Source organism: Melozone crissalis, unplaced genomic scaffold (genome assembly GCF_028551555.1).
Source record: "Melozone crissalis strain CALT ecotype California unplaced genomic scaffold, PUWL_Pcris_2 ptg000034l_1, whole genome shotgun sequence".
Classification (NCBI taxonomy): domain Eukaryota; kingdom Metazoa; phylum Chordata; class Aves; order Passeriformes; family Passerellidae; genus Melozone; species Melozone crissalis.
The window spans coordinates 5,504,266-5,572,500 of record NW_026535812.1 but is presented as its reverse complement, the minus strand read 5'-3'; the positions used below and the strand labels follow the sequence as shown (position 1 = coordinate 5,572,500).

Genomic DNA, 68,235 nt, shown 5'->3' with positions numbered 1-68,235 from the left:
TGAATATTTTGGTTCCATCTCCAAGAACTATAAATAGGGGGTCCAAAGGGAGCAGCTGAGATGCAGCCACCAATAGGTTGCTCACTTGGAAGGGTGAAATGATCTACTCTAGATCCCAGGATCTCTGTATAAAAAGATAAGTCCAAATCCTCAGGTGATATAAATAATCATCATACCCCTGAATTCAACACAGTTTATGCCAGCTGAGCATCAGGCCCTCATGGAATTTACTGCCACCCTGACATTGTGTTTCTGCTATTTTTACCCTACTTCACTTCTGGCAAATAAGGAATTAATCAGATTTGCAATCCAGAAATTTCTATTGAAATTACCTAAATTTGATGTTCATACATTCTTAAATTTGTCCAGTCAAAACTAGGAGTAAAGTAAAAAAAAAAAAAAAAAACAAAACAAAAAAAAAAAAAAAAAAAAACAAAAAAAAAAAAAAACAAAAAACAAAAAAAAAGCAACAACAATATTTTTAAATAAGTTGGACACTCCCAGGGATGGGTCAGCCACAGCTTCTCTCCACCCTCACAGGGAAGAATTTCTTCCTAACAACTGATCTAAATTTCTTCTCTCTTAGTTTAAAACCATTCCCCGTTGTCCTATTGCAATCTGCCCAAGTAAAATACTCTCTACCTCTTTTTCATAAACTCCTTTAGGCACTGGAAGGGGCTCTAAGGTCTCCTCAGAATTCTCTCTTTTCTAGGCCGGACACCCCCAGCTCTCCCAGCCTGGCTCCAGAGCTGCCCCAGCCTCTGGAGCATCTTCATGGCCTCCTCTGCACTTGCTCCAACAGCTCCATGTCTGTTCAGTGCTGAGTACTCCAGCCCTGGACACACTGCTCCAGGTGGGGTCTCATGAGGGGGGTGCAGAGAGAGAGATCTTAAAATTGATATAAATCAGAGCTGAAGGAGCTGCAAACCTACACACACCAGAGGTGTTCCCCATATGGAACCATTCCATCAGGGAACTCTCAAGCATCTTGAAATTACCTACCAGCATAAATCTCCATATGGATGCACAGCAGCATAGGCAGGATTACACATGTAAACAAGGTGAGGTGTAGACCAATGGATGCTCTAAAGAATTAGAGATGTTCATAAAGCTTGATTCCATTTCCCCTTTTCATGTACCTTATGCTCCTGGCTTAGATTCAAATAGGTTTTTGCAGGGAGTCTGTGCCACACTCAACACTGGTCCTTCCATCAGCAGCTCCTGGATATTCTTCTGAGTTTTAGCTGAATCACAGGTGCAATCATTATCTGTGCTTGCACCTTGTTCAGATCCTGCACTGTCTAAACTCCAGTCATTTCCAGTGAGGTACTTCTGTTTGCAGACCTGAACCAAACCGAAACACCTAATAAAGTAAAAAAAAAAAAATAAAATTAATACCTAAATTTAAAAAAAAAAATTAACACCTTAATCAAGTGTTCTAGCTGGAACAATTTTTGACAGAACAGCTAAAACATCTCAGCAAATTTGTTATGACTTGATGGGCTTTGGGACAGAGAAGACTCAGAGGGAAATCTCCCCAGCCTTGGAGACAGGGTAAAAGTGATGCTTGTAATGATGGTTCTTGAAATTCCCACTCTCAAGACTCACCTCAACCCATCTCTGATCCCAGGGAAGGAGATGTGGGTACAAAAGGCTATGGACTGCTCCTGCAGCCAACTGGGATGAGCAGACTGGAAGCTGTAAGACCATCCAAGGATTTACACACCTCACTGTATAGACAGTCACTCTTTCCCCATTCATCTCCTTGGGTGACCCATTCTGCATTCCCCTCCCACCTCTGCTCAGAAATCCCTTATCCCATGCAATCATTGTGTTTGCCTCCCTATCCTGTGAGAAATGCTTTGGCTGTAGGAAACCAGTGCTGCATTCTTATTATTCCAGGGCCAAACCACATACCAGGATGCCAGCCTGCCCTGGGAAGGAGGAATCCTCCTTCCTTCCTGAAGCCCTGGGCTGCACAAACTCCAGACAAACCTCAGGACAAACCTTCTCCTCTCAGCACATCTGCAGAGGCATCTAACTGGGCCAAAACCAGGGAGTTTGAAGGAGTTAAAGTCACAGATTGGTCCCAAAGCCAAATTTCAAGCCCCTGTGAAAATAAAAATAAAGCATGAAAGCAACAGAATTTCTCAACAATGTGGGTGATGGATTTTTTTCCCTTAAATAACTGTAAAACAATGCCTTTTCCCCATATGACACTCTTGGATCTGGTTAAACTCTATTTCCCTCCTGTTTCCTCACACACACATGTATTCATGTACACAAAGCCCAGCCTGAGCCAACGGCCTGCAACTGAAAAATTCAGCCTGAACTGTTCCATGTTGGCAAGGATTTAGCATTGGAAAAGAGAATCTTTTAATGGGAAATGTTTGGCAACCTGAATTGCGGGCAGCACTGCCAGCTCCACCAATAATTATAGCTTAGTTTAGTGATCATCTCTGTGCTAAAGAATATATTTAATGACAAGAGCATTTGCCAGTGATCTTCAACTTCCAACTGACTAGGAGACAGCCATGAATGCAGGAATGACCTTGCCCTGCCTCTTTGCCTCCAGACCTTCTGCCTGAGCCACAGGGAGCTGCTCCATTGGGTATTTTAGACAAGCCTCAAGGATGCTTTGGCTCTCTTCCATCTCTAACCTGCCCCAGGCAGAGGAAAAACATCTTATCTTTATATATAAGGTGATGCCTAATTCCCCATGGACAACCAGCAAGAAAATCTCTTGAATCTTCATGAAGTCTGCAATGGATTCAGAGAAGGTAAACAACACAGTCTCTCTCTGCTCCACAGCTTTCCAGTGGAGCCAGGCAGCTTCAAAAAATTTTCTGTGCATGCACAAATTCCAACAGCTCCATCCAAACTCTGCTGCTTTGTGCACATGACAACCATTCTCCCACTGGAAGGCTCTGGCTGAGAGCTGAACCTGTCCCTGTCTGGCTCTTTACCACTTTTCCAGCTGCCAGGCGTCTCTGGATTCATGGAACACCAGACAATGGAAGCCAACTCTGCTAATTCTGATGGCCCTGCTCCAAGTGGGTCTCCACCAAGCCATCTCTGGAGGAACCTGAACGAGGCAGTTGTAGATTGGATATTGAGGAGAAATTCTTCCCTGTGAGGGTGCTGAGGCCCTGGCACAGGGTGTCCAGAGAAGCTGTGGCTGCCCCTGGATCCCTGGAAGTGTCCAAGGCCAGGTTGGACAGGCCTTGGAGCAACCTGGGACAGTGGGAGTGTCCCTTCCCATGGCAGGAGGTGGCACTGGATGAGCTTTAAGGTCCTTTCCAACCCTTTCTGGTATTCTACAAACCTCAAAGAAGAAAATGCCAAATAGTAAATATCTCCAAAGAATGAAATTCTCCCAGACCTCTGTCCCAGCACCTTCCATTTGTTCTGGGCTCCAACCCCACAACCATTTCATTGATCTCCAGTGGTCTTGATCCAGTTTGGCAGCATCTTTTGTACTGGGGTCCCCAAACTGCCCACAGTATTCCAGATGTGTCCCCACACATTTCTTCAACAGTGTTGAAGAAATATCCCTTCTCTTGACCTGCTGGCCATGGCAACATCCTGGGACCCACAGCTTTTGTGCCTTAACAATTAAATTATGGCCAAGGGCCAGACCTGTACCAGGCCAGACTGTCAGCCTCCAGGCAAGCCTAGGATACAGCTCTATCCTCCTCAAGTTCCTCATTTTACCACAGTAAATTAGCACAATTTATTAACACAATCAGTGTTAAAAAACAAACAAACAAACAAAGGGAAAGTTTTTGATAAGTGTAAAAACATTCACCACTAACTCACATTTAGAACATAGTGATTAGATAATACTATGCTTTGAGAATCCTTATTTTTTTGAGATTAAAAAGTAGCTCCTCTATGCCTTCCCAGGTTAGAAACCACCCAGACAATAAAAAGTTTTACCATGGTTAAAATTTCCTTATTCAAAATTGAGCTTCTCCTTTCAAAAGTTTCCTCTTCTCACTTGAATTTGGCTTTTCCCTTGCGGCACAAGGATTCATATTCTTTCCAAAGGGTATTTATGCTGGGATTTAATCCTGTCCCTTGCCATTTGAGTGGCTCTTATAATTTAGACTAACACACAGCACCCTTCCATCCCAGCTCCAGGATGGCCCTGGCACAAGAGAACATGTTATGAGATGTCTGAAATCAAGCTATTATCTCTTCCATGAATTGAAACCTTCTTAGAGACAATGTTTTACAGATAAACCTTATTTCTAGGTTTCAGCTAATATTCTAATACTATTTTAAACCCAAAAATTCTTAATTCTCCCTTTTCTTGTAGATATTAGCAACTCCTTTGTCCTTAATTCCACTTTAATAACATCCTTGTTTTAGAATTTCCATGGGGTTTAAATATTGTCTTCAGCGTTTTAAGCCAATCTCCAACACTTGCCAAAGTTTTACAGTTCCTGGCAAACCTCCTGGGAATCTTGTAGAGTCAGAAACCAGGGTGTGATTGTGTCTCCCTCACCCTCCCCATCCATCCCAGCTGGACATGGGTGTCCCATTGTTCAGCCCAGGGAAGCTGGTGTCACCAGTTACAGAGGTTTTTTTGGCCAATGCAGGAACTGGCATGATTTGGGCACAAATTGGCCAAGCCAAACTGCAACCACCTGTCCTGGGCATTTGGAGCTGGGTGCCTCTGGAATTGCCCAGCTCAGAAGCTGGCAAAGGCAGCTCAGCAGGGAGGTACAAGCAGAGCTTTTCTGCCCATGTGCAGGGGACTCAGGGGTGGAGTCCTCTTTGAGGAGCACTGGATGTGGGAGGGCAAAGGAGGTGTCCAAACCATAGAATTCTTTGGGTTGGAAAAGACCTCCAGGATCAGAGTCCAACCATTCCCCCAGCACAGCCAAGGCCCTACTGACCCATGTTCCCAGATGCCACATCCACCTGGCTTTTTAGTCCCTCCAGGGATGGGCACTTCAGATGACAATGGACACTGCTCCCAAGGAGGTGTCATGGGATGCCCAGGAGAGCTCAACATACAGACACAGCATTTCTTTTCATTCCTGGGAAGGGTGTGAGCATTTTTCCCTGCCTGTGGACCTGCAGGAGACACCTCTGCAAGGACCCAAATGTGCCCTTTGATGCTCAGGTGAAACCACTGTCACTGCAACTCCATTTCTTCATCTGTAATTAAAAGCCTCAAAAATTTTCCAACCCCTCTACCACCTTCTTGGTACCTGGTGATGTATGAGAGGTGTCAGAGCAGGACAAGACTCTCTGCAGCCTCCTGAGCCTGTGATGCAGGCTCCTTGGCACCCTGGTCCCATTTTGCATGATACAGTGATATGTAAATCAAACAAAAAGCACCCTTGGTTTTCAGGAGCACTTTAAATTTAGTATCTATGGGGCATTGCATTTAGTCTTAATGAAAGTTATGATATGTTGATTAAATACTAGCTGAGGGCTGAAAGAGCACTTCCTGAGCTTTAGAGGGCTGCAGGCAATAAATTGAGTTGCCACCTAATTATTCTGGCTGACTGGGATCTCCACAATGGATCACAAGGCATATTTGTCACAATGCTGGGGAAGGAGGGCACTGGCCCTTTTAAACTTTAAATTTTTGGGACCTGGGCTCAATCCTACTTCTGCACAGGCCATAAAGCACAGAGACCTGCCTGCTCTGCCAGGTTCCCAGCACATGCACTGCAGAGCCACCACATCTTGCACAAGTTCCCTGGGAGATTTATTCAGGCCATGAATTTCCCACCGTGAACTAAAAACAGGACAAATTTTGTCTGCAACAGAACAAATTTGAGCCCTGTGTGTGATAGAGACCAGCAAGATGTGTGTATCATCCACCAGCTTCCTGAGAGGAGACAATAAACCCTCTCCACTGCAAAAACAGGTGGAGCAAATCTCCCCTAAAGCCCTAGCTCAGGACTGGGCAAGGATGAGCATCCTCACATACTGACATTACACCCTTAACACAACCAGGAGATCTCCTAGGAACAGGCAGGTTCTGTAAAAGGAATCTGGATCATCATCAATCTGGATTATCAAAACAGCTTTCTGTGATCACTCACACTCCAAATCCATCTGCCCCAGATCCCAAGGAGGACATTTCTCTGTGGGAAGAACCATGTTCAGCAGGGATCGGAAAACATCGTGGAATAAAACTTCAGGACACTGGAAACAGGTCCCAGGCACAACTCAGACTCACTCTTGCCCTTGGTAAAACATTTAATCTTCTGAGTCCAAACTTTCACCAACAAACATATCATTCCTTAATATGTTCAGTGTCAGAGTTGGAGCTTTTCTGCATGTGCAGCCCCTGGGACAACACAGACCAAATCTGTTATCCCTGTCATCAGGAAAACAATTTATCCTGGGCATGCAGGATGATAGAAAGAGCTCTTTAAATAGGGATACAAAGAGTTGATTCATCCTGAATGAACCAATCCTTTCTTTATTTGGATACAGCTGTAATCCACTCATTCCATGTCAGAAATCTGCTGCACACTGGTGAGTGCCAACATCAACTCTCAAAGTACTTAAAGACAGTTTTTGCCTCTCCATAGGGAATGTGCCTCCAGGCACATGGATCCAGCCTTTTTCCACATAGAGCAACCCATTAATGCCCAACAAGAGAGGACTCAGCATCCTGCTTGGGAAGCTTTTGGGATCAGCCCGTGCCCAATGAACCAACAGGTTTTCTTCCCATCTCACTTATTCAGAGCTGGGATTAGTGAGAGGGAAAACAGAATTGGTTTGGGGTTTTTAAAACGCTGTAATAACTTCCACATTCCATGTGTCATTTCCAGATCAGGTAAGTGGGACCATCCTTATCCATCATCTCCAAATCATTCAATCCCTAAAATGCTGAATTAAAACAATGCTGCAAAATACCATCCTGGAAACACACATAACATTATCCTGGATTTTCAAGTGCACTCTAGCAAAGGTGAAAAGTGTAAGGTGATCCAGAGCTGGGTGTCAAGCTCTGCCACAATAGAATTCAAAATAATTGTGCTGTTGTTTGACAGGCAGTAAAATTCATGGTGGTCTATTAAATCAATGGCAATGTAATGTGGAACACTGCAGATTAAAAAGAAAAAAAAGGCAGAGTTCACAAAGAGAGGCCATTGGAAAGAATCCCTTTGGAGCTTCTAATAGGGTTGATTTGTGGCAGGAAAGGCTGATACATGCAAGACAGAATAGAGGGAAGGGAAAACAAGACTGGGAGAGAGAAGCAGAAAGAGAAAAAGCAAAATAAATGTAAAAGAGGAGATGAGAGAGGGGAAAAGGGGAATGAAATAATTGTAAAGAAAGTACTAACAAGTTGTTATCATATATAGATGCCTCATCCTTGGCACCTTTCACACCTTGGCTGTTTTGTCACAGCCAAGGGTTCCTTCTGCCAGCTCCTGGGCACAACCTGCTCCAGCTGCCAGGACGAGACAGAAGGATTAAGGTCAGAAAGTGAAATCTGTTTCTATTATCTTCAGCAGAATTCACCCCAAAGGCAGGAAAACCCCTCCAATTTTACAAAAGGAACTTAAAACACTTGTCTCAAAGCCAGGCTGAGGCACAGTGAGTGTAAAAGGGGTGTTGGAAGAGTATGACTTCCCGTGGCTGGATGTATCTTCTCCTGGCTGGACACAAGTTTCCAATCCCAATAAGCAACCCAGGGCCAGTCAGGCATTACAGCCCCTTGTGTCATTCCTATTTTAAAACGTAGCAGGGACCCAGGAATTCTAGTGGGTCTGGGATCTGGGAAATCCTTTTCCATTAGATCACAGTGGCTTCATGAAATTTGTCCTTCCTGGTTCCAGGGAAGCAGCTGTGCCAAAGGCATTTGTGAAGAGGAGCGTGGGTTTGTGCCTGAATGCATTACCTGGAGTGAGCCTGGAGAAGGCTGTGCTGGCCATGAGGATCACAGAGCTTCATCTCCCAAGTGTAGCAGTGGAAGGATTTCCACCTCCTTAGAGAGTTGGAGCCTGTTCCATGGCAGTGGCTGAACAGGAGGGAACCTTTCATAGAGTCCTTTTGTCATGAATAAAGAGGCAAATAGTCCTGAGGGATTCAGGAGAGGCTGCTCCAGCAGTTAATTGCTGTCACTGACAGCATCTTACTTTCCTTGAGAATTTATCATACTTCAGCCCCACCAAGTGCTCCTGTTAGGAGCTCTCTGTTCTAGGAGTTCAGTGGGAAGTGCTGTGTCCCTCAGAGCAAAGATGCTTCAAGCATCTGGTGCAGGTGTTGACATTGAGATACCACAGTCAAATTACCCTCCAGAGCTTCCTTTTGGTCTCCTGACTCCATCTCATTTGCAGGTGATGCTGAACCCACAGCTTTTGATAGACTTATGCCCCCTCATAGTGTGTGTACACCATGTCTGAGTCCTGCCTCCCAACAGGGATCATCCCAGCTCCATTAGTGGAGATAATGTCCCTTATTTGCTCCAAATCACTCTGCCAGGTGTTACAATACCCTCCATGTCTGTGGACAGCAAAAGTAAGGACAAAAAAATCCCTTCAAATTCAAAAATCCCTTCAAATTCACTACCTCCTTTCAGAAATATATATCTAAATTATAACCTCCTGGAGCCCATCATTACTTCCTAATCTTTCTTGCTATTTGATCTTGCATTTGATGGCATTGAAAAGTACATTGTTTGATTTGGGTCATTTTGGATCAATCAATACTTTTTACCAATTCATATAGCCTAGATGAATTCTATAAACCCATTTTTTTTCTCTCCAACCAGAAAGTAGTAACCCAGGATGTCCCAGCCTTCCCATTCAGATATTTTTTTCTTTCTCTAAATTACAGGACAATTTTACTGAACAGTTTTAGGGGAAATTCCTTCTGATGTGGGGCCCTAACCCAGGACACTGGGACAACCAAGGTTTGTCCCCTTTTCTGGGACAAACAGTCAAGGCAACAAAGATGAAGGAGATTTCTACAGACTCTCTCAAACAGTTAAAACCCTGGGCTGAAAGAGAAAGGCACCAGCTGGAGCTGCACAATGGTGTGAGCAAACCCTTCTTTGAACAGGCCTGAGTGTGCTCTCATGTCCAATCTTGAGCTAAAACCAGGTGAAAGGCTGGGAGAGTTAAAATTGCTCTGCCTGGAGAAAAGGAGCTTCAGGATGACCTAATTATGGCCTTCCAGTGCCTGAAGGAGCCAACAGAAACATGGAGAGAGACTATTTCCAAGGGATGGAGTGTCAGGAAAAGGGGGAATGGCTGCACACTGCCAGAGGGCAGGGTTAGATGGATATTGGGAAGGAATTGCTGGCTGTGGGGGTGATGAGGCCCTGGAAAAGGTTGCCCAGAGAAGCTGTGGCTGCCCCTGGATCCCTGCAAGTGTCCAAGGCCAGGTTGGACAGGGCTTGGAGCAGCCTGGGACAGTGGAAGGTGTCCCTGCCCATGGCAGGGGTGGAACTGGATGGGCTTAAGAGCCCTTCCAACCCAAACCAGTAATTCTATGACTCATTATACTTTCAGCACAGGACTTCCAAAGAAACACAACTTAATTTAAATTGTTACATCCCATGACTTCAAAAATTTGGTTTACAAGACATTCTTTTAGACTTCTGCTGAAAGCAACCACCGTGCTTCAAATCTGTATGGCCCTTTTACCAAATTCCCTACAGATGAACCTTAAATCCTTCCAAAATTATAATTAACTTACCTGTGGGGACATGTCCAAAGAGGCCTCAACACAGAAGATGCTTTGTCCTTCCACAAACCTCTCACCCATAGGTTCAAAAAAAATCAGGATTTCCATCAAATCCACACTCAGCTTCTGCCAAGGGCTCTCAGGATCTGATGGTTCATTCAACTATGAATTCACTCTTCACCTCTTATTCTTTTCACTCTGAAGGAGAAATCTCAAAGTTGTTCAGGTGAGAACAACTTGGGTTTAGAGATGTGCAAGGCTTGTTATATAAAAATTTATGTAAGTCTCAACATTACTCCCAAATAGACATATTTGGAATAAATACACTTGAAATACGTTATCTGACTGCTGCTACTTCCTTTGGCCATCAATGAAAATGGAAATCTGGAGTTTCCAGCTTGTCAAAATAAAATTTAAAAGCAGTTCAAGGAAGAATTTCTTTTTTTTCTGCAATTGATCAGTCAGGACATCATGGACAAGGAAATACAGCTGGGTTGAAAAAAGATGTCACATATTTTTAGGATTAATAAATAGATGTAGAATGAGGATTTGCCTATTTTGTAGTCTTGAAAATCAGTGGAATAACCCTCCTGGCAAAGCAGACAGAAGATGTATGGATCAAGGTATTAAAGATAACCAGATAGGAGCCAAACAGCTCTGGTAACTGAGTCACTGTGTGAAGAGTCACTTGGGATTAGGTATTAGGACTGTGCTGTGTCACCCCGACTAAAGCAGCAATGTAACTATCCAAGGAATTTTGAAGAGACTTAACACTGTGGATTATAAAGTACTTCTGCTTTTGTGTCTCTTTTTTTTTTTTTTTTTTTTGTAACTGCATTTTCAGGCGTGCTTAATTATATCATGTTTAAAAGTCAGCCAAGTCTTGAAGTTACATTCCACAACAAAAAATATTAGGAGTTTAGCAAATGAATGTGCTGTCCTTTGGATCCCACTGCAAAGAATTCCTTTGGTTTGAACAGAGCTGTTGTCAGCTGAGAATCTGTCACTGGCTGGCGGTGTCCTTTCACCACCTATAAAACACAATTCATACAATAAACCCAGGTATTGCAGTGGTAATTAAAATCCAAAAGCAATTAGCCTTTTGTTTATTTCACTTGGGAACCTGACTAAAACCTAAATGAGAAAACCAAAATAAAAAAAAATCTCCAGCTTAGGCATAGTCCCAGATGCCTGAGTGATGTCCTAATTAAGCTGTATTACAGCATCACAACATAAGCCTGCCCACGTATGAATGTATAGATGTACATGTGTGCACTTCATTATGTGCTGCACAGCCCTGACAGCTTCAACAACTCATTCCCACCATCCCAGCAAGTGGCAATTGAAGATTGAAGCACCAGAGGGAAAAAAAAGAAAAAAGTAACCTGCCTAAGCCTTTCCTAGAAGGACTTGGGAATGTGCACACTCATCGGTGAGAGTGTGCACATTCCAAAGGCTCTGGAAGCTCCTCTTGAGGGAGATTCCTGTAGGATTGCAGGTGTTGAGGTTAGAGGCAGCCAGGTTGTGCAGAATGGGGGGAAGATGTGTCCAGGCTTGAGCAGGGAATTGCCCACACAGCCTTCATCAGGTGATAAGGGTCTCTCCTTGCCTGAGATTTGTCCCTCCTGGCTGACAGAGGAAGGTGGGAAATCCTTTCTTCAGCCCCTCAGAGGTGACCCCACCAATGGAATTTTCATCCTAGTATGGCCTGGATTGGAAGGGACCTTACAGCTCACCCTATTCCATTCCCTGCCACGGGCAGGGACACCTTCCACTATCCCAGGCTGCTCCAAGCCCTGACCTTGGACACTTCCAGGGATCCAGGGGCAGCCACAGCTTCTGTGGGCAGCCTGTGCCAGGGCCTGCCCACCCTCACTGGGAAGTGGGTTCAAAAGTCCTTGGACATCATCATATGAATGAACTCCAGTATTTTGGAGTCTACTCCCAAAGAGTGTTGGTTTCACCCTTCCAGAACCTTTTGAAGCTGAAGCAGACCAGGCTCTTGGCAGGAGTTGGAGACATCCACGATTAGTCTCTGGCCATGGGTGCAATGTCTAAATGGAAACAAAATAGGAGAAGGGCTGTTTTCCAGCTGCAGCTGTGCAGACCTGGAAGCAGCAAAAAGGGAAATTAATTATTTCTGAAGGACACCAGGCCCAAAAACCCCTCTGGAAATGCTGTACCCAGCCTCAGACTAAATAATACATCGATGACATCAACTGCTTGACTGTGGAATTCAAAGTCACACACAGAAATATTCCCATGCATAAAAATGACACCCAGCTTCTTTCCTTGTGCACTATTAATATCAACCCCCTTGATTTGCATAACTGCACAGTCCACATGTGTGTGCCTACAAATTCACCAGCAAATGTCTCCAGAAAAATGGCAGGATCAGTGTTTGCTGTCAGTCTGGAGTGAGGAGTAGCACCCAAATCCAGCAGCCAAAAGAAGAATAAAACTGGGGATTGTTAACTCTAACAGAAGCATTCAGGGTTTATATTTGTTTTTACAATGATATTTAAATAGTTCAGCTACAGTTAACAAGTCACAAGTAAAGGGAACACCTTCAGCTTACCATCGTTCTTTCAGGACTTTCACAGATGCCAAGCAAGGAAGGCACCAGTGATAAACCAGTTGTCCCATGGGAGAGGTGGGAAGTTCTCAGTCCTTCCTGTTATGGCTGGGAAAGAAAGGGAGAGGGATGAAGTGTTCGACTCACCTGATTAACCCTCCCCAAAATAGCCACTAATGACCCTTTTAAAGGAGCTCCTCCCCACACAGCAGTCTGGGGACAGATTTTTTTGTGTGCTGGATCTACCCAACCCCAAGGGATGACACACCCAGCCTAGTGCCACCTGTGCCACACTGGTGACTCCTCCAACACTCCATTTGGGTGTCACTTTGAAGAGCAGACACTGCTGGCAAAAACACATTGTGTTATCAGCTCCAAGCCACTCTCAGATCCCCCAGCCAGGAGATTGGACCTTGTGCTCCAGCCCTTTCCATTCCCCAGCACCCTCTGCCTGTGGCAGGCATCCAAAACTGGCAGCAGCATTGCAGAGGGAGAGCATCCATCTGGCTTTTCTGAGAAGGGTTTTAACTGCTCAGATGCTTTCCAAGAAGTCTTTAGCAGCCCAAACAAGCTTGACTCCCTGATTTTTATAGATGTGCCCCAGCTACAGTTCCCACTTTCAGCCATTTTCCCCTCTCTGAGGGTAGTGAAGGAACCTTCTTCATAACTCTATTCTCATACAATTACTTCAATGCTCAATATTTGTGTTGAAACCAATCAACTCCTTGTCCTATTTGTTATAATCCCTCCTGACACATCCTTCCACCTCTTTTCCTGTTTTTTTTCCTGAGTTGGCCTTAAGTAGAGAGGTTTGGGATGCAGGAGCCAGCCCAGCTCTGAGCAGGACACACGCGTACAGCACCAAAGGAGTTCTTTGCACCCTGAATTATTTTATGACTGGCATTAAATAAGTCTACATGTAGCACCATCCAATGAGAAAAAATAAAGGTATTTTCCCTGCAAGGCCAGAGACTCTGTGTTTTCCCTGCTTCAATCCCCCTTTTCTAATGCCAGGAGCATTTCAAGGCACAGGAGAAGCCACCAGCTATAACAAGAACGTGCCTGGTGAAGCTTCCCCACCTCCCAGCCAGCTGGGAGCCCATGCAGCAGCTAAGCCCTATCCAGGGGTTTATGTGGAGCCTTTGTGCTCCATTTAGCTCACAGTGAACCTCCCAAAGGACATTTTCAGGGAGTAAATGCACAGAGAGGTTCGTGCTTGCAATTCCATGAAGCCCAGTCTCAGGGATCTCACAGCACTCTCTGCTACTCCCCTTCCAGAGCTTTATATTCACACTCTCTAAAAAGTAAAAAAAAATTAGCATGAGCTTCCACCTCCCATGAAAGAGTTAATCCAAATCACCTGGATGTGAGCAAAAAAAATCCACCAAACTCCAAAAAGATCCCAGATATTACTGCAGCTTTTCCCTTTTCTGTTTCCTCCATCTTCCTCCACCTCCAAAACATTCATTCTGCTCTTCTCTTTGATGGAAGAATGAGCTCAAGCTGAGAAAGGGATAAAATAAACCCAAATAAAAAAAATAAAGAAAATAAAAATAAATCCATAACAAACCCCTCTCAAATACTCACCCTTCAAAAGGATAAAATGGTTTCAATTTTGGGCTGTCTCGTTCACTTCCCTCCCCCCTCCCTCCCTAGGTGTATATCCATATCTGTAGATTTAGAGAGGGTTTTTTTTAGTATTATTATTTAGTTAATATGAATTACAGGCCTCAAGCTGCCTCCCCTCTAAACCCAAAATGAAGCAGCTCTCTTTTTTCTCCCTTTTTTTTTTTTTTCCCCTCTTCTTTCCCCCTCACCAACACGATTTACATTCTCAATGTAATGTATTAAAAAGTTGACAGGGCCGAAAGGATTCACATGATGTCGGCTAAGAAACCCAATTTCCATGATGAATTGCCCGGAGCCCCTGAATCACAAACCATTTTTTCCGCTGCTCAGAAGTTGATTTTTTTTTTTTAAATCTTCTTAAAGCTTCTCTCCTAATCTTCGGCTAGAAGAGATGGGTGAAAGGATTTTTTTTTCTAAACTAAGGAAAGTATTAGCATCTTGGTTGTTGTGCATCAAATTTGAAAATGCAAGGTTAGTAATATTTCAAATCTGCTACGGTCCAAGCCACTTGATAAGTGTGCTCGCTGTCTCTGCCTGGCTCTCTCCCCCCTTCCCAAGTTTCTCTTGGCAGGAGCACAGCGCTATGGCAGCGGCCGCGTGCGCAAATGTGCACCCAGCATGGGGTGGGGTGCTGGGAAAGGACAGTCATCCCCAACTCCACCTCTCCCTCCTCTTGCTGCCCACTTTTTCCAGCATGGGAGACCCATCCTCACAATCTGAGATGCAGCAGATCAAGCAGCATCCAAACAATGCTCCTAAATGAGGTTTTCCTTTTGGGAAGGAGCGCTGAGCTCTTCCCTGGCTGCTGGGATTGAATCCCATGCTGGGAAAGGACAGCCACCCCCAACTCCACCTCTCTCTCCTCTTGCTTCCCACTTGCTCCAGCAAGGGAAAACCATCCTCACAATCTGAGATGTGACAAATCAAACAGCACCCAAAATTTTAGAAAGAAGCACTGAGCTCTTCCCTGGGCTTAGAATCCCATGCTAAAGGACAGCCACCCCTAACTCCACCTCTCCCTCCTCTTGCTTCCCACTTTTTCCAGCATGGGAGACTCATCCCCACAATCTGAGATGTAGCAGATCAAGCAGCACCCAAACAATGCTCCTAAATGAGGTTTTCCTTTTGGGAAGGAGCGCTGAGCTCTTCCCTGGCTGCTGGGATTGAATCCCGTGCTGGGAAAGGACAGCCACCCCCAACTCCACCTCTTGCTTCCCACTTTTTACAGCATGGAATATCCTTCCCCACAATCCGAGATGTGGCAGATTAAGCAGCACCCAAAAAATGCTCCTAAATGAGGTTTTCCTTTTGGGAAGGAGTGCTGAGCTCTTCCCTGGTGCTGGGATTGAATCCCGTGCTGGAGCAGTGTGTCCTGCAGGCACGCTGCTGTGAATATTTGTTTTTAAATGAACTCCTTCCCTCCACGGAGTTCCTGGGAAAAAAAACCTGCAGAGAGGAAACGAGTCATTTTGCCCACTCTAATGAGCTATCCAGCCATTCCCAACAGCAAGGTCTTTAATGAGATTTCTCTCCCTGCTCCCTGCCTTCGCCAGCATATGAAAAACAGGAAGTGATCAAGGATTGACTCTGTGGATGAAGGGAAGGACAGTTTCTTCCCTCGGTGCTGCTGCTTCCAAACAGCAGCGTTCCCATCTCTGTCATTTCTGGAGTGCTCCTGCTGCTGCTTCTACAGGCAGCAGGAAAACCTTGGCAGCCAGAGGATGGAAATGCTGCCCAAATGCTTGAGGCTCTTGGGAAATGGCTCACTCCCCTCGTGCCAGATCCAAACCCTGGGAAGATGAAGCAGCACAAACATTAAGGGCTCCCAGCCGCAAGTTCTGCATACAAAGAGTGGGGTCAGGGACAGGGCTGGCAGAGCAAGGCTTTTCCAGGGAATGCACTGCATTTTCCCCTCTATGGTCCAAGACAAAAGGGATTTGAGGGACACAGAATACTGTTGTGATCTAGTAGAGGCCATCCCCTCAGGCCTGGCTTAGCAGAACAGTAGCTCACAAAGGTAGTTCAAGAATTTATCCAGAAGACCCAGCACAGACCTGGGATGACCATCCAGGACCATTAGAGCCAGCAGCTTAAATACACACCAAGGAGCACATCCTGCTCACCACTGTCAATCTGCTCCCTTTTCAGAGCCTCCTTGCATCAGCAGTGATCCCAAATTCCCCTGCCTTTGGGATACAAAGATGTTGTTAAACTGCTCCTGCAGTGCTGTCTCATTTTGGCCACAGCTCTCCACATCTTCCTCCCTTTGCACTCACAACCTCTTTTAGTTCTTCCCCTACATGCCTAAAGGCAGGGAGTCAATTGTATCCATCATTTTGCATATAAATTTCTCCCCATGTGGAATAAAAAATACTTCTGCTCTGCCAGAAGAGAAGCTGCCTGAAATGCCAGGTTTTTCTTATGGGGAGTGGTTCTGTCATGGTGTTATTGGCAGGGAGGTACTAGAATGGGGTGAGTCTCATGGCCTTGGTAGAGCTACCAAATGAGCCTCCACTACCTCTGGATCACAATTAGTCTTTCTCAGAACTGATTGCACCAGCCTATTTTATTTTTACTCATAAAATTCCTCCCTGGTCACCTCCAAGTGGGGATCAGCTCTGGGAGCAAAGCCAGAATCTCAGGCAGTCACCATCAATACACAGAGATCTCAAGGCATCACAGATCTGCTACAGGTATTGGAAACAAGTCTGAGGACATGAGAGAGGCCATGGTGGCCCCTGGGATCCATCTGCAGTTGAGCAGGAGGAACAGGAATTAATGACCTTGGAGACCTCTGCTCGTCACATGTTGAGTAGAGGATCTGGAGAGGGAATATGCAGCCATTCCTGTGTGCCAAGAGCACAGCCTCAGACCCTCCACTTCCTCATCAGCTGTTCTCCCACTTGCTCTGTGGATTTATTTCCTTCAAATATCTGCCTTCTTCATGAGGAAAACATTTCCTTTTCTCCCAAATCCAGCCTCTGTATTTCAGCACCCATTTCTACCCTTCAGCACCCAAATGCCTGGGATTGGAGGTTCATTCCCAGGGTATGTTGACAAGACTCTGGACTGAAGCTTCCTAGAACCTCAAGCAGACCCAGTTTTCTTTTCCAGGGCCAATGGTTGGACTTAATCATCTTAGAGGGGTTTCCAATATCTGCGGGTCTGTGTTTGTTGGTCTCGTGTAGAGCTGTAGGATCTGTGCCCAGCAATTGACTCAACCCCTTTCCCTGGTGCCAACATTACAGGGAGGTGATCCTGAGGATTAGGTCCCAAAGATAACCCTGATATTCCTTTCTTCCAGGGACAGAAGCGGATTTTAATGCCCAATGTTGGGCAGGTCTTAAACTCAGGAACATCATGAGCAATTCCAACCCTTACAGGTTTAGGAAAACACAGGAATTCAGCAGCCAGGCTTGAGAACTGATCAAGCAGAGCTCGACTCTTGCAATCATGACACTTCCCTGGATTTAGCACCAGGAGCATGCTTATGAAGCAGCAGCAGGAGAGCAACGACCCCCTAGGCATCTCCAGGAGCTAATCTGGTCTCCTCAGGCTGATGAAGGCTCCCTCCTGTGCCCTGAGCTCTCAATCCTGCACAGTTCTGCCTCACAGAGGGCTTGGGGGAGACTCTATATCCCACTGCCCCCCAGTTCCAGCACAGAGCTCACAGCCACCCCCACATCCAGGCAACGGTATGAGAGAGCTGATGCACATCACACCAAGATGAGGCAGAGCTTGAGAGGACGGTCAGGACACCTGGAGAAGGTGAGAAACATCACCTGTGATTGCTGGAGCATGGCAGACCACATACACTGAAAGCATTTCATCGTGAGATCTGTGCAACTTAAGGAGTTTTCCTGTGTTTCCCAAGGGTTTGAGCAAATTATAACATGCAAAAAAAAAAATAAAAAAGCCCAGAGAACTGACTCAAATGATGCCACCAAAACTCCAGTCATAGAAAAGAGAAGTATGGAAAAGTTTTTCTTAAATGTAGTGTGTGCACTGCCATCTTTCAGGGAAGCTGCGCCTCCTACTATCCCAAGAGCCAAGCAGGTAAATGCACATCCCCAGCATCCTGACAAGCTACAGAATCTTTTCAGGACATTTTTCCCTCTGTGGCTGAAACATATCCTGTGATCTTTTATTATTTGCCTGCTCTCCACTCACCAAATCCTTGGAAGTTCTTAAAAAACAGCACAGCAGGAGTCATCCTTCTCCAAACAACATCTTCATCCTTCTCCAGACAACACAACAGAACTCAAATGGCCTCTGTTCCCCATGGGATTCACCAAAAGTATCACATTTTGTATAATGCATTCACAAAAAGCAGCTGGATCATGAAAGCATAAGTGACACCAAATCCATGGGAGAAGTCAGGTCTCTCCATGTTTTAAACTAAGAGATATTTGGATTTGATATTAGCAAGAAATACTTCCCTGTGAGGGAGGTGAGGCCCTGGCACAGGTTGTCCAGAGAAGCTGTGGCTGCCCCATCCCTGGAAGTGTCCAAGGCCAGGTTGGAGGGGTTTGGAGCAACCTGGGATAGTGAAAAGTGTCCCTGCCCATGGCTGGTGGAGGGACTGGATAGGATGATTTTTAAGGTCCCTTCCAACCCAAAACATTCCATGATTTTATGGTTGGATATCCAACAATAAAAACCAATGGAATTTGCTTCACACCCAAGCTTTAAATTTAGTTGCATTCAGAGCATGTCCCATCTGGATTATGTTTTTCCTCCATAAATTTCAAAGTACTGGGAAGCCCTTAGTTTGACAACCAGCAAGTCACACACAGCAGGGTCATTCCAACGAGGTTGCACTGGTACCACACAGCAGGAAGCTCCACTACTGTCCAAGGTAGGATGAGCTGGGAGCCAAGGGTGATCCCAGAACAAGCAGTGTCGTCACCAACCCTGGCACAGCCCCTCAGCACCACAGAGACGACTCAGTGCAGGCAGTGGACTCCTGACACAATGAGGGGCTGGACCCAAGGTCCATCCCAAGAGACCCCCCCCCAAAAGATGGGCTAAAGACAAGCTAAACCCAGCACACATTCCAGCCCCACCCAGGAGAAAGGCAAGGCGGCAGACAAACACACTTGCAGCAGGGCCTGCACCAGGAGCAAACACCCAGGTCTGGGCTTAAATAGAGTTCCTGAGCCCATGGGCAGCTGGGTGTGTGTGGGGCAGGGTCCCAGGTGAACCTGCTCAGAGCAGCCAAGAGGCATCAGCACACTCAGGGCTCTGGCTTTATGCCAGCCCCTTATGCCAGGGCTGTCCACAATACCAGGGCTGGGTCCCTTTTAATCAGCTTCTAAATCCATGAAAATGCACGGAGAGCATTGAAAAGTCTCTATTCCTTATTAAAAACACACCTGGGCACTGAGAGCTTGGAAGACCATCCTGCTTCAAAGTGTGGCACAGAAATGCCTCCTCCTTCCCAGGAGCCCAGGATCCCTACCCAGCTTCTTGGCTTCTTTGCTATGACGGAGAGAAAGACAAGGGAGGAGAATGTTTCCCAGCTCAGCCTCGGGCTGCTGCGGAGCACCAGGAGCCTCAGCCTCCTGTCCAGCCATGCTGGCTGGGCAGAGCTCCGAGGGTGCTCCGGGACCTCAGGCAGCTGCCGGTGACTGCAAAGACAGCAGCAGCCTCCAGTGGCCAGCTGGCAAACAGCACCAGCGTGGCAGCCTGGACAGTGTCCCACATAAATGCCAGCGGGGCCTCATGGCCATGTCCCATGGTCAGCACCAGTGTGGTTTCATCCCCAGTGTCCCATGGCCTACACAACTGTGGCCTTGTGTCCAGTGTCCCACAGCCAGCACCAGAGTGACCTTATGGCCAGTGTGGTTTCATCCTCAACACCCCACAGCCAACACCAGTGTGGTCTTGTGTCCAGCTGTCTCACAGCAAAGACCGGTGTGGCCTCACACACAACACTCGTGTCTGAGGTCCCAGGGCCATAACCAATGTGGCCTCGTGTCCTATGGCCAACACCAGCGTGGTTTCATCCTCAATGTCCCACTGCCAGCACCACTGTGGCCTCATGTCCAATGCCAGTGTGGCCTCACTCCTGATATCCCACAGCCATTGCCACCATGTTCTCATGTCCAGCATACCATGAAAATGCCTGTGTGGCCTCGTGTCTGATCACCCACAGCCAACGCCAGTGTGGCCTCACACAGCAAACACCACATCAGTGTGGTTTCATTCCCAGTGTCCCATGGTGAATCCCAGTTTGGCCCCACACCAGTGGCCCAAGGCCACTACCAGTGTGGCCTTGTGTCCAACATTCCCTGGTGAACACCAGCGTGGCCCTGTTCTGACATCGCACAGCAAACACCAACATGGCCTCAACAGCACCCCAAGCCCCACGGCAAACACTGTGTGGCCGTGCACCCTGTGTCCTCCATGTGGCATGTCCCCACCATCCCTCCTGTCAGATCCAAGCCCTCAGGGGCTCACAGTCAGCCCAAAGCCAGAAAGGTATCTATTATTGTGTCATGGAATCACTAAAGTTGGAAAAGCCCTCTGAGATAATCATGTTCAACTGTTCCTTCAGCACTGCCAAAGCCACCACTGACCCATGCCACCATGTGTCACAGTCACACAGCTTTTAAATCCCCCCAGGGATGGGAACTCTACCACTGCCCTGTGTTAATGTTCCAAGGCTGGACAACACTTCTGGTGATGAATTTTTCCCAACTTACCAATCCAAACCTCCCCTGGTGCAACCTAAGGCCTTTTCCTCTTGTCCTGTCACTTTTTTCTGGGAAAAGAGACCAACACCCTGATGAAACCCTTTTTACCAAAAAGGCAGCTTTTTATGATGAAAGATGATTTTCACTCCTCAGTGCCACTGTGTCACCAAGGCCCTCAGTGACCTCATGACATTGCTGTGCCTGCTCCAGGTCCCCAGGTCTTCACCCTGGTTTTCCTGCTCTGCTGCACAGGGACCAACTTTCAGAGAAGAAGCCCACCCAGGTGCCTGGACAAGCTGCAAAAGAGGAGTGGATGAGTTGTTTCCTTGTTGTCTGCTTTCCCTGAGTCCTTTGAAATAACCACAAACACAGCAATTATTGCAAAGATAAAATGCCAGGGATTACAGAATCCTCACAGGCAAAGCTCCCCATCAATTAACTAAACCAAGGCTTGCTGTAAAATATAATCCACTACAAGAAGCCACAGCAAGAGAGAATTAAAATTTTTTTAAAAGGCACAACAAACAAATATTTTGCAAGAAACTGATGGGAAGGAGAGAGGAGGGATTTTTGTCAGAGATCAGTATCATTTTGGGTAGTTGTATGTCACGTGCAAGCACCAAAAATAATATCTCAGCATGGAGCAAGCCAAGGCACAGTATGAGGTTTCAGGCGCAACTGAGGGACTTGGGGGTGTTGTGAGTTTTGGGGTAGCCCACACAAAAAAGATGGGTCAGGATTTTTAAAAGTAGTGCATAAAATTTGTTTACTCAATCCAGTTTAGGGACACAGGGCTGGAAGAGCTCTCTGGGATCATCAAGTCCATCCTCCCTCATCCTGTTGTTTCATCCTCTCCTCACTCCCCATGTCAGCACAAACCTCATTCCTCTCCAGGGAGGGCTCAGTCTGGGGGATGGTGGAGGGGCTCCTCCCCAGGCCCCTGCTCTGCCCTCAGGAACTGATTGAAGGAACTGAAGCTGAAGTTTCTCCCAGTTCAGCCCCATTTCTCCCAGTATCATCATCCCCTTACATTCAAATGAGCTGCCAACCGCTCCAGTGCACTCTGTCTGGGAGTAGAGGAAGCAGCACCCAGACCTCCTGCCACAACCACAGGCTGAGTGATTAATTACTATTTTAATTAAAGTTTTGCCTTGTAACTCTAGTCAAGAATCAAACATCAATGTCATGGAATCAGAAAATCATGGAAGGGTTTGGAAGGAATGTTAAAGCCCATCACATCCCCTGCCATGAGCAGGGACACCTTCCACTATCCCAGGTTTCTCCAAACCCTGTCCAACTGGCCTGGAACACTTCCAAGGGAGGATGTTGACTTGAAGTGAACACATGTCCTTCTGGAGAGCACAAAAACACACCTGGCAGTGGTGGGCACTGATGAGCACCACAGGGCTTTGGAGACACATCCACTAAAAGCTGTGGGCTCCTGTGACACTTGGGATTGCACCTGTCTGGGAGCCAGTTGGGGTGGATGTGCCACACAGCCTCAGCACCAGTTTGGCACCTGGAATAAGGATAACTGGCCCATGTGTGATCAGATTTGGGGTTATGGCTCAGATGAGCCTCCCATTTCTCTTTTTTCTCCTTTTCTCTGTTCTCTGCCAGTGCTGAGCACAAAAGCCCTCAGTACTGGGAGAGCCCTAGGCTCTCCAGGCAGTTACAGCCACATCCCAAACCTCCTCTTCTGCTTTGTCTTCCTTTGGAAACACCAAGCTCTGCTGCTGCAGTGGAGACAAACCATAAGGAACAATCAAAAAGGTGAACAAAAAAGTTGGAAACACTCTTAAATGACAGCTCAGGCTGGAAATGTGAGCCTTCTGTTTGTTTTTCTTTGTAGCCCGCCCTGAATATCCCTGCTAATTTTCTGACTATTGCTGGCATGTACAGAAGAATTGCTGATGACACATTTTCCTAACACACGCATTACACAAAAGGAGATTATATTTTAGCCTCTTTTAGGGACTATAAAATCAGATTCATCCTAACGAAACAGCAAATAAAAAGGGGTTTCCCTTTTCTTCCTCAATCTCTCGGCATTTTTCCTCCTGTGGTTTTATTCCTCTCCTCCCCCCCTCCTCCTTCTCCCCCGTTATCTGTGTTTCCTGCTCATTCCAACTTGATGACATGTTGCTGGGACAACTAAGTCTCGTAACCTTCTTAACTTTGCCATTGTTACTGCCTGGAGTGTATTTAGGAGGAGTGTTTTAATTTCTTTTCGAATGCAGAGCGCCTGCCCCTTCGGAAGATATTAGAAATGGGGAAAGGGAGGGGGGGAAGCTTTTCTTCTCTAAATGTCTGCTATTCAAATCATCTCTTTTTTTATTTCCTTTAAACCCATCATTTGTATGCTGTAGGTCGCTACTTTAAAACCCGGCTCGCTGTTGCTGAAAGGATCACCCGTATAATGATGTCATCCATATTCAGCTGGAATCTTGGCTCTGCTGGAGCCTAGCGCTTCCCTCCTCTCCCGCTGGAAGCTCAGCCGCAGGCTCCCCACTGCTCTGCGCTCACCTGGAATTTCCCAGCGGGAATGAGTGGTCTCCGATGGGTATTGGTATCACCAATATTGGGGACGGGATGTGCCTTGGCTTGTCTGGCCCTTTGGGGCTGAACTAAATAGTGGCACTGTGGTGTTTCACTGCAGAGACACTTTTGGCTGGCTGGATGTGTGGTGTTTCACCCCACAGACACTTTTGGCTGGCTGGGCGCTGCAGCTGGGCACATGGAGACAAGTCCAGCATGCAGGAGCTCAGGTGGTGGTGGCATAGAGCTTCCTCCCATGAAGGGGCTGCTCCTCAGGTTTCCCTCTGATGGAGAAGCTTTAAGGCGATGGTGAAGGAAAGGAGTCAGTTCTGATGGAGGGTTTTAATCCAGAGCTTTATTCTGGCCCACAGGCCTCTGAATTCAGCAAGAGCTCCAACAAAACTCCCTGAACTGTGTGGTTGCTCGCTCTTTTACCCAGAGAAGGGGAGAAGGGAAGGGGTAGAAATCCCACCAACCAGGTACAGGAGAGGAGGTCTCAAGGGACAAAGCACAACTGGATGGCCCAATGTCTCCTCAGGAGTGGGGCATCTTTTGTATCTGCCCAATCACCCAATGCCCTTCTGGAATGCCAGGATTGACAGACAGTGCTCAGCAGGGGTCAGAGAGGGAAAGGAGAGGTGATTGACACACCTGGGAAGGATAATCAGGGGAGGAACCAGGGTTCTGAGGTAAACCATGAAATCACACTGCAATGAATAGGGGAGGAAGGGAGTCCTGGCACATGGAAAAATGCCATGATGCACAGTTTATAGAGCAGGAAACAATAAAACACCTGGCTTGGAGACCATCCTGGGGGAAAGTCCTTTCTTGGGGTCATCCCACACAGGAGAAGCATCTGTTGCCACTGACATCGCAGGAGAGAGAGCTGGGGGTGCTAACCTGGAGAAGAGAAGATTCCAAGGAGACCTCAGAACCCCATCCAGTGCCTAAAAGGGCTCCAGGATAGTTGAAGAGGGATATTGGACAAGGACCTGGAGTGACAGGACAAAGGGGAATGGCTTCCCACTGCCAGACACTAGGGTTAGATGGGATATTGGGAATGAATTCTTGGCTGGTAGGGTGGTGAGGCCCTGGCACAGGCTGCCTACAGAAGCTGTGGCTGCCCCTGGATCCCTGGAAGTGTCCAAGGCCAGGTTGGACAGGGCTTGGAGCAACCTGGGCTAGTGGAAGGTGTCCTTGCCCATGGCAGGGGGTGGAATAGGATGGGCTTTAAGGTCCCAAGCCAAACCATTCTGGGATTCTCTGACTGGGTCTGTCCTGTCTGTCCCAGCCCTGCCAGCCTGGGAAGAGCCCGGTTTCACACATGGAGCAGTATCTCAAACCCACCTGGATGCCTCCTGCCCACTCTAGCTTGTCTTTATTAAAATCCTAATTGTACACATGTCGTGCACAAAATCCCCCAGCCCCTTCCATGTCAGCCCTGATGTTTCCCTGACACACTCATTGTACCTGGATCAATGCTCTGTTAGCAACTAATTGATCTTTTATTAACATATAATAACTTACTTATTAAATAGAAATTAAAGACTTAATTGCAACACTTAATCTAGAGTGGCTCAGTATATCACCCTCATAAGCATAATGTATAATTTAATTAATTGACAGAGCTGATAATGGCATGTCATCTGTCACCAGTTCTCCTGACCTGGGAGTCAGTTATGCAGCCAGAGGTGTTTGCCATGGATACAAACACAGGGCTCTCCCAGGAATGCCACCATGGGATTTGGGATATTCTGGCTCATTATGCCCAGCACAGACACCTGCAGGTGATCCCCCTCCTGCCAAAATGCACTCAGAGAATGTGGCCACTGGCCAGGGTAATAAATCCATTCTGAGGTTTTTCTGTGGAGAAGGAGAAGCTGATGGGATGAACCAGTTCACCCCAGTGCTCCCCAGTGCTGACAGGGGAGGATGCAAGGACATGGCTATGCTGCCTCTCTCCTCCCTCCAAGCAGAGATTTCTCTCCAAAAACAGGATTTGGGCAGCATCCCCAAGTGGGGAGGTGGCCCCACATTCCTTGGACTAACCAAACAGAGATTTATTTTCCCACTGGTCACTATTCCTTCTGTGACAGCTAAAATTTGGGTCCACGCACCATTTTTCACAGCCAGGCACTTACATCCTGCTCCCCCTTCCCCATCACCATCTCCCAGCAATAAAGAATTTCATTTTAAAAACTGAAAGATTTAATTTAAAAATACAAAATGGCAAAGGGAGGGTTTTTTAAATAAAAAAATAAAGGTAAAGAGATGATGGTTGGAACAAAATGTTCTAGAAGAAAGCTGTTCCCTTGGGGTTTCTTTTCTTTAAGCTTTGCATATTACAATTTGAAATTTTTGTAAAGAGATCCCCATTTTATATTCACACTGGTAGCCTGAATTTAAATATCTCTCTCACCTGAGATTAATACAGGCTTCACCCTGAATTACTTCCCAGCTCTGAAGTACAGCTCTGGAGAGCTCAACTCTCCACAAATTCACTTCTCTTTTAGAAGCATAAAAGCTTATGAAATATATGAAATATTAAAATAGCATGTGTGCCAGGGCAGAGAGGGGGAAGGGAAGGCTGGGTCAGTGCAGGGGGGCTCCTTTGATATGAAAACACACTTTTCCCTCAAATGAAACCACGGATCTGTTAGCGCAGGACAAGAGCCCCATTAAACACTGGAGGCAAAGATTTGAGCCCACAGGATGATGCTTTTCTTTATTTTATTTGATTATTAAGCCCTGCAATCTGCATTGTGTGGGACAGAAATCACCATTCCCCTCTGCAATAGAAAATATCAAGTTTCTCTGGAGCAAAACAAAGGTTATAAACAAAGTTGTAAATGCTGGTTCCTTGTCAGGCCAACTCAATAATAACCAAATCCACACGAAGGAGGGAAAATACCTTGTTTAGATGCTGAGCACCCATTAGCTGATTGCCACAGAAATCCAGCAGTTTATAAAAGGATTTAACCCCTGAGGAGCTGTCAGGCTGGTGGGAGACGCTGGCTAGCACAGCAGCAGGGTGGGCAGGGCAGGAGGACATCCCAGAGTACCCACATGGATCTCCTCTCCTCCTGGGCTGTGCCGTTCCCTGTCTGCTACCCTGGCTTTACAAACTGGAGGATTGTGGTGCTGTGAAAACCAGCCCCTGCTCACCCTGAGTTTCCTTTCATCCTCTGTATCTACAAAGAAATCAACTCCATCAAATTTGGAGGGAGGTGATCTTTTAAGTCCCTTCTAACCCAAACCATTTCACGAAAATTAAGCTGTTTTCTTCTCAAACACCTGCTGGTCCCTGGTAGTCCCTCTCACTGTCCCCATCTCTCCTTTTCCCCTCTTTGGTGTTTTTCCATGTCCTTTCTCCCTGGCTGCCCCTGCCAGCCTGCAAAGCCCAAAACAGGAGCCCTGTCAGCTGGCAGGGAGGACAGGAGCCAGGACAGGTAGGGTGACACAAGCTGGAACCTCCTGGAGACCCAACACTGCTCAAATAAATTGTCAGGAGCTGGAAGTCCTGCAAATCCCTGTTTCCTCATGAGCTATGAGTGGAAGATGGTGTAGTCACAGTCACAGAATTGTTTGGGTTGGGAGAAATTTAAACTTCATCCATTCCCACCCCTGCCATGGGCAGGGACATCTTCCACTATCCTGGCCTTCTCCAAGCCCCGACTAACCTGGACTTGGACACTTCCAGGGATCCAGGGGCAGCCACAGCTTCCCTGGCAGCTTCTTTGTGCATCTGCAGCTAGCACCAAGCCCAGGAAATGGTGGCCCATCTCCCATTTGGGACATCCTGGATGTCCCCAAGGCAAATATGGTGGCTGCCAAAGTCAACTGGACAGGCATGTCTTGGGAGATGTCATGACGTCATCACAAGGTTTGCTCTTGATAGGACAAGAAGAAATAGTTTCAAGCTGAATCAGAGGAGGTTCAGGTTGGATCTTTTATTATGTCTCTCCAGCCTTGGCACAGCTGCCAGGGCAGTGGTGGAATCTCCATCCCTGAAGGGATTTAAAAGCCATGTGGATGTGGCACTTGGGGACATGGGTTAAAGGTGGCTTTGGCAGCGCTGGGGGAGCAGCTGGACTCAGTGATCTCACTGACCTTTCCAAGCTAAACCTTTCCATGATTCCATGATTCTACAGTGGTTTCTCTTCTCTGCAGCATTTCCCAGGTGCCCAATGATCCATGTGAGCTGTTCCTGGGGAAGGTCTCCAGTGCTGCGGCACATCGACTTCAGTGCAGCTGCTCCATTCTGCCAGCTGCAATAAATTCCTTTGCTGGCGCTGCTCGTCTGAATCGAATATAGTTTATTTCATTTTAAGAAGTCCTTTTTCTTTTTTTTTTTTTTTTCATTTCAGGAAAATGAATGTTAGAGCCAGATAAGAAACTATAGTCTGCTTTCAAGAAGGTTACAAGAAAACTGCATCTTGCATTACTAATCCTTTATCTTTCATGTTAACAAAAAGATTACTGACATATTTTTGAATGAAAGAAAATAAAATAGCAAACGCATCTAAAGAACTGTGTAACTTTCATGCAACACACAAATCGGTTGTTAAACGGGGCAAAAAAAAGGAGGAGAATGAAGGGAAAATTCATAATACATTTCCCTTTGTAAAGTGAGCAAATCAACTTTCTATAATAAGAGAAAACTAGTGGAGGACTAGAAGATGCTCCTTTCATGAGCAGAAAACCATGCTATTTTTGCCAGAGGCTGGATTCAGGCAGCAGGGGAGGAAATCTCCCTTACCCAGGTTTTCCATGGAGGGGATCAGGAGATGCCAGCCCTGGCACAGCCATCCTGCTGCATCCCACAGCTCCTTCCAGCAGCTCTGGCTCCAAAGAGCTGTGGATCTGCCCAAACTCAGAGGTGGGGGAACACATCCCAGCACAGGGACATGTCCAGGACAGACAGCCATCAAAGAGAGCCTGGATGGTGGCACATGGAGCTCACAGCAACCCGGCCTAGTGGAAGGCGCCGCTGCCCATGGCACGTTGGAATGAGATGAAATTTAAGGTCCCTTCCAACCCAAACCATTCTGGGATTCCATGATTCGATGATCTCCGTCCCCCCTGCACCAAATCCACCCGGGAGGATCTATCTGGTGCTTCTCTCCCAGTCCCAGCCCTGATCCTCAGCCCTGCTTCTCCGGAAGGAAACATCCCCCTTTCCTTGGCACAGAGTGCTTCATTAGGAAACCCATAATTGAATTCCCTGACCATTCAGTTCTAAAACCCCTTTGATCGAGAATTAGTTAATTACATTGGGCCCGGTCTATTCCTTGTCACAAATTTTGCCCATGTCCCCCAGATATGCGGCGGCAGGATCCGCTCCGCATTGTGTCCTTTGAAACGCATTTAGGAGCCTTTGAAGCTCTCCCCCCTTAATGACGCATTGTTCCTTAATAAGTTGCCTGTAACGTTTCCCCATTAGGAAATAGCTGTCTGCGGCTCGCTTGGGCTTCAATGAGGAATAATAATCCAAATGTAATTGATAATGTTGGAGAATAATCGGGGAGAGGCGCTACCTGGGGAGTGGGCTGGAGCGGGGGCGCAGAGGGAGAGAGGGGTCCCCGCAGCCTCCCCGCCACCGCTCGACCTTGGGAGCGCTCGCCCCGCCACAAAATCCGTTTGACTTTGAGCCAGGGGCTCGATCAGGACTCAGGGAGCCTGATAAGAGCCGGGGAGATCACAGGTGGGGAGTCTGGGCAGCCGGCCCTGCCCCCAGCACGCCGGCTCTCCGGGAAGGTGAGAGGAGATAAGGAGCATCTGGAAGCGTGGCAGCACAGGAGGCAGATCGGGAGATAACGCTGAGATGGGCAGATCGCGCCGCGCTCGTCTCGCCAAGGACGGCCTTAATGAGGCGGGTGGGGGGCTCCGCAGAGGAAGGTGGGGACGACCCTTCCTTCTTCTCCTCTAAGACCAGAGCCCTCTCTCCAAGCAGCAGCAGCTCAACAAAAAAAGCTTACACCAGACTTCCAAAAAAACCATCCTTTTTCCTAAGGTCGCACCCTGCAGCAGCAGCACCGCGGTGGGGCTCTGCCCAAAAAACCCCCAGAGCTGCTTCCTGGGGTGTCCAGCCCTCCCAGGCATCCTACATCCAGGCCATCTGCAGCTCCCAGCCATAGGGATTTGACCCTTCCCTTTGAAATAATTGTTGTTTCCCCTTCCAAAAAGACGAGGTCACAAGCGGGAATCTGCCAGGTGTGACTTCCCCTTGTGGCTCTGCAGATGCCCTGTCCCGGAGGGCATCTGTACAATCTGGGCAGCTGTAGGATCACACTCCTGCCATGGGACATTTTCCTTGTTAAACATCCATGACACCAAAGAATTTGGACCAAAAAAAAAAGCTTAAAAACCATAGGGAGGTGACCTGGATATGTAGGAAATCCAGTTGGGAATACCCGCCTAGCCAGGCAGGAGTGTGCAGGGAGCAGGACCAGAGAGCAGGAGAGAAGCTCCTACCCAAGCTCTGTCCCAGCTGGTCCAGCTGCTGCAGGAAGGTGGAAGGGGATGCTGTTCCCAACTCTTCCCTGCCTCTTCACCCCCACAGCCTGCTGTGGCTTTCCCTCTGCAGGGAGGAAGGGAGCCCGTGGGCACTACCAGCCCTAGCACAGCACATCCCTCCTGCCAGGGCTCAGGCAGATCCCACAGAAGGCTCCAGGCACGCGTGGAATTTGGTTTCCAAGAGAAACTGAGCTGGGCTCAGTCGCACAATTAACCAGGTGGAACATAATCAGGGCTGGGAATTCTCCCAGCATCGCCCACTGGAGGTGCTCAGCCACGCAGTGCTTTTCATAAAAACTGACATCAAATCCAGAAAGTTTAAACAAAAGAGTTAAATATTTCCCTTTCCTTCTCCATCCAACCCCAAAGCACTGAATTTAGGAGTTGGGAAAGCATCGGTTTGCTTTAACTCCTTACCAAAATAACCTTCAATTGCTGGTTTGCTCCTTCAGCAGCCGCCCCCAGCCCTGCTCCCCGCACAGCGCTCCGGGCACACGGTCCCTGCTCTTGCACATCCCTCAGCCTGTTCATCCTCCTGCACATCCCTCCGCTCTGCCTTGGAATCTGCTCCTGCCGCACATCCCTCGCAAGGTCTCGTCTCTTCCATTTGCTTCTATTGCCCTCTGCTGGGCTCTGGCTAAGGGAAGGATGGCGTCCTGGGAAGTGCCCTCTCCTCTCCTTTTCCTCAGCAATTCTAGGGGATCTCAGAGCCCCATTCGGGGTACTAGCATCCCTCAGGGCCGTGCACACATCCTGGAGAGGCAGCTCCCTCTCATGGCACCATTCACACACTCACAGACACAGCCAGCCCGGCACCTCTGGGTGATAGGACACGTGTGACAGTGGCCAGACACTGATGGAGTCTTCAGAACATCTGTGTGTGACAGATACAAATCAGCTCCATCTCTCCCCGCCCAGATTTGGGCCAGACTTTCCCCATGATGTCTCAGGTTTTAGCTTTTATCTTTTCCAGATTCTGTACTGCTTTAGTGTGTGGGTCTGGGCTTCGTATTAGGGCATGGTGAGCTCTCTGCACTGAGTAGGGAGACAAAACTATTCCTTCTCTAGCTGGGGACCAAGGACAAATGATCCAAATCTCAGGCCCAAGAACATAAGCAACGGTGGAATGAAGAGAGAAAAACAAGCAGGATGGGACTGCATGGGCTAAAGCTGGAATTGGACAATTAACTGCAATATGCAAATAGATCAGAACTGATCAAAGTGAGAGACCCCATGCCTGGCCGTGCATTTTGGGACCATTTTGGTTCATCTTGGGTGCAGCACTGGCTGGGCTCCTCTGTTGCCCAAGGTGTATGCATTGAGGAGACCCTTTTAATAAATCCCTGCTTTATTCTTTAACTTTGTCCAGCCTCTGTTCTAGGTCAGCCTCACAAAGCATCACCCACAGGCTCACAGGATGGAAGCAGCATCCTGAAACCACAGCTCAGCCGGGGCCAAGAGGGAATGAACAGGGTGGGTCACACATAAAACAGAGGAAAAACAACACCTGGGAAGTGTTTTTGCCAAAACCAAAGTGGGGGCTGCAGTCATCTTCAGACTGCCCAGACAGGGGCTGAGGTGGAGGCTGAATCCCTGATTCAGGGACTTGGGGTTCAGTGAGCAGATGGTGGGAAATGCAGGATCTGAAGTGGCAGGGCTCCAAGGGAACCAGGTGGCAATGCAGTGCTGCCCTGAGTCACAGAGTCATGGAAGCATAGAATCATAGACCATAGAATCATGGAATTGTGAAATCACAGAATTATAGAATTGCTTAAGTTGGAAAAGTCCCCTAAAAGCACCAATGGTTCTCCCAGCACTGCCAAGCCCAACCCTAAACCAAAAATCAAGAATTAAAATCAAGAAAGCCTTAACAAAAGGCTTAAACATCTCCTTTTCTTTCTCCATCCAACACCAAAACCCTTGATTTTGCAGTTTTGAAAACATTGTTTTTCTTTAACTCCTACCAAAGTGGCCTTGAATTGCTCTGGTTTGCCACATCTCCGTCCCTAAGTGCCACATCCACACACTTTTTGAGCCCTCCCAAGGATGGGAGGGAAGGGACAGTGGCTCTCACCCAGGAGTGATCCTTGCTGGCAGAACAAAGATGAGACCAAGGAGCATCAGCAACACCAAAGGAAGACCCACAAAGCCCTGAGGACCTTGGGAAAAGGAGGGACAGTGGGAGCCTGGGCTGGTTATAGTGGCTGTGTCCCCACTGTCAGGGCCTGGGAGCAGTTTGCGGGGAGCAGAGCTGAGTTTGAGTGTCCCACTGGGGCTGTGCAGCAAATTCCAGGCCAGATCCCAGAGATGTGCTGCTCCATCTCAGTGACATCCATGCCCCATGCTGGGCCACCACCAGCCAGCTGAGGGAAGGAACAAATTGGCAGCATTCAGAGGAATACTCTGTAGGCACAGAGTTTGTGGTGTTTGGGAGTGGGGCTGAGCCCCAATGGGCACAGCTGTGAGCAGCAGGTGAGCAGCACTGACAGCAATGAGCCATGGAGTGCCCGGGGGCACTGAGCAACCACCAAAGGGAACAGAGGGCACACAGGTGCAGTGCATCAACAGGAGGGGATAAAGGGTTGGGCTAAAGAACAAGAAGGGCCAATGCTTGCAGCCTTCTGATGAGGTAAGGTGTTACTCTGTATGGGTTGAAGCCTTCTGAAATTGTGTGGTGATACTCTGTGTATTGTGGCTGTCTCTACTTGCAACAACATTCTTCATTTCCAAGCATATAATTTGCAAAATAACATCCCCCCTCAGCTTTTGTATTTTGTCAGACTGAACCCAAGGTGGGAAAGGGAAGAAACTGGAGACCATTTTGCCTTGGAGAGCTGGGGGGATTTCAGCAGCAGAGAGCCTGTGGGGGCAGATTGAGGCTCCCCTGTCTGCCTCCAGAGCTGGAGGGAAGGGATGGGCCAGCCAGGACAGGTCAAGGAGCAGGAGAAAGGACCAGGCTGTCCTGGAATCCACTGGGAATGACCAGCTCTGAGGAGGATGATCTTCCCTCCTTCAACATAGTGCTATCTCCCACCATCACCCCATCCCATCCAGACCCACTTTCCCCAGCAGCTGGAGAAAAACTTTGGAGAAGAGTGGTGCAGGAAGGAAAAGAGGGAAAAATTACAGCAGGTCCTGGGGCACCAAGGGGATGGAAATGAAGGTGACTTCAAAATTTCCAAACCAGCCTGTGTCAGGCAGGCTGAGGAGGGGGGACAGACAGACAGACACCTGCCTGGAGGTCTCTGCTTCCAGAAGTCCTGACACACCCACCGGATTAAGGATGATGGAGGAGAGGAATGACTTATACCAATTAATTCCCAAAGTGTAATTAACATCTGGGCCTGCTCCATGTGATCCCCAGCTGCTAATGAAGCATAGCACCGCTTTAATTCCTGCTACGCCGCACCATCTTCTCATTAAATCCAGGAGCAGGTTCCATCACATTTCCCTTAGAGGGAAAAAGGGAGAGACAGAGAAATGGAGCAGGATTTGTCTCAATGAAATATGATAGATTAGAATTTGCTGGATAAAGAAAGTAGGGATGGGGGGGAGGGCATGGAATGGGAAATTTCGTAGGTGTGTGCACGCGGGCATCTGAAAATTCTCTCTCCCCATGACCTCCTTACACCCCATCCATCAGCCTGGGGTTGGCTTATTCCAAGCAGCAGAGCCTTTGCTGGTGTCTAACAGGCCCACCGGACACAATCTGCATGCCAATTACTGGAGCAGACCCCCTGATACTGGGGAATGGAAATTAGCTGTCAAGGAAAACCCGGCATCAGCACGACTGCGCTCCCCGCTCATCTCCACAGGCACCCTGCTCTGCTGTGGCAGGGGAAAAATGGAAAAAGTCATCTGGAATCACAATAAAATAAAAACTAATGGTAAAAAAACCACCCAAGTAGCAGTTTATTGTTATTTGTGTCGGTTGCAAATGTTGAGGACACAACGTCCACCCAAGGGCAAGAGCCTGTGTCACTGTGATATTAAGAAAAATCCCTTTGCCAGGATTTCTTCTCCTGGCAAGGTGAGAAGCCTCAGCTTTTCCACGTTTTGCTCCTCTGGAATGTGATTTGGAGAATTGTTTACCCAGCATGTGAATTGTTTTAATTTAATGACCAATCCCAGTCCAGTTGTGCCAGGACTCTGGTCAGTCACAAGTTTTTATTAATCATTCTTGTCTAAGCTTCTGATGTATCCTTTCTCTTTCTTTAGTATAATTTCAATATATTATTTCTTTTCATATAATATCATAAAATAATAAATCAGCCTTCTGGGAACTTGGAGTCAAATTCTCATCTCTCATCTCATCCTGGGGACCCACAACACCCAAACAAGCCTGGAGGACAAGGAGAAGGAGGGAAGACTTGGGATAGTTGGGTTTTAAAAGTGGGGAGATCAGCAGTGAAAGGGGAGGACATGGGAAAATGTTACCTTAAGGGCAAACCAGCTCCAGGTCTGGCTCATGCAGTGCTCTGGGGTGGATGCATACAGCAGCCACAGAGTTGGAGTATCCCAAACCCATCCAGTGCAGGGCATGTGGGATGGGGACAGGGGGACATTCCCCAAAATCAGGGTGGGAGGTAGTTAGAAATGCACTGGGTGGAGCTCACCCACCTACAGATTTTCCATTCACAACAGGGACAGCAACAGGCTCACTGTGAAAAAAATACCAGGAGCCAGGCTGTGCTCAAGCTGCTGCCCTTGGAGAGCTTTGCCAGGGGGAAAAGGGAACCTGGAGCTGAGGGCTGATCCTGGAGAAATGTTATGGGGAAAAATACAGTGAAAGCCAACTGTGTTGCTAGATAATCTGCATCCTTCTGATCCATGATGGAGAGGAGTGGAGGAAAGATGGAAGTGGGTGAAGATGCATCAACATTTGCAGGGAAAGGCTGGAGTAGGGTATGGTGCTAAGGGAGGAGGTGACAGCGGGGAGAGGAGGAAGAGGAAGAAGGGGAAGGCAACCCCTCAGCTCATCTTTGTGCTGGGGAAGTCCAGGGGGCTGGAATTGCCAGCTCCTTCCCATTCCCCACCGGCAGCAGCTTTTCCAGGAGGTGGCAGCCCCGTGGCTTGGCGAGCGTCCCTTCCCCTGGCTCCCTGCTTTGTAATAGCCTCATACATCAAGGGGAAGAAACTGCAGAGCATGGCTGGGAGGGCTCTGCTTCCACCTCCAACCTCATTGTCCCAAAGCCCCTCAGATCCACGTGCAAACAGGCTGCAGCTCCCAGGTTTCCCAGGGGAAGAATCCCCAGCCATCACGGGAGGCTGTGCCTGGGACCTGCCTCTCCTCTGGTAGCACTGGGCAAAATGGGATGTTCCTGGTGGCACACTGGGCTAACTGGGAGCCCCCTCTACTCCCTGCACATCTCAGGTGTCCAGGGAGCTCTCCCTGCCCTTCAGCAGCCACCTCCCAGAGGCACTCACTGCCTCTGTCCCACACCCAGCCTGCTCTCCTGGATCCAGCTCTCAGCTCCATGTGGTGCCCAGCCCCAGTTTAAGCAGCTGAATGCTTGGCTCACACCTCCAGGGGACATCCTGTACCTGGCAAGCTGGGCTGCCAGTGTCCCCAGCATTCCCCATGGAGATTATGGCTGTCCCCTTCCTGCTCCATCTGGGATCTCAATTTTTACCCAGTCCTGGGAGGACAAATCCATCCAGGACCAGGACAGCAGCTGGCTGCTCAGGGTGTCCAGGAGGACACATGGCGCTGACAAAAACCTCATCCCTTCTCCCAAGCCACCATGGAGCAGCAACAGAGCAGGCAAGGACTCCACAGGAACATGATAGATTGAGCCACCCGCAGCCACCACCGACAACTGGAACCCAGGGATGTGTGGTGCCACCACTCCACCGGGATGGCCAAACACTGGAGCACAAACTCCAGCTCAGGGATGCCTTCTTCCTAAAGGATCAGAGGGGCAGGGGATGGGGAAGGGGGTGACAATCAGGCAGAGAAGGCTCTGCTCCACTGGGATCAGAAGGGCAGGGGATGGGGAAGGGGGTGACAGTGAGGCAGGGAAGGTTCTACTCCACCCCAGCTCCCCCCGGGATCAGAAGAGCAGGGGTTGGGGAAGGTGACAATCAGGCAGGGAAGGCCCTGCTCCACCCCAGCTCCCTCGGGATCATAGGGACAGGGGATGGAGAAGGTGACAATGAGGCAGGGAAGGTTTGTTCCACCCCAGCTCCCCCGGGCTCAGAAGGGCAGGGAATGGGGAAGGGGGTGACAATGAGGCAGGGAAGGCTCCGCTCCACCCCAGCTCCCCAAGGCAGGACACGTCGCACCCAAATCCCAAGAATAAGCAGGACAAGGCGGAGCTGAGCGACTCAGTTGCTTTATTGGGGGCTGTAGCAGCCCAGCACGGGGCTGGCTCACTCGGAGATGCTGCGGAAGGACTGGACGGCGGGGCTGGCCGCGCCCCACTCCACGGGCTTGCGGTACTCCCCCTTGGGCAGCACGTACTGCCGGCCCCGGTAGTTGGGGTGCTCGTAGAACACCCAGACGCCCTCCAGCACCCTGCAGGCGTGCACCTCACGCATGTGCCACTCCTCCATGATGGAGGGGCAGTCTTCGGTGGCTTCGAACATCTGCCCGCCAAAATCTCCCTTCTCAAACACCTGGATGTGGCCTCGGCCTCCACTTGGCTAGAAAAAAAAAATAAAAGGGTGGGGGAAGAGAAAATTATAGAGTTTGGGTTGGAAGGGATTTAAAGATGATCCAGTTCTACCTCCCTGCCCTGTGGGTGGGTGTCGCAGACAACTTTCATGAAAAATCCTTTCCTTAGGATTTTTCCTCCTGAGAAGCTGAGAGGCCTCAGAAATGAAATGTAAACAATGGTTATCTGCTGCTGTGGAATGCAACAGGTGAATCTGTGATTGGTCTCATGTGGTTGTTTCTAATTAATGGCCAATCACAGTCAGCTGTATCAGACTCTCTGGTCAGTAACAAGATTTTATTATCACTCCATTCCCTTCCTTTCAAGCCTTCTGATTAAATCCTTTCTTCTATTCTTTTAGTAAAGTTTTAATATAATATCTATATCATAAAATAATAAGTCAGCCTTCTGAAACATGGAGTCAAGGTTCTCATCTCTTCCCTCGTCCTGGGGCCCCTGTGAGCACCACCACAGATCTGCCTTTCCCCACTGCAATCCAACTGGGACACACTCACCTTCTCCCCCACACCAGACACCTTGCTACTCCCAGAGCAGGACTGCGGGACCAAATCCTTTCAGCCCACCCTCTGTGGCTCCCCAGAAAGATGAACACCACGTTCCCCCACATGAAACCCTCCCAGGATGGGATAAATGGCAGCATCCCCTGGCGAGGGGTGATACCTACAATCTGGATGTACTTGCAGGAGCCCAGGCGGTCGTTGAGGCCCATCCAGTGGTGGTAGTCGGGGTACTCCCCGTGGGTCAGCACGTACATGTTCCCAGCATAGTTGGGCCTCTCGTAGGCCACCCAGGTGCCTCCATCCACACGGATGGAGTTGCAGCGGCTCAGGTAGCTGTGGAAATCAGGGCAGTCGCTGTCACACTCGTAGTAACGGCCCAGGAAGTTCTTGTCTTCATAGAAGGTGACCTGAAACGAGCAGAGGGGGCAGAGAGGGGAGGTTCCTCATCCAGAACATCTCCATATTCCAGCCACATCATGGCAGGAAATATCTGAAAGCAGAGCCCTCGAGTGTGGCATTCCCATTCTCTGAAAAATCACCCAGGATTTTTCTCCCGGGAAGCTGAGAAGCCTCAGAGAAAAGGAAAACAATTTTTATCTCATTTGATTCTCCTGTGTTTTGCTCATGTGGAATGTATTTGGAGATTGTTAACCCACAGATGATTGTTCCATTGGATTCTGCTGTGAGTTATTTTCACACTTTGGCCAATCAGGGCGAAACTGTGTAGTGACTTGTGACTCTGGAAAGAGTCACAAGTTTTCATTATCTTTTTAGCATTTTGTAAGTATCCTTTCTGTATACTTTAGTATAGTTTAGTTTAGTATTCTTCAATATAATATAGCACCATAAAATAATAAATTAATCTTCTGAGAACATGGAGTCAGATTCATCATTCCTCCCTTCATTTGGGCACCCCACAAATACAATACTCAAGATATCAGAAATTATCAAGCCCAGCCTTGGAACGGGACCAACTGCAGTCAGACAGACTAATTCACCTGTCTGGCCTCAATGCCTCCAGCTGCTACCACTGTTCTGCCCTTCCCAGACCTTTGTTCTCTCCCAGTCCAACACAACACTCCCACAGAGAAGTCTCTATCCTTTTTCCAACAAAACACCATCAAAGCAATTCCCTCCCACCCTCTCTAGATCAGGAGTTACTAAATTATGGCTGGAGAGCTGTGAGAAGTCAATGGAATTTACAAAGTAGGTTTCTGGGGACATGGGTGAGTCTGGCAGCACTGGGTTAGCAGTTGGACTTGATGCCTTTAGAGAGCTTTTCTAGCCTTAACAATTCTATTATTTCCTTTATGTTTTCTTACCAAGTGTTTGCAGTGAGATCTTTACTGATCTGAAGGGGGTCAAGAAGTCTCTTTCCTTCCAGGTCATGTCTTCTAGCCCGTCCTTGTTCCCACTTGAACAACCCAAAACTTCCTTTCTCAAAACTCACTGCCCAAAGCTGAACACAGCTTTGCCCATGCCAGGAGAAACTAAGGGAGCATTCCATGTTCATGGTTGGTAGCAGTTTTAAGGATATCCAAGGATTGTATTTGCAGTTGGCCCGTTCTGCTTTGGTTGCCGCAAGTCAATGAAACCTCTGACAAATTCAAGATCCATCCCCACATTTCTTTCCCAAGAGCTGCTCTATAGCTGGGGTGCTGACCCCAAAGCACTTTATCCTTGAAAACAACCTGGCTTGAGATGATCTTGGGAGCTGATGAGTGAATTCCATTCCTCCCACCTGAGGCATCACCCACACAGCCAGCCCTGGAGAGGAGACCCAGTTTTCCTCAAAAATCCCTTCATGGAAATATTGCCAAGCCCTAGACCAGACCAGTCCTTTCTCCAGCCCCATTTTTAGATCCTTCCAGGTGACAATTACTCATCAAACTTTGCTCTTCTCCAAAAGGATTCCCAAACCATCCCATCTATCTTGACTACACCCCTCGCTTGCTCACAACACCAGATGATCTAGAGAGAATCCTTCTGGCCACACCCAACATGCAGTGGTCCACAATCCATTTTTCCCAGTTTTTTTTTCCATAGTGTGATTATTAAGACACATCCCCACCTGCAGTACTTCACCTACAGTGCTTTGGCTACTGGTATGAATGTAACCTCCCTGCTCTTCAAAAATCATTCATTGTCAGTGTTTCAACACAAATCCAGGACAACTCTCTCATTTTTTTTTTAATCATTTGTTTTGTGCTAAAAATTAAATTAGCCAGAGTTTTCCTGGAGCTGGCTGGTCAGCGTGTCCCACCAGCCTGACCAAGGGATCTGGGGAGTCAGACTGGTCAAGCCAGACGATTCATGCTCTTGATTTTGTGGCCTGTTACTAAACATTTATTAGGATAATGTTATTTTCCTCTTGATTTCAAGCACTGGTTTGCCATCACAAAGAATTTCATGCACACAAAACAACCTGTCCCCGAACATCCTGAGCAAGTTCTTCCCACTTTCAGTGGAGAGCTGGGAATCCCTCTGACATTTCCAGCAGTGAATGAGGGCTGTGAAAGGAGAGCACTGAAATGCCCAGCTCCTGTTTTCCCACTCTTGAGCAGTTAACCACACTGGCCAGGTCTTCCTGGCCACAACTCACTGCCTTTTCCACATGCTGCTTCTAGATCATTGTCCCTAAAGGTATCACCCAAAAAATCTGCCAGCCTGACCCAAAGGCAGCACCGAAAGCTCTGCTCACTGGGTTTGGCAGTCATGCATTGCCAGTCACCCTCTTCTTGAAGCCAGTGTTCAAGGAAGCCACAGCAGCCCTGGAAAAGCCTCTGCAGGGATTCATTTATTCCCAGTTCAGCATTATTCTCTGCTGGGATAGCTGATCCCTCTCTCCAATATCAGTCCCAAGCACTGATCCTGTCCCACTCCTGCCCCATATGGTTGATGATGATGAACTCTGCCCAGTGTGGATCTGCTTTCTGGGCAGAGGGAACCTGGATGAGTTCAAGGCCAGCTTGGATGGAACTTGCAGCAGCCTGAGATAGTGGAAGATGTCCCTGCCCATGGAAGGGAGTGGAACTGGATGGGCTTTAAGGTCCTTTCCAACCCAAACTGTTCTGGGATTCAGTGATGTTCCTTCCCCACCCAGCCTCACACAACCAAACTGGAGCCTGATGTTTCCAGGGGGGAATTTTCCCTATATTTACAAAACCACAAAGCCAAAGAAACCCAAAGGCTTGGATATATATACACATTAAGGATATGGCTGTTCCTAAGTCCAACCTAAGTGCTGCTCCCTGGTTTAATTTCAGAATTTAAGGGATCCTCCTCTCCCGTTCTCCAGCACAGCCCTTCAGACACACCCTCAGCTCCTTTCAGACCTTTGCTTCCCAGCTTTCCTGCATGGATTCAGGCTGATGTTTTCACCCATAGACTAATTACAGATTCCAATTCCAGATTTGCAGCTTTGTTTCTGTCCCCTTTCACTCGCAGGGAAATCGCTTTCCTTCAGCCAAACCCTGCAGGAGCTCTGTTCCAGCACTCCCCTGTTAACTTCTCCATGTCCAAACTTTGCCTTTTGGGGGTTACCAAGCACATACCACATTTGTGAGAGCAGATCTTGTTTGCAGGAATGTAAAACTCTCACTTTGGTCACCTCACCTGAGTTATCACATATTTCTTTTCAACAGTAGCTTAGCTAGAAGGAAAATCATAAAAAATATCAAATTTTTACTCATAAAAAAGTATCCAACTCATAAAAAACATTCACTCCTCTATCAGGAGTGATCCCTTTCCAGGGCCGATCACTCACCGGGGCTGTGAGAAATGGTGTTTAATTCCCTGTTTTGCCCTTTTCTTCTCCCTGGAATGTGCTAAACAGGAGTACAGCATAGAGAACTAGGAGATAACTCCTTCTGGCCATCTTGCTGCCCCCCAGCAGTACATATTCCATAAATTTCCTGTGGCACACTCTGAGGGGACACGGCTTGCGGCTGGGGAAAGGCTCAAGGCTTTCCAAGTTGAGAGGAGACTCAAGGATGGAGCAGTTGCAGTTCCCCAGTACCTTTTTTAGGTTTATGTACAGAAAGTTTGCACCCCAGGATCCAGGAGCCACCAACACACCCTCCTCGGCTTCCCAGCCCAACAGCCTGAGAGCCACAGAGCCGAAGGACACAGAAAAGCCGGGGCCAGAGATGCCAAACCCACTGTGCTTCCAAAGCCCCTTGGGTCTCACAGCCTCCACAGGCTGAAAGGAAACCAGCCCAAAAGCTAAACTCAGATGAAGCTCTTCCCACAGCTTCCTAGTGTTTGGTATTCCATAGGGGACACTGGCCCAAGTCCCCACCCTCCTTTCCTTTCCCAGCTGTTTCTCCCTGCCCAGACCCAGTACAAGTTCTGTGGGATCAGCCAGCTCAGCTCTGCTAAACCCAAGCCTGAGGAGCTGGATCCCCACCTGAGATGTCTCTCCAGCTGAAGCTGAGCTTCCCAGCCTAACTCCTCTGATTTCAGTTCATCCCTGCCGATTGCACCGAATCCCAAGGCCGGTGTGCATCATCCCTCAGGGAACACTGTTCCCTTCTGTGCCATGGCCATCCATGGAGCCTTTCTGTCTCAGCACACCCTCTGCTCCACCATGGAAAAGGGATGTGGCAGCTCTGTTGGTGCTGGCAGTCACATTCTCTCCAAGGGACCTTTCCATGAGACCCCGCTCTGGAGGTGCAGTGATTCCCAGCTGGCATTGCCCCTCCGCCCCCAATTCACAAGGCATCAGACCCTGCTGATTCAGAACCATTTCAAAATGCTTCTCACCAGTCACTGTGCCTGACTCCATCCTCTGGCAGAGCCACACCTAGAGGAACCAGCCAAAATCTGGGAAAATACTTGGGAGGGCTCAGCTCCAGCTTCCCTCCACGTGAGGAGGGATTTCAAGCATCTCCCCCTGCCCACACACTGACAGAGGAGAAAGCTGTCAGCAGAACAAAAAAAACAAAGTTTCTCGAAAATTCATCCCTGCAAAATTCTGCACTTTTAGCCAAAATCATGAATATACACTGCAAACAAACCTACCTTGGTTCCAGCTCTGGACATTTTCTGTTCCAGCCAAGCTCCCCTGTGCCGGAGGAACGTCAGCAGCTGTTACAAACAGCCAGGATCCGAGGTGCCCTTTTTATAACGGGCTTGTTTTAAACCAGACAGCCGCTTTGTCATGAGAATAGGATCCAAAAATTGAGTCAGTGATTCTGAGGCTATAGCCGATTTCCAGAAAAGCAAACAGGATTATGGAATAAAGGAAGGCTTCGCCATCCTCCCTTTGTTACCATTTGCTGAGTCAGAACACCAAAACTCTGCCAAATGCACTCAAAACACGCAGCCCCCTGCCAGGGACAAGTGGTCATTTGGCTGCTCCCTCCCTTCCAAGCTTGTTAAACAAGAAGGAATCCTCGTTGGCTCTTGGAGACCCACCCCATTTGTAAGGAGGGCACATGGTATTCATCAGGAAATGTTCTGGTGCAGTGAAGGATGCAGTTAAGGAACAACAAACAAGTGCTCAGGGCAGACACTAGAGGATTGCAAAGACCAGCTGTGCATTGAAAGCTCTCAATGGAGACATCTGTGCAGCAAAGAGGCTGCAGAATTTCCTGGGACACCCTCAGCTGGAGCCACACCGCTCCAAACACCTCCTGACATAGAGGGAAAGAAGGAAGTGTGGCCACCTCCCCACTCCCCACAAAGTGAGTGATTTCACACATCAAACGATGCCCAGATTTCTGTTGTCTCTTCAAGTGTCACAAATTGAACCCCAACTCTCAGCCCAGCACCTGAGGTTGGAGCAGAGGAGTTTTCCCTTCGGCCACACTCTGGCCCTGGGAGCAGGCAGGCCGAGGATCACTGGCTTCCACAGCCACCCCCCCGGCAGTGCATTATGAAAAACCACCTCTGCAGCTATTCAGTGCCCCAGCCCAAAGGCTTAGCGAGACAAAGGGACACGAATTTGGCACAGCAGCGCCCGAAACACGCAGCCCCTCTTTCAAATCTGTCAGGACAAGCACTCTCGCAACAGCAGCTCTGTAAATGCAGGCAGATGGGAGAGCCTGGGGCACACACAATCAGCAGCTGCTCCTCTTCGCATTTTAGGAGCCTTGAATCACCCAGAGCTGTTGCTCTCACTGAGGCCACTTGGACTGATTTAGTTTTTAACTCCTGAAGATCACAGTTCAAGCACAAGGTGGGTTCTATCAGCAGGTTCACAGCTCAAAGCTGTGGTCACTTCACACATCCCTCCTTTAGAGTTTGGTTAAATATAATAAATCATCTTAAATAAATAGAATAAATATAATGAACTCACCTCACCTGCCTGCCCAGGAGACCTTCAGAGGAACTCTGAGGCTGTGCACTCAAGAGCACTGTGCCTTCCCCTCACTCAGCTTGGAGAGCTCTTCCCAAGGCACCACCAGCTGCTGCCTCCACTCATCCATGCAATGCCTTTGCCTATTTTCCAAGCTTATTTAAGTGCTCAGCTATGAGCACATCTCCCCAAAACACATCCCACCAGCACATGAGAATGGTGCTTATTCAAGCTGATAATCTTTATGAAAATTATGAGAGACAGGAATAGGGCTGGTTTCAAAACTTTGTGCCAGGGCAGCCTTCAGCTGCATGGCTGAAGTTTACAGGAGTTTTGCTTTCAGCCTGGCAGGACTTACATTCTTTTTTTGACCCACTTTCCCCATAAATTAGCAGTTTCTCTGTCTGACAGGTTCAAATTTCATTAAGATAAAAGATGCTGTGTCCCCCTAAGACCAACAGTACAGGTAAAACCCCTTCTCCAGGACATGTGCCAGGTTTATCCAACAAATCTGGTTTATTGACATTTGTCAAAACAATGCAACCATATACAAAAATTTATCTTCTAAAAGTGCCATCTTCATATTAAAAAAGAACCTGTTTGATTTCATTCATAAAAAAATTAAACTTTTCATTTTCACATTTATTAAAACAGCACCACTGGTTTGTACCATGAGGATGCAGGTGATGCCCAGGGCCTGCATCCAGCTTTGTCCCAGGAAAGCTGGTGTGTTGGACACTATGGACTGCTGTGACAGCTCTGCAACAAGGCACACTTCATCTTCCCCCAGTGCCAGGCACCTCTCAGTCACCTACAGGATGGCTACAGCACATTCCTGGGAAAGCAGCAATGCTCAGGAATCCCACAGCAGCCAGGCAGTCCCATCCACACCATGGCTGGCTGTCAGATCCAGTGGGTGCAGCTGGGATGGCACAAAGTCTTAATGAGAACTGGGCTGAGTGGATCACTGGCTGCTCCCAGAGCTCTGGAACAAAATAAAAGGAGACAATTTTACTTCTAACACCAGCAAAGAAAAAGGAATTCAAAGGCTAAATCAAAAATAAAACAATTTTCTAACAGTTTGAAACACGCCATGGCAGAAGAGCACAATAAAGGCAGGTCTCCAGCTCCTAAACCACTTCTGTTTGGGAAGAGTGAGAATTATCTAAAGTCTTATTGTAAGAATGACCCAAGTCTCACTCAACTCTCTTTAGCAAAAAGTGAGATGGGTGGACGTCAATATACAGTTTCTTTGAAAGAGCAGCTATTCCAATCAGTTTTGTATCACATTATGCGCAATTTGCCCATCTGCCTTAGAGATGCCTCCAACAAATCAAACTTGGCAGCAAGGCCATGCTGAGGACAGAGATTTCAGCTAAAAATGGGTTTTGATAGGAAATTGAGAACTAAACCCAAAGGCCAGGCTCTTGTGAGAACAGTCCCTTCTCCTACCTCTGCCTTGGCTGTGCACACCAACATGGGACAGTTCTTGGGGGAAGAGATGAACGAAGGAAAGGAAGCCTTTTACTCACCTCCCTTTCCTCCTGCTGCCCAGGAATGTTATCCTGGCCAGGAATGTTATCCTGCTGCCTGCTTGGAGCCCAGGGCAGGAGGGACCAGGCTGTCCAGCTGCTGCCTGTTCCCCGTCTGAACCAGCCACTCATAGAATTTGTCTTCTACCACAGCCTGGAGCTGTTTCCTCTGATCCCTGAAACAGACACAGCAGCAGGGAAATATGGAAAAATTCACATTTATTCACAGTAGTATACTTCTACCATGCCTTCACTATCCAAACAAGTCTCCAGATGGATCAGGAAGAGCCAGGGTTGGTTCCTGAACCTTGCAGAAAAGGTTATTACTGAGTGGATGTGATGATAATGAACCCCAAAGGCAGAACCTGGTGGAATTGGAGAAGTCATACAAAATTCTCCATCCCACCACCACAACCACCCTGCTCCAGGGCTGCCTCCACTTTCTCCTCAGGGCACAGCTGAAAAACTGTCTGAAAAGGAAGACTAAAATTAACAACCAGTGGTTAAGCAATAAGGACACAAAATTCTGTTCTGACAGCACCAGAGAGGAAGGAGATCAGGAAAAAAAAATGCACCTATAAACAAATCTCACATCATTTTCTGTTTGGGGTGTTTTTGGCAAGCCTAACAGGGTGGGCCACTCAGCTCAGGCTAACTGGCACTGGTCAGATGCCCAAAAGCATCTCCAGAACAGCATCCCAGCCCTCTGGGATCAGCTCACATCTGGAATTTCTCAAGCCAAAGGTGGCACAGGTGTTGAGTAGGTCCTGATGTACTTTTTCAAGCAGTTTACACAATTCATTTCTGAACAGCAATGAACACTTTTCAGTATTCTGGAGATTTTATGTGGGTTTGCTTTGAACCCATTCCTAATTTGATGTGCTGACCCCATTCTGTACTGGGAAAAGCAGGAAACCAGCTCCAGAGGAGACCACAAAGGTGATCAGAGGGATGGAGCATCCCTCCTCTAAGGAAAAGCTGGGAGATTTGGAATTGTTCAGCCTGGAGAAGAGAAACTCCAGGGTGAAATCACTGTGGCCTTCCAGTGCCTAAAGGAGCTACAAGAAACAAGGAGAGAGACTCTGCAAGAGCCTGAAGTGACAGCACAAGGGGGAATGGCTTCTCACTGCCAGAGAGCAGGGTCAGATGAGATACTGGGAAAGAACTGTTCCCTGTGAGGGTGGTGAGGCCCTGGCACAGGGTCCCCAGAGCAGCTGGGGCTGCCCCTGGATCCCTGGAAGTGCTCAAGGTCAGGCTGGACAGGGCTTGGAGCAGCCTGGGATAGTGGAAGGTGTCCCTGCCCATGACAGGAGGGGAATCTGCTTGGTCCCTTCCCTTCCCTTGTTAAGGTCCCTTCCAATTTAGGCCATTCTATTCAGTTTTGTCCCACTCACCCTCAGACAGGCTCCATGTATCCACATCCTTTTTTCAAGTTAAGGCTGCTGTGTGTGTGTTCTCTTCCGTTTGAGCCATTCCCCACAAAGCAGGGTTTTGGAACACAAACTAACCCAAATTCCTCCCCAGTGAACACAAAGGCAGCCACTTCTTTCTTCCCTTGTGGATTTATCTTCTCCAAGAGCTTTTTCTCTACCTTGATCTGCTGCTGACCCTGAAAGACTTTCTGTCTGATACGCTCAGGAAAATGAATAAACAGGATTTTATGCTTTTGCAAGTTGTTCCTCAAGCTGTCTTTTTGGTCCTGTCTTACGGGGGTTTTACTTTCAGCCTGGCAGGATTTACATTCTTTTTTTGCCCCACTTTCCTCAATCAGACAACTTCAACTTCTTGAAAGATGTCTTCTTATTTCTAACACTCTCTTTCACCTCCCCGCTCGAGCACAGCAGCTTTTTTCTTTCTACAAGCCTGATATCCTGTTTGCTCTAAGCCTCCTACTTGTCTCCCTTCTTGTTTCCCTGCCTGCAGGAGACAACAGACATTTTCCACTGTCAGCTGCCCACTTTCTTTTCAACAAGCTTCTAAACTTGCCAGAGTTTCCCCCCTTTTATGGAATAAGCAGCAAGCTCTTGCTTCCTGTGACTGCAGCAGATGATGGCAAATCTAAGCACATCAATCCCTATTTCCTCACATTTCTTTCACAGGAAGGTTCTGACAGGCCAAACTCCTTCCCAAAACTGTGCAGGGAAGCAGCAGAAGCCTGGGAAGAACAACAGATATTTGAAATGGGGTTTTATCCCCATTCTGTGCTTGCCAAGGAAGCTGGGCAGAGGAACTTCAAAGTTACTGCCCAAAGGTGATCTGCTACAATGATCCACGAGCACATTCCCTCAGCAAGGGCTGGGACAGCCATTTACAGCTTCAATCCAAGGGGAAGGCTGGGCTAAGAGGGACCCCAGGCAGCTCAGGGTGCACACCCAGCCCTGGCCCAATCCACTGCCAGGGTGGATCCCTCACCTCAGCAGCATCTGGGAGTGCTTTTCCTGGAGTCTCACAAGCTGGGAAAATGCAGCCACGAGAAAGCACCTCCTCAGGAGCAGTGTGGGTGAGGGAGGGGATTGTCCCCCTTCACTCCACTTGGTGAGGCTCCACCTGCAGGGCTGCCTTCAGCTCTGGGATACCCAACTGGGATACACAACAAGAATGTGCTGCTGCTGGAATCCAGAGGCGGCCATGGAGGTGTTCCAGGGGCTGAAACCAGGCTGGGAGATCTGGGGGTGTTCACCTGGAGAGGAGAAGGCCCCAGGGAGACACCACAGCACCTTCCAGTGCCTAAAGGGGCTCCAGGAGAGCTGGAGAGGGATTTGGACAAGGGACTGGAGTGACCTGACAAAGGGGAATGGCTTCCCACTGCCAGAGGGCAGAGATGGATGGGATATTGGGAAGAAATTCTTCCCTGTGAGGGCGGTGAGGCCCTGGCACAGGGTGCCCAGAGAAGCTGTGGCTGCTCCACCCCTGAACTGTACAAGGCCAGGTTGGACAGGGCTTGGAGCAACCTGGGATAGTGGAAGATGTTCCACTGCAGGGAACAGGATCAGCTTTAAGGCACCTTTCAACCCAAGACATTTTGGGATTCTCCAATCCTGAGCTATGCCTGTGAGCATTTGCCTTCCCCCATCACCAAGCAGAATCCCAGGACTGCTAATTACTCATGCTCTAGGACTGGCCTGCAAGCCATGGCTCACACAACCCAAGCCACCCTTCAAGGATTTCTGTGGAAATCCCCATCAAACAACCCTCTGTCCACGTGGCTGAGGGGACACTCACCTGCTCAGCCCTGCCTCCTTCACCATGCGCTGCCACACCTGCACCTTCTGCTCCCGCTTCTTCAGCACCTCCTGGTACTCCTGGGGAAGCCCCCCCGGGGTCTCTGTGGTGTCTCCTTCCATCTCAAAGGGAATCACAAAGGTGTAGAAGTCCGAGGGGGGCAGGAGCCGGAAGACGCTGGTGTCACCGCTGTCCCTGCACACCAGCATGGGGCTGTCCCAGTAGTTTGGCAGAGTGGCCAAGCCCACCTGAGCCATGTGGTCTTCCAGCATGGGATAATGGGTGTGGAAAGGGGCAAAGCTGACTTCCTGGTTCCCAGAGAGGATGAGGGGCTGCGTGGGTGTGAGGGTGTGGAAAGTGCAGCCCTTGGTGGACGAAAGGGACAAGCGATAGCAAACCGCGATGACCTTGACGTTGTCACAGCCCTGGACGTGCACTGATACCTCCACAGGGCCCAGGACAAAGGTGCTGTTCCGGCACTTCTCGATGGTCACAGATCTGCCACAGAAACACAGAACCATCAGAGGTGGAAGGAAGCTCCATCCAGCCCAAGGCAGGGTCACTGTCACAGACATAATCCTTTTGCCAGGATTGTGGTGGTGCTCACAGGAAGATGGAAGAGACAAGGACCATGTTTCAGAAGTCTAATTTATTATTTTATTACATATATATATATATATTATTAAAACTATACTAAAAGAATAGAAGAAAGGATTTCATAAAAAGACTGGCAAGGAAAGCAAAAGAATGGAACAATAACAAGACAGTCCGAACCACCTGGACCGTGATTGGCCATTAATTAAAAACAACCACATCTGACCAATCACAGATGCACCTGTTGCATTCCACAGCAGCAGATAACCATTGTTTACATTTTGTTCCTGAGGCCTCTCAGCTTCTTAGGAGAAAAAAATCCTAGCAAAAGGATTTTTCATAAAACATGTCTGTGACACAGGATTTTTTCTCCTAAGAAGCGGAGAAGCCTCAGAGGAAAAGAAAAACAATAATTATCTGCTGCTGTGGAATGCAACAGGTGGATCTTTGATTGGTCCATGTGGTTGTTTTTAATTAATGACCACAGTCCAGCTGCCTCGGACTCTCTGGTCAGTCACAAGATTTTATTATCATTTTTCTTTCCTTTGCTGGCCTTCTGATGAAATCCTTTTCTCTCTATTCTTTTAGTGTAGTTTTAATATATAATTTTCTTTTAATATAATAAATATCATAAAATAATAAATCAGCCTTCTGAAACATGGAATCAAGATTCTCATCTCTGCCCTCATCCTGGGATCCCTGCAAACCCCACCACAGGGTCACCTGCAGCAGGTGACACAGGAACGTGTCCAGGTGGGTTTAGAATGTCTCCAGAGAGGGAGATTCCACCTCTTCCCTGGGCAGCTGCAATAGAAGGAAGTTCTGTTGTGTTTTAGTTTATGGCCATTGCTCCTTCTCCTGTCACTGTCAGCGCTGAGCAAAGCCTGGCACCACCTGGAGATCTCTGTATGGATTGATGGGATCCATCTTCTCCAGACTAACCAGACCCAGCTCCCTCAGCCTTCCTTTATCAGGGAGATGTTCCACTCCCTTCATCATCTCCATACCATCCACTGGACCCTCTCAGGAGCTCCTTGCCCCTCCTGAGGAACCCAGACCTGAACCCAGCATCCCAGCTGTGCCTCACAGGGCTGAACAGAGGGGCAGCATCACTCCTTGACCTACTGGGAATGCTCTTCCTAACATCCCCCAGTATCCCACTGGCCTCCTGGCCCCCAGGACACACTCATGGTCAGCCAGGAGCCCAGCTGTGTCCAGGAGAAGCCAAACTCACCGCAGAGGGGACAGGAGGTAAATGAAGGAATCGTGGCAGCGACAGATGCTGACGTGAGCCCCCACCAGGGTGTCCGAGCTCTTGGCCACGGTCTGCTTGTACACGTGGCTCATCATCACCAGGGGGGACACCTCTGGCACCACCCGGGCACTGCAGGCAATCTTGGCTTTCCTGGTTGATCCTCCCCCTGCAAAACAAAGCCCACAGAAGTTCTGAGTGGGGCAATCCCTTCAGGAAAATCATCAGCCCCAAAGGTCAAGGATGGTACATCCCACAGCAGTCACACCATCCCTGATGCCTCCTGGGCAGGTCAGTAGCATAAGGCACCAGAAATTTCAGAAACTGAGAGACACTGAAGGATCAAAACCACTTCAAGATTACTTAGGAGAACTCAAAGCCTCCCACAAGCTCAAGAATCTCCAGTTCCACAAGCCTGTTGCTGAACACAAGATTCAGCTCAGCAGGAAGATCCTGAGGGTGGGTTTTAAGCAGGAATTGTGTGTTTTAAAAAGGGAAATGCTCCCTCTAGGACGCAATCCTTAAGCCCTTCCCCATCCTCCCTGCCCCTCTTGGGATCCTGCAGTCAGGGAAACAAAACATTGAGTTAAATTCCTTATCCTAAAGGGGAAAGTGTCTTGACTTCACTGCCATCTTCCTGAAGGAGAGGGGCTGGATTGAGACAAGGAAACCTACACCAGGTCCCACCCCACTGCCAGATCCCTGCTCAGCAACAAGAGATGAATTCTCATTTCTGGTTTTTTTTTTCCTTTAAATTTTATTTATACTATTTATCTAGATTTATTTTTCTGTATTTCTAAATTTATTTCTGTATTTCCAATTTCCTCTATTTGTATTTTTCAACTTATCTACACTTTTGTAATTCTATTTATTCCTATATATTTTATTATATTTATATCTTTATCATATATTTTATATTTTATTTATATATTTATTGTATTTATGTATTTATTTATTATATTTATTTTAAGGTATTTATTTCTATTTATTTCTACATTTCTGTGCACTTCTGCTTTTGTTTTTCTATACTCGTACTTACCATATTTCTGTATATTTCTATATATTTCTATATATTTCTATTTTGCTCCCATATTTCCATTCCCCCCCCACATCCAAATGTCTCCCCACATCCCAATCTCCCCCCACACTTTTGTAATTCTATTTATTTCTATATATTTTTATTATATTTATATCTTTATGGTATTTATTATATTTATATATTTACTATATTTATTTTATATATTTATTTCTACATTTCTGTGCACTTCTGCTTTTGTTTTTCCATACTCATACTTACCGTATTTCTGTATATAGAAATATATATTTCTGTATATTTCTATTTTGCTCACATATTTCCATTCCCCCCACAATCCCAGTGTCCCCCCATATCCCAATGTCCCCCCATACCCCCATTTCTCCCATATTTCTGTCTGTCTAACAACACCTCCCCAGCAGTTTTGCCCACCTTGCTGTGCCCATACGAGATTCTTGCCAGCATTGACACAGACAGTTATTCCCAGGGGATTGGCAGTGAGGGAGGAGCGCAGCCAGCTCTCCAGCTTGGGCAGGGAGAAGGTTCTGGAACCTTTGGAGTACCCATTGAGGCCATGGCAGGGCTGCCTGAGTGCCAGCTTGTGCAGGGGACGGACGGTGCCCGAATTGCTGACGGTGCCCTCCAGCAGGAAGCTGAGGGCACACACGGCTTCCAAGGACACCAGGCTGCTGCAGCTGGAATGGGAGGAGGCTGAGAGCTGCTCTGGCTCCAGCAGCAGCTCCAAGATATCCAAGAGGTGGCTCTGAACAAAGGCAAGGTGCTCCTGGTCGTCCCAGTTCTGGAGGGGCAGGAAAACACACAAGGGGTGAGTTCTCCAAGAAGCTCCACGAACATCATATATACAAATTCTTGCTTAGAATCCTTCCAGAAGAAGGAAACCCAGTCAGGCACAATGCTCATTCCTGCTGCTCTGCTCTCACAAGGCTGGAAAGACACCCCAAAAACTCAAAATACCAACTCAAGTACCAAGTATTCGTTCTGGAGGGGCAGGAAAACACATGAGGGGTGAATTCTCCAAGCTGAGAAGCTATATGGACATCATATATACAAATCCTTGCTCAGAATCCTTCTAAAACAAGGGAAGCCAGTCAGTCACAGTGCTCATTCCTCTTGCTCTGTTCTCACAAAGCTGGAAAGACACCTCCTCCCAAAAACTCAAAGCATTTCATTCTAACTTCAAGTACCAAGTATTTCATGCTAGAGACCAGCACCACACTCTTCTACAGCCCTACACAAACCCAGGCCACTGCTGCTGGCATTCAAAGGGAGGACACAAATCAATAATTGACACTCAAGGTCCTGGAGCTGCTCCACTGGAAAATCCCTGCAGCCAGGATTGAGTGCCAGGATAAAAAGCAGAGGGTCATTTCTCCAATAAACCAAGCCCTCTGAAAGAATCCTTATTTCAAATTCTAAAGGGCTCCAGCCCAAAAAAAAAAGGAGACTGCAATTCTGGCAGAGCTTCATGAAGCTGAGTTTTGCTGCAGGAACACAGGGCTGTGATTACACCTTGTCCTCACCACTTTCGTTCAACAGTTCAGAATAAAGTTATCCAGCCCCTATTTTAATCACTCCAGCTTGCCCCAAGCTACATTTCACCAGCTTATCCCACTCACAGCAGCACATCTGTGCCAGAATTCCAGAGGCTGGCATAGCCTTACTCAGGGCTGCAAATTATACTGCATTCTCCCACACAGAGCTGACCACAGGACACATCCAATTCACTCCTTCCTAAATACCTGGCAGTATTTTAAAAGGAAACAGCATTTCCATGTGGTTGATCTACAGCTGAACAACCAACTCCCCTTTCAGAAACAAAATGTGACACCCAGGAATCCAAAATTCCACACTGGATCATGGGAAAGGCACTATGAGCATGAGGAGAGCTCCCTGCTTGCCTTACAAAAAGACTGTTGCTTCTCAAAAGGAGATTTGCCAAGACTCTCAGGGAATATCCAGTCAGCTCTGGACTCCAGGAAAGCCTCATGGAAAAATTTAAAGAAGCTTTTTATAAACTGTAGAGATCACAGCAACTTCCCTTTGTTTACTATGGAACAGGAGCTCTGCAGCTGGAGCTCTGCTCACAGGTGAAACCCTCCGGGGAACAAACCAGCTCCTTTCCCAAGCCCCCTCAGAGCGAAGAGGCTCCTCCTGCACACGGACAATCCCGGAGGCACAAGTACCTTATTCCCGGTGCCCGATTTCTCTGACAGGCAGGGAGACTTGGTCCTGGGGCTGGGCCACTCGTCCCCGAGCAGAGAGCGCCGCAGGGACACGTTGTGGAACTGCTGCACGTACAGGAACAGCAGGAACTGCAGCGTGTCCACGGAGAGCTGGGGAGAGACAGAGAATTGTCAGCCTGGGCCGGGCTCCCCTTTCGGCGGGGTCGGGGCTCCCCCTGCCCTAGGCCGGGCTCGGGCTCTTGCCTTGCTCCGCTCCCACTCCAGCTCCTCGGCGCTGGTGCAGGCCGCCTCAGCCTCGGCCCAGCGCAGGCGGAGCGGCGGGGAGGGCCCGCGGAGGCCGCGGTAGAGCTCGAAGTAGAGCCAGGCGATGTCGGGGCTCAGCAGCAGCTTCCCGCAGGCAAGGTGCCGCCAGCTGGGCCAGCTCAGCCGCGGGAAGCAGCCCTGGTGCGCCCGAGCGCGGGCGTAGGCGGCCGCCTTGCGCAGGTAGTGCGGGGCGAGGCGGGCGGGCGGCGGGGCCGGGAGCGCTCCCACCAGGAACGGCTCCGTGCGCACCCACAGCCGCACCGGCACCACCGGCACCACCGGCACCGCCGTCATCGCCACCGCCGCCGCCGCCGCCGCCACTTCCGAGTTCCGCCGCGGGCTCCATAGAGACGGCCGTTCCCGCCCGCCGGGAGCCGCCGCCCATTGGCTGAGACTGACAGCGCGAGGGCGGGAAAAAGCGGTGCGCTCGCTGATTGGCTGTTCGGAAGGAAGTCACCCCGGAGGGGCGGCGAGGCGTGGCCGGCGCGCTGCGCTGCGACGCTCCGGCAGGCGATTGGCCGGCGGCGGTGAAGTGTGAGCAGCCCATTGGCCGGCGTTGCGCGGCGGCGCGCTCGGATTGGCTAGCGTGGAACACCCCGCGCTGCCATTGGCTGGGGCCGGGGCCCTGCGGAGCCGCCGGGACGCGCCGCTCCCGCCGCTCCCCCTCAGCCGGCAGGGCCGGGCCCGCCATGGCCCCCGCCTGGATCGGCCGCCTCTGCCTGCTCCTGCTGTGCCTCTGCGGGGAGGCCGCCGCGGGGTGAGTGCGCCGGGCCGCGCCCATGGGCCGGGGGCTCCGCCTCAGCACCGGCCTTCCCCCTCCTGAGGGTCGGCGGGCGCGGCGCTGACGGGACCCCGCTCCCTTCCCCTCATCGCTCCCCTGTTCCCCCTCTCCCTTCCCGCCTCTCCCATCCCCGTTCTCCTTCACGCTCTCCCCGCTCCCCTTCCCTCACCTTCTCTCTCCCCCCACGGCAGGAGAGACTTCTACAAGATCCTGGGGGTGTCCCGCGGCGCCTCCATCAAGGACATCAAGAAGGCCTATCGCAAACTGGCGCTGCAGCTCCATCCCGACAGGAACCCCGACGACCCCCGCGCCCAGGAGAAGTTCCAGGACCTGGGCGCTGCCTACGAGGTGGGGCTGGGAGCCGGGAGTGTCCCTAAGGGAGCCGGGAATGGCCTCCCCGGGCTGGGAAGGGTGGGATGGAGCTCGTAGGATTCATCCTGGAGCGTTCTGGGGATGGGAAAGGAGGTTTGTAGGGAATTAAAGGCTTTTCCCCAAGGTGCAGCTGGAATCCTTTCTTCCCCTGTTACCATGTGAAATTCCATCTTCCCCCTGTTAATATATTGAATTCTATCCCACATCTCTTATTGTTACAGAATCCCAGGATGGTTTAGGTTCGAAGGTACTTAAAGATGATCTCATTTCATCCCTGCACCATGGGCAGGGACACCTTCCACATCAAATTCCCTTCCTTCTATCTCCTCATCAATTTCCATCTTCCCCCTATTACTACACCAAACTCCATCCTTCCCCTGTTAATATAACCAATTCCAGATGCTCTCCCAAATGAAAAACAGAGATCCAGAGCATACCAAGTTGCTTTATAAGGGACACCCAATTCTGGTTCCATTTCGCCCAAAACAACCAAATCAAATTTCCAAGCTGTCCTGGCTAAACACGGATAAAGACCTTGCAAGGAATGGCAGGTTGCTTTCCATCCTCCCCCTATTACTACACCAAATTCCATCCTGCCCCTGTTAATACATCCAGTTCCAGATACTCTCCCAAATAAAAAACAAAGATCCAGAGCCTACCAGGTTGCTTGGAGAGCTGCTCCTGCCAGAGGACAATCCAACGCCTCTCACCTCTCTCAGCCAGGAGGAAGCCAAGGCACCAGATTAAAGTTCTTTGGAATTTATTCCCAGTTCCTCAGGGGAGAAGTGGAGGTGCAGCAGCTCCAAGTGTGTGTAGGGCCAGGCTGGGATCAGTCTGAGCTGATGGGAAGTGAAAGGGGCTGGCCTTGGGTTTAGAGGACATTAAGTGAGAAAAGTAATTGTGGGACACAGCAGGATTCCTGTTATTCCATGATGATGTTGTGGCATGCAAATGATCCCCCACACTAATAGCCCAGTGCATTAAATAAATCAAATCCAGATCATTGTATTGCCCAAAGGTGTGAAGTGAAAGCCTGCTTTCCTTGGCTGTACATACCAGTGATGGAATAGAGGCTGTTTCCTCCATGTTTTCTGTCCTTTTTGTCACTCCATCTGCTCCTGCTCCCTCCTGTGCAGCAGAGAGGCCCAGAGGAAGATGATGCTGAAAAATTCCATTAGCAGAAATTCCTAGCAGTGAATTGCTCTTTGGGTGGGAGTTTGGGGTCCTCTGGGAAAAACCCAGCTGCAGGAAAAAGGGTTTGCAGCCTGGCTCCTGCTTCCATCCCTGGTGCTCCTCAGATATGCAAATATTCCCCAAAAGAGGAAGTGAGAGAACCAGTTGGCATTTGTTTCTTTGTGTTGAGAAAGAAAACTGTTCACTTTTGTTTTCTCTAAAAGCTGGGACGCCTTTTTAGTTCTGACTTACATAAACTGGCCTTATTATCACAGGGAAAATGAATATAAAGACATTTTCTGTGGGAAAAAGTAATCCTCTATCATTTGCAGCACCTCAGGATGGAACTGTGAGCACTTCAGGATTGGTGGAGCTGTGAGCTTGGTGCTGCTTCTGCGAGCTGGGATCTTGTTGGCACTTCCTGCTGGCAAAGGATTCCTCTGCCTCTTCCTCGAGTTCCAGCTGGTTTAAGTGTTTGCCAGCAGCTGAGATTATTCTTTCTATTTAAAAGCTGAGTGAAAAAATGTCTGTAAAATCACATCAGAAATCCAGTATTCATGTGTGTGAGGTTTGGAGGAAGCTTTTGATGCCCTCCCTGCCAGGTTTTTATCTGTGTTTAGCCAGGACAGCTTGGAAATCCTTCTGCTGAACTATCTGTGGGACACAGTGGGTTGATTTTTGGGCAGAATGGAACCAGAATTGGGTGTCCCTTATAAAGCAGAATTTTCCTCACCATAAACTCTCTGTTAACAGCACTGCTGTTCAAGGTCTGGGTAGCTGATTATGGCAAAGCTTTCCCAAAAAAATTGAGGGGAAAATAGGTTAATGAACCTGCTCAGTGTGTTCATTTTCACAGGCTCAGTGATTCCAGCCCAGAGCTGTGTGCTCTGAATTCAGCTGTTGAACCAGGAACGAGACTGATCCCAGGAGAGGGAGTTGAGACTCTTCTGCAAAGAGTGATGAGTCTCAGGATGGGTTTGGGAGGAGTTTCCATGGGAATCTCAAGTGCAAAGGGAGAACTGAACCCTTACCTGCTGGGTCACTGCTAATTTTCCCTTGTTGCTAACATTTATCAGTGGTTATGATTCCACAGAATCTCAGCATGGTTTGAGTTGGGAGGGACCTTAAAGCTCATCCATTTTCACTCCCTGCCATGGGCAGGGACACCTCCCACTATCCCAGGTTGCTCCAAGCCCCATCCAACATGGCCTTGGACACCTCCAGGGATGGGGCAGCCACAGCTTCTCCAAACACCCCAAATTCAGCTGGTTTTCATCTTTTAGCTGCTTCTCCACCTGTTGAGTTGCTTCTCCATCTGTTCCCACTCCTCTACAGCCTTCTGAAAGCCAACCTGCCAACTCTGGCTTTTCCAAATCTGATCAATGAGGGAAGAAGGGCAAGGAAGACTAAATGTGACCAGAGACTTCTGGATCTCTGAGGCAGGAAAGAGCAAAGATCACAACTTAGGAAATAAAATCAGTGCTTAAAAGTCATGGCTGGGGCATGGTGGTATGTGATTATTTGTCTCAGCATGTCCTGCTTTGTAGGATTTGAATTATTCCTTGTGATTCTTTTTTTGATATTTAAGATAAACTCAATGTTTATGTTTTCCAGGCTGCTCTTGCTTTTTTAATAAACAAAATGTGCTTTTTATGGGCTTAACTTTTGCAGACAGCACAGCAAGCTTGGCTCCTGCAGAGTCCCCAGTGAAAAGTGCTGGGGGCCCTCAGAGCCTTGTCCAACACCTCCCCTGAGCTCCAGGTGAGCCTTTGCTCCATCTCTGCCTTTTCCAGGTGCTGTCAGACGAGGAGAAGAGGAAGCAGTACGATGCCTATGGAGAGGAGGGCCTGAAGGATGGCCACCAGAGCTCCCATGGAGACATCTTCTCCCAGTAAGGAGTTTTAACCCCTTTGGGCTGTTTTCACCCCTTTGCAGCTGCTGCTCTGATTCTGTGATGCTCAAGCACCCTTTTGATGGGAGTTTTACCTGGCCCAAGGTTGCTGATGTGCAAGTTGAGAATTTGAAGAGATACATTACATGCAATTTCCAGTTTTGGTGTGCCCCACTCCTTGCTGCAAGCAGGATCCAGTAGAGACTTCCCACATGGGCACCTCTGGGCACTGTGGGTGATTTTTCAGGTGCAGCACCTGCTTCAAACATGTGGAAACTTTCTCAGGTTATCTGTGTGTGATTGGGGTTTGACCCATTGTCACACATCGCTTTGGGGACACTTTGCCTTCTGCAAAGCAATGCTGTGGTTACTTGCACAGCCTCTGTAGAATTTGGAGCATTAAAAACCAAAGGCACTTGCACATAGCTTGGACAGAACCTGATTTTCTGTCTCTTTGGATAAATTTCCTAAAATTATTCCAGAAGTTGCTCAGTTCTTGTAATACTGGATGAGGACTTGCACTGCTGCTCTGCTCTGCTCTGTTCTGAGGGACATTATGCAGAATTCCTAGGGAGTTTTCCTCATCCCTCTTGTCTTTAAACTACTAAAAACCAACCTGCTAGCAGTACCTTGCAGTGCTACTCAGAGTTTACACCTTTTAGTGGTGGCAGCTGAGCAGCAGTGCAGTGTGGAGAGGTCAGATTTTGAGAGTTCTGCTCCAAATTTTATTTTCTTTAGTGCAGAAAACTCTTCCAAAATGGCTGCTGTGTTTGAAGACTTTAGTTGTCTAACAAAAAGAGGTTTCTGGGTTTACTCTGGAGCTTTAGGACTGCCAGGAGGATGCTTTTTAGTGGAGTAGAAGCATTTTCCTAGAATTCCTTCCTGAGCTAACCAGTGTGCTTAACTCCAGTTTCTTTGGGGACTTTGGATTCATGTTTGGAGGAAGCCCTCGGCAGCAGGACAGGAATATTCCCCGGGGAAGTGACATCATCGTGGACCTGGAGGTCACACTGGAGGAGGTGTATTCAGGAAACTTTGTAGAAGTAAGTTTATTTGTCTCAGTGTTTCTTGTGTTCCCAGGTTTGAGGTGCCTGACCAGAGTACAGAATATCTTCTCCCAAAAACTAGAGCTGAAATAGATGCTGCGTTTCTGTGCTGGCAGTGGAGGATGTTGTGGTGCTGTTTCCTGTAGTTTACTGAAGAAACCACACATTTATTCATCTTTTGCATCTGGCAGTGTCTCCATAAATGTGATAATACTGAATTGTTGGTTGTCACTCAGCAACTCAGCTTGATTAGTGCAGCAGCCCAGTTGAAAGAGGTGCAAATTGTCCCTCTGTAGAATTAAGGAATATTTGAGAGGCTGTTGATAAGCTTCAAATCCATTTTGTAATTCTTGTAAAACCACATTGATGATTTTTCAGTCTCCTTCTATGGCCAAACATGTCACTGCAAGTTTCCAGATTATATAACTGAGAAGAGTATGTGGAAAATTATTATTTTCTTTCAAGCAAGCTCCATCTGTGGTGCTGACAATCCCTCCTGTCTGCATGTTGGCTTTCCACTGGTTGATTTTGTGTTGTGTTCAGATAATTTCCCCCTTGTGTGGGACAAGGAAGTGTCATAACCAAAGTGTGAGGTGTCCCACGTAGTGTTACCTTTCCTGTGTGGAAAGAGAATGGCAATAGTGATGTCAGAGAGACATCACTCTGTTTTTTGGTGTTTATCATGTGATCACAAAGTGAAAACTTGTCATTGTTTTGCCAAGGCCGCATTTGGAGCTATTGTGGCAGCACCACACAGCAACATGTCCCTGCCTGTGGCACAAGGCTGGAATTAGGTGATCTTTAAGGTCCCTTCCACCCCAAATTCTCTGTTCAGAGAAATCCAGGCCCTTGTGGAGACCCAGGAACACTGACATCAGCCTCTCCCTCTTCCCTGCAGGTTGTCAGGAACAAGCCAGTGGCAAGACAGGCACCTGGCAAACGGAAATGCAACTGCAGGCAGGAGATGAGAACCACCCAGCTGGGCCCTGGGCGCTTCCAGATGACTCAGGAAGTTGTTTGTGATGAGTGTCCCAACGTCAAGTGAGTTTGGTGCTCTTTCCTGCTCCACAGAATCCTAAATTCCGTGATTTTATGTAGGGACGTCAGTGTAGGGAGGTTTATTCCAAAACCCACCGCTAGATGGGGGAGCGCGCCTGTGTTCCCAGGAAGAGCTGGGGACTTCGGGAAGGATTAACACCGGGTTCTCATTTCCAGGGAGCCACTCTTGATTCTTACATCGCTTGTGTGCAGAGCTCTCAAATTTCCCCTTTCAGCCTTTTATTCCTTGCACAACGTTCCACAGCTAGATCTGAACGGGGAGCACACAGCTGGGAACAGCTGGATATGGAATGCCATGCTGAAGTGGAATGCCATCACACCCCCTGGTGCTGACTGTGTATTTGGGAGCTTTCAACTTTGCCTTCTCTACTTCTCTGAGTCTCAGCTCACCAGGAAGGCAGCTCTGACTCTCTAGGTTTAGATGTGAGCAAGGACAGCATGTGTGAGCTTGTGGGGGTGCTCTCCTTACCCCAGGGACACAAATTAAAAGTTGAGATAAAGCTGAAATAAATAAATCAAGTTGCAAACTGAGTGCTGGGTTCGTCTTCCCATTTTCAGGCTGGTGAATGAAGAGAGGACACTGGAAGTGGAGATAGAGCCAGGGGTGAGGGATGGCATGGAGTATCCCTTCATTGGGGAAGGTGAGTGTGTGCTCAGCTCTGAGCTGCTTCTCCTCCGTGCTTCTCTGGCACATGGTTCCCATGTGCTTGGAAGTGTTCTCTGCATGTGCTGAAATCCAGGAGCGTGTTCCTAAGTCCTAACAGTTCCACTCCCTTAGCTGGGAGTGGGGACATGCACAACACCTGAGCAGGAGCATCTGTTCCAAGCTTTTGGCTTTGAAGGGATCCCCTCTGCCCTTCTGTGGCTAAAGGACATCATTAACATGAGACAGATCTTCCAGAAAAGCAGAGGTGTGACCTTGCTGCGGCAACACCTATAAAGCCCTAAGCTCTTTAGGAGATGTTAAAGCAGAATTTTGGTCATCTAAAGATCAATTAGTTGGGTTGTTTTTTTTTTTCCTTCAACTGTAATATCCTGCTTGTCTCTCCACTCATTCCAAACTATTTCCTTTAAACCAAACTCTTCTTTCTCCCCCACAGGTGAGCCCCACGTGGATGGGGAGCCAGGAGATTTGCGCTTCCGAATAAAAGTTCTCAAGTAAGTCTCTGGCCTAGTTGGGCTCTTGTTTGGCCAGATGGAGCTTGTCCTTCAGCAGGGCAGCTGCAGGTCTGGCACTCAGGGCTGTGCAGGATGCTCAGCCCTCATGGTGCTGGAGGAGCTGGACTTGATGCTGTTAAAAGTAGAATTATCAAAGTATCTTATTGTTTTTGGCTTGAATTCACCTTGTGTGATTCAGAACAAATATCTCCTTTTCCCTAACACACAATCTTGCTGTTGTAAGGAAATGCACTACTAAGAAAATTGCTGTGTGAGTCAGGACTTCTTGCCACACCTCACCACTCAGTGCCCTAGAAATAGAAAAGGCATTTATCAGTGCATATCTTATACAGGAAAATGAAGCTAAATTTGATTCATTCCTCACTTCCCCTCCTATTTATGATTTCTCCAACCTCCCAAATTGAAGGAAAGAAGCTCGAGGACCTGTTTCCCCTCTGGGGAAGGAGTAAAGTTCAATGGCTCTTATTTCCACAGGCACCCAGTGTTTGAAAGGAGAGGAGATGACTTGTACACAAACGTGACAATCTCGCTGGTCGAGGCACTGACAGGCTTTGAGATGGATATTGCCCACTTGGATGGGCACAAGGTGAGGCCCAGGGTGTTGTGTGCATCCCAAATTTCACCTGCAGCTCTGTGCTGAGGGTTGGCTTGCTTAGGATCTGGTTATCTACAGTATTCCCTCTGTTGGAGCATTTCCAGGCCAATGAGGGGTGCCTCACTTCCAGGCTGTCCCAGCAGCAGAGGGTGGTGTTAGTTCTGGCATGTGTCCAGTGAAACAGCCTGGAGCCATGGGATATCACTGGTTTTGGCAAGGAGTCAATGCCAGTTGGAGCTTTCCAGTGGGTTGGAAAGAGTGTTGGAGTACTGGGGTGCACACACAGAACATGGACTGCCCATGTGTCCAAAGAACATCTGGATGTGGCCCTCAGTGCTCTGTTCTGGCTGACAAGGTCAGAATCAGTCATGGCTTGGACTCGGTGATCTTGGAAATCTTTCCAACCTTCAGTGATCCTGTAACACCACTAATGTTCTAACTTTCCTTTTCTCTCCAGGTTCACATTGTGAGGGATAAAACCACAAAACCCGGCGCCAAGCTGTGGAAGAAGGGAGAAGGGCTTCCAAACTTTGATAACAACAACATCAAAGGCTCCCTAATAATCACCTTTGATGTGGAGTTCCCCAAGGAGCAGCTGACACCAGAGCAGCGGGAAGGTGAGTGCCCAGAGCCCTCAGGCTGACCCTGGCACAGCCCCTCCAGGGGCTGGAGCAGTCAGGAGGGGCTCTCCTGTACCTGTGCCCCTTGTCCAACATAGCACAGTTGGCTGGTGGCCTGTGATGGACTCCCACATCCCTTGGAAGCCAGGGAGCTTGGCTGCTGAGGTTGGGATGTGCTGCTGCTGGAATGCAGCTCTTGGCAAGTGTGCAGGTGCTTTGTTTTGGTGCTGCCCATCTGTCTGACCCCACAGCCTTGCTGGGCTCAGCCTCTGTCTGCTTTGCCTCAGCTGGAATGGGATCACAAAGGGTTTTCCAGCCCCTGCTGCTACTTTCTTGGAGGGAAGACTTGTGGAAATCCCTCTGCTGCTGAGGGGAAGGAATGTCACACTGTGTCAGGAGAAAGGTTGTTCCTTCCCACAGCTCCTTCCACCCTACTCCCTCTAAATCTGCTGCTCAGCTTCAAATGGAAACCTGATGAACCATGTAGGAATCCTAAAATTGCCAGGAGGGTAAATCCTTAAATCCTATACTCCCAGCAGGGAATTTTTTGCTCCAGCAGCCTCTGTGGTTCTGCTGTTCCACATCAGAGTAGGTAGGAGTCAAGGGCCTCATCCTCTGCCTTGGGACAAAGATATTCCTGGCATGTACTAGTGCAGCTCTTTAGGAAATCCCCAGAACTTCTTCCAGGGTTTCTTCTGAAGTGGATTGACTTCTTTCAGTGGATTTCCTGGACTCCTCAAGTGGTGTTTTATTCCACTGCCAGTAGTTTTCTATTCCACTGCCTTGGCCACACTATTCCAGCTGCCCTGTGCAGTCCAGCTGGTGACTGCAGCTCCAGATGTCCTGAGGCTCTTCCTGCAGCTCTTTGGGCTGGGAGCTCTATACCTCTGGGCTGGGCTTAGAGTGATCCTGCCTCGTGGATTTATCCCTGTGCTTTCCCTCTTGTTCCAAGAGTGTTGTACAGGGCACAATGGCCTCCTCACTGTGGAGTCTCAGTCCAGGCTCTGCTGCCCTTCCAGAAGCTTCAGCAGCTCTGAAACACATGTGAGGTTATTCCAGCTGTTGTTCTTGGCAGTTTAGAGGACCCTGGGCAAGGAGCAGTGACAGAAGCCTCCGAATTTTTGACAGAATTGCTCACACACCTCTACGGATATCCAGGAACAGAGGTGATGGCACTGGCAAGGGTGTGCTCAGGCACAGGGCCTTGGGTGTTTCTCTCCCTCCCAAAGCAATTACACATTTCCCAGGGGAAGGTGACTGGGTAGGCAGTCAGATGCCTTTCTGTGTGCTGGGTATCTCCAAACATCCACGATATCAGGAGTTTTATGAGGGAATAGGTCTATCCTGTGTGTGGCAGCAGCTCAGTGTACACATTCAATGGAAAACTGTGGGCTTCAGAATTCAAAACATCCCTTTTTTCCTTATTGTTGGCAGTGCTCCTCATTTCTTATCTCCTGACCACATATCCAGCTCCTGGGGCTGTCAGAAGATACTCTGGCTCCAAGAGCACCACCCCCAGCTTTGGAGTCACAGAAATAATATCCCTTCTTTCCTGCAGATGGGCTTGATCACTGCTGATCAGGGCTTCCTCTCCCTCTGTGCTGAACCTGTCACTTCTTGTTGGTATCAACAACCTTTCAAAGGAAAAATTGACTTCAGGCTGCACTTCAGGGAAGTGCAGTAGCACCAATTGTTGGGATTCCTGGTTGGAATTCCTGATTAAACCTCTGGTACATGATGAAATATCCTGTGCACTACAGGGGGTGTTCTGCCAGAGGTGTGGGAGCTGCTGGGAAATGAGGTGTGGGGTGGTGCTAATCCCAGTTTTTTCAGGATTACACCTTTCTCCAGCTACAGCTTGCCTTCATTTCTAAGAACCAGACACCCAGGAGCCACATCCTCTCACCCAGCAGCTGGAAAGTGACTTGAAGGCTCCTCAGGAAGTGAATTTGCCTTAGAGAATGACCTGTTCTAATAATGAGCAGCTCTTTGCCAGGGGTTCACTTTGTCCTGGTGTTCCTAAAAAAAGTTCAGGAATCTCTGGCCATCAGGCTAGGCACATGAGAAGTTCTTGCCTGGCAGAGAGACATCCTGCTTCCAGTTACTACTTCCAGGGCAGTTTTCCAGTATTTTAACACAGCTACTGGGAGCCTTATGCATCTCATCACTGGTTTTCAAGGGCAGTAGAATGTGTAGCCAAAAAGATAGACAAGCAGGACAAGGGTTGCAGGGAGACAAACTGGTTTTTAGCAGGATTTCCTGAAGGATTTGCATGCCTGAAGGTTGGAATTTTCTTCTGTACAAGTAAATTGGTTGGTTTCATTACTGATAGTCAATCTAAACCTCCCCTGGAGCAACTTGAGGCCATTTCCTCTCATCCTGTCCCTTGTTCTCCTGAGCAGAGTCTGACCCCACCTGGCTGTCCCCTCCTGTCAGGGAGTTGTGCAGACCCAGAAGGGCCCCCCTTGAGCCTCCTTTTCTCCAGGCTGAGCCCCTTTCCAGCTCCCTCAGCCACTCCTGGTGCTCCATTCCCTTCCCTGGACACGCTCCAGCCCTCAATGTCCTTCTTTTAGTTATTTGAAGGTCGCCCACAGTGTTGGGAGTTTCCCTCTGTTTTGGGCTCAGTGGTTTTTGAGGCTTCTCTGAGCTGTGTCCTGAGGGGTTCCAGGGCAGTGAGTGACCAGGCTGAGTTCATCAGAGGGGACTCCCTCTGTAATCTCTGGAAAAACAGTGACACATCCACCCTTGCCACTCTGCTTCCTCTGCTCCCTCTGGGCTTGCCCTTTAAGCAGCAGTGGAGACCTGCCAGCCCTTCCCTGTCGTGCCGTGCCGACCCCAGGAGAATGAGCTATTATGGATTTAAAGGCTGACTCACTCTTTAGCCTGTTTGGTAAGAATTTGATACTGCCAGATCCTTGAACTGCCAGTTCCTTGGAGTGTTTAGTGGATGGGATTTCAGGAATGGGGAAGAAGTGCTGGAAAAGTCATCCTGACATCTTTGCTGTGCTCTGCGTGTGACGCTGTCCCTTCCCTTGCAGGTCTCAAGCAGCTGTTGAAGCAAGGATCAGTGCAGAAGGTCTACAATGGATTGCAGGGATATTGATGTGTGGAAAAATTGGACTTCCCTGGAAATGCAAAGTCAGATTTGTTTGCAGTCTTTTCTCCTGCCCACTGTAGAAGGGGAAAGAGGGAGGGGGGGTGATGGTTGAGGTTTAGCTCATCTTTGGTTTGTAAATTATGGAAGTGCTCACAGTTTGGGGAAATACTTTTTTCAGGACATAACTGGTGCTGCCTATCATGTTCCACGTCCTGGAACAACAGAGATTCCTTGAGCAGGAAAACATAGGTGGGGGAAAGGAGTTTTAAATTCCACACAGATTGGAATTTCTGGTTTTTAAATATATTTTGATGTGACTTTTCTTGGCCATCTCAACATATTTTCGTAGCTGCTCCTGCTTTTTACGTCCTTCGTGTCAATTTCTTCCAAATTCCTGTTGTTTTGGGGTGATATTTCTAATCCTAGCCCTTCTTCCCCTTTCCCTCTGAGTCCAGAATGTGGTATTGGTTCAGAGTCTGCTTTTGGGGCAGGAGTACTGGTGCTGTTGGAAGTGCACTGGGCTGTGTTAGGCCCCACAATTGATTGGGAAAAGAATCTTTCAAGGCCTCTGTGGGCTCTCCTAACTACAAAGTCCCAAAAATTGGTCAGAAATTTGAAGTTGCACCAGCTTAGCAAGGACTCCTTGGTCATGGTGGAATTTGGGAATGGCTCCTCATGGCCCTGGTTGTCCCTCATTGCCCCCACATGGAACCAGTCTGGAAAAGCTCCCTCCCCTCCTGCGCTCTGTCCTCCGTGAGGACGGGTGAGGCTGATGGGAATAAAGTGTTTGTTGGAGTTGGAATGGCAAAACCTCCCTGGTGATGTGTTTCTGAGACAGACCTGGGCTTCCCTGTGCCAGGCAGCAGCAGAAATCATGGAATCAGTAAGGCTGGAAAAGCCCTCTGAGGTCAAGTCCAACCATTCCCCCAGCACTGCCAAGGCCACCACTGCCCCATGTCCCCAAGTGTCACATCCACACATCTGTTAAACCTCTCAGGGATGGGGACCCCACCACTGCCCTGGGCAGCTGTGCCAATGCTTGACCACCCTTTTAGGCAAGGAATTTTCTGTCATCCAATCTAAACCTTCCCTGGAACAGTCTGGAGCCATTTCCTCTTGTCCTGTTGCTTGTTCCCTGGGAGAAGAGCCCGATGTCACCTGGCTCCACACTCCTTCCAATTCCTTCAGGAATCTTGGGGCTGTGAATCTTCCAGCTTCTCCCTACCCCATTCCCTCTTTGGAAAATGGATGGGCTCTGGTTTGCCTACAGGGAATTGTAGAGGAGCAGCAGATGCAGCCTCAAGGTGGTTTTGTTTTCAGTGTATTCCCTGGGAGCAGGAAGCAGCTCGAGGTGGGCACAGCCCCTCTGTCCATGCTGCCCTTGCTCCAGCAAGTCCCACCCTCCCTGCAGCTCCAGGACAGTGACGCAGGGGAAGCAGCAGCCCTGGGAAGATTTCCTGTTGGATCCTGTGTACATTTGCCTTGGCAGAGCACAGCAGGGGCTTCGGGAGCAGCTGAGACAAACCCCAAATGCCAAACCCCTGCTTCTCCTCAGAATCCATAAGGATAAAGTGGTAACCCCAGCTGAGGCTGCTTCCTCTGCCCACGATGCCCAGTCTTTTCCAGGTGCTGCCTCTGCTCCCCTTTAGCTCAAGTTTCTAGGAAACCTCAGATTTCAAAGAAGTTCCTTCCCATATCCCTGTTCCTGAGGCTGTTTCCTGTTATTCCAGCCCCTTGCAACCCTGTACACCTGTAGCAATAAATCCAAAAAGCCAGGACTTCATCCCTAAGCTCCACTGTGTAACCTCTCCTACCTGCACCCCCAGCAGCAGCATGCAGGTTTATTTTGGGCCTGAGTTCTTGTTCCCACTGCTGCTTTTCCTTTCCCTGCTAATTCCTTTCCTTCCTGTGGTTTGTTTTTATTGCATTGTGGGGCCAGACTCTTCGGAGAACACAACAATGGCTGCAGAGCCCCAGCTTGCACACCAGCAGGGAGAAAGACAGGAAAAAAGCCCCAAATTCCAACCAAAACCCGCTGCTTCCTTCCACCCTTCCCCCCATGCTATGGGGTGTGTTCAGAGCCTGCTTCCAATGCCTTTCCCACCTCCAGACAAAGCTTCCAGGGTTCCATGCTGTTGCCCAGCAGCCTCAGCAGTGCTTGTTCAAACATTCCCAGTGGTTTTGGTCCTGGCCCACTCACAGTGTGCTTGTTTTAGCACATGGAATATTTGTCCTCCAAGGACTGGGGGTGCAGAGGGTGCTGGGTGTCCTCTGTCCCGTTCTCCTGTGACGTGGAGCTGGTGGGAACGAGTCATGGCACACATGGACTCCTTTACCCATAGAAGTGCTTCCCACGAGGTTTGGGTGTTCACATCTTGGTCTGGCACCAAACAAGGATCCTGACTGAAACTCCAGGCTGGGAATTCTGTAATGCTCAGCTTGAATTTCCAGCCCTTTCTAAGCGACGCCATTCACAAACTAGAACAAATAAACACAAATTTCCTAGGCTTCTTTTAACCTAAATCCTTGGAACAGTGAGGATTGTGAGGGTTCAGATGAAGGCATCTTGTTCAAGTCTTCTAGGAAAACACTTGTCCTTGGAATGCACTCCCAGAAGTCCCTGCTGCTTTGGGAAGGCCTGGCTGAAATGGGGTCCTGGTTTATTCCTGAAGGGAATGGTTTTCAGCACCTCCAAAGCTGTGTGTGTTCTTTCAGGGCCTCACCACAGGCTGGCTTTTAGATGTCATCACCTCCATCAGCTGTGTTCCCACCCTCTGGCTGGATCCCTCCCATCCCAGGGGAGGGCAAGGAGCAGATGGGATGAGGATTCCATAGCAGGTTGATGATGGGAGGGAATACAGGGCTCAGATCCATCATGCCCTGCAGCCTTGTCTGTGTTTTCTGTCCTTCCACAGCCTGGGCTGGCTGCACTTAAGAGACACATTCCCCATCCCAGATTAGATGGTGAAGTTTTGGGGTTGCTCCAAGGAGTTGGTGTTGGGACCTTGGGAGGAGAGCTTTGCTCCCAATGGCCTCAGTCACACCAAAGGCTGCTCCCAGCTCTGGGAAGTGGGTGAAAATGTTCCCAAACAGCCATTTTTCCAGGGAAATGTCTCTGAAAGCAATCTTGGGTTTTTTGCAAAGAAAAATCTTGTTTTTTCACATGTTTATCTCCCTCT

The 68,235-nt window shown here is 48.6% G+C and overlaps 3 protein-coding genes across 4 annotated transcripts; 1 reads left to right on the top strand and 2 right to left on the bottom strand.

The window, feature by feature from the left end:
* Positions 1–35,997: 35,997 nt before the first annotated feature.
* Positions 35,998–43,488, bottom strand: CRYGS (crystallin gamma S). Of its 2 annotated transcripts, none has more exons than XM_054282972.1 (3): positions 43,480–43,488; positions 36,915–37,209; positions 35,998–36,260 (listed from the first exon to the last, which is right to left on the bottom strand). In XM_054282972.1, exons 1-3 carry the CDS (start codon positions 43,486–43,488, stop codon positions 35,998–36,000), a joined length of 567 nt encoding a protein of 188 aa, XP_054138947.1. The 2 variants fall into 2 exon arrangements, with proteins under 2 accessions (XP_054138947.1, XP_054138946.1); XM_054282971.1 differs by lacking the exon at positions 43,480–43,488 and adding an exon at positions 41,825–41,903 and having other exon boundaries at positions 35,998–36,270; positions 36,967–37,209.
* Positions 43,489–43,613: 125 nt separating this feature from the next.
* On the bottom strand, positions 43,614–53,537 carry TBCCD1 (TBCC domain containing 1). Its single transcript, XM_054282996.1, has 7 exons — positions 53,184–53,537; positions 52,941–53,090; positions 51,169–51,535; positions 49,686–49,872; positions 47,858–48,355; positions 44,636–44,811; positions 43,614–44,088 (listed from the first exon to the last, which is right to left on the bottom strand). Exons 1-6 carry the CDS (start codon positions 53,535–53,537, stop codon positions 44,682–44,684), a joined length of 1,686 nt encoding a protein of 561 aa, XP_054138971.1. The 3' UTR covers positions 43,614–44,088; positions 44,636–44,681.
* A 338-nt stretch (positions 53,538–53,875) lies between these two features.
* On the top strand, positions 53,876–65,409 carry DNAJB11 (DnaJ heat shock protein family (Hsp40) member B11). Its single transcript, XM_054282462.1, has 10 exons — positions 53,876–54,000; positions 54,216–54,372; positions 57,363–57,460; positions 58,371–58,503; positions 59,405–59,547; positions 60,124–60,206; positions 60,666–60,723; positions 61,219–61,330; positions 61,797–61,956; positions 64,998–65,409. The coding sequence occupies exons 1-10, from the start codon at positions 53,933–53,935 to the stop codon at positions 65,060–65,062; spliced, it is 1,077 nt and encodes a 358-aa protein (XP_054138437.1). The 5' UTR covers positions 53,876–53,932; the 3' UTR covers positions 65,063–65,409.
* Positions 65,410–68,235: the final 2,826 nt, after the last annotated feature.

Coding starts and splice junctions, on each gene's coding strand:
- CRYGS (XM_054282972.1), bottom strand. Junction 36,261..36,914: donor ATTTATCCCATCCTGGGAGG/GTTTCATGTGGG, acceptor AGCCAAGTGGAG/GCCGAGGCCACATCCAGGTG.
- TBCCD1 (XM_054282996.1), bottom strand. CDS start 53,537: ATGACGGCGGTGCCGGTGGTGCCGGTGGTGCCGGTGCGGCTGTGGGTG. Junction 53,091..53,183: donor TGGAGTGGGAGCGGAGCAAG/GCAAGAGCCCGA, acceptor GTCTCTCCCCAG/CTCTCCGTGGACACGCTGCA. Junction 49,873..51,168: donor TCTCGTATGGGCACAGCAAG/GTGGGCAAAACT, acceptor TTTGTTTTGCAG/GGGGAGGATCAACCAGGAAA.
- DNAJB11 (XM_054282462.1), top strand. CDS start 53,933: ATGGCCCCCGCCTGGATCGGCCGCCTCTGCCTGCTCCTGCTGTGCCTC. Junction 60,207..60,665: donor GTATCCCTTCATTGGGGAAG/GTGAGTGTGTGC, acceptor TCTCCCCCACAG/GTGAGCCCCACGTGGATGGG. Junction 60,724..61,218: donor TTCCGAATAAAAGTTCTCAA/GTAAGTCTCTGG, acceptor TTATTTCCACAG/GCACCCAGTGTTTGAAAGGA.